The sequence below is a fragment of the Bufo gargarizans genome, chromosome 6 (genome assembly GCF_014858855.1).
Source record: "Bufo gargarizans isolate SCDJY-AF-19 chromosome 6, ASM1485885v1, whole genome shotgun sequence".
In the NCBI taxonomy this organism is placed as follows: Eukaryota; Metazoa; Chordata; class Amphibia; order Anura; family Bufonidae; genus Bufo; species Bufo gargarizans.
This window is the reverse complement of record NC_058085.1, coordinates 248,786,213-248,858,301: the sequence shown is the minus strand read 5'-3', so window position 1 is coordinate 248,858,301 and position 72,089 is coordinate 248,786,213. Positions and strand designations below refer to the sequence as shown.

Genomic DNA, 72,089 nt, shown 5'->3' with positions numbered 1-72,089 from the left:
CTGTTCATATGCTTAAGAATATATGCAGCATCTTCTGCAACTCCTTGGGTGAACCTGCTTGTAAGCACTATCACATCTTTATCTTTACTGTATCTCTCACCTATCAGTGAAGGCAGTGTTCGCAGTTCAGTGGTGGTATTAGAGGGGCGATGGTAAATGGTATCAATATGGACCACAGGTTCAGCTTGATATAAGTAAGAAACAACAAAAGGAATTCCAGAGATCTTACCCTGAGAGTTGTACCGTAAATCAAGGATGAGAGCAGAACTTGGCATCAGTTTCTTCCATATGTTTTTGACCATAAAATGGCCGACTTTTTGTACCTCATCTTGACCTATTATGCAGTCAACGCGTAGATAGCCAATGTTTCCGGGAAGGACTTTATAGTTAACAGACTGCTCAACCAGGAACAGCAGCTGCTCGGGAGTTGGGGATGTCTCTTCCTCTTTCTTCACCACTTTGTCAGCTGGCTCATATGAGACTATGAGACGAGGGTCATTTAATGACCCCTGTACCCCAGCTGTGAAGACATTTGCCAATGTATACGGATCTGAGATATGTAGAATTTCCCCACTTTTTATTGCTTGCTCAATGGTCTCTTGCATTCCTACCAGGTTCTCTGGAAAGCAATAATTATCCAGCAGGATTTTGGCCATGTCCAGCATGAGTGAAGGTTGAAACACAGGGTTGCTGCAGGCATTCCAAATTAATAGTATAAATATCAGTCTCTGATAGCAAGGAGACATATTTTCAGAGCTTCAGTCCGAATGTTCCTGTCTCCACCACCGTATTCAGACTCTTCTTCTAGGACTGAGAATGAAGAATTAGATCATGACAAGGAGTAGCAAATTCTCTTTTATCTCTGCTAAACCTTTAATCACATTAATGAAATGATGAGCATCAGCACAAGGGTATTTCTGGGAAAACAGAGTGTTGCTTGAGCATCTGTTCCTGCAACTTAGTGAGAACATACAGTAGCTAATGTACCACTTTATGTAATTCCTAAGGTTGCTGAATGGTTTGCTAATTCATACAAGTACAACGCTGGAGATCTAGAAGTACTTTATTTAACCCAGAAATTAATGCTTTTATTCTCCCTGGCATAGTAATGATAAATATGTCTACACTCTGTAGTGTATGAAGTTGCAGACCAAAATTGTTGACCATGCTTGTTAATGCTTAAGCACCTGTTTAGTATTTTTATTTTATTTTTAGGACACAATCAGGGATATAGCTTTTAGAATCTGCTTAGGGTTTTTACACACAGAGAACTGATTATTTCAGTTCCCAGTGACAGTACAGAATTGTGCTTCTAACGGAGTGATCCGATGACTGCCAGAACATTTAACCACTATCTCTCTCAGACAGTATTCTTGACCACTATATTACCATATTGTTGTGTTTTGGCATATTATTTTGTGTACTGTGGTATGCCATTTTATATCAGTTGTGGTGTAGATATTATTGTATGTAAGTCTAACATACACTTGAACTTGAACTGTATTTTGGATGTACTGTGCCTTTAAGTATGTCGAAGCAAGCATGTAGCTTGGCTGTAGCCAGGAATCACATGTGCTGACAGTATAGCATTGCACATCCTAGTCGGGGGCGAAGATTTGCATTCTAGTTAGGGTGAGGTCAAAAGAGGAGGAGCTGGAGCACCTTTTGGTCAGTCAGCTAATGTGTGTACAGTCGTGGCCAAAAGTTTTGACAAAGTTTGCTAAACTGCTTTTAGATCTTTGTTTCAGTTGTTTCTGTGATGTAGTGAAATATAATTACACGCACTTCATTCGTTTCAAAGGATTTTATCGACAATTACGTTTATGCAAAGAGTCAGTATTTGCAGTGTTGGCCCTTCTTTTTCAGGACCTCTGCAATTTGACTGGGCATGCTCTCAATCAACTTCTGGGCCAATTCCTGACTGATAGCAACCCATTCTTTCATAATCACTTCTTGGAGTTTGTCAGAATTAGTGGGTTTTTGTTTGTCCACGCGCCTCTTGAGGATTGACCACAAGTTCTCAATGGGATTAAGATCTGGGGAGTTTCCAGGCCACGGACCCAAAATGTCAATGTTTTGGTCCCAGAGCCACTTAGTTATCACTTTTGCCTTATGGCATGGTGCTCCATCGTGCTGGAAAATGCATTGTTCTTCACCAAACTGTTGTTGGATTGTTGGAAGAATTTGCTGTTGGAGGGTGTTTTGGTACCATTTTTTATTCATGGCTGTGTTTTTGGGCAAAATTGTGAGTGAGCCCACTCCCTTGGATGAGAAGCAACCCCACACATGAATGGTCTCAGGATGCTTTACTGTTGGCATGACACAGGACTGATGGTAGCGCTCACCTTTTCTTCTCCGGACAAGCCTTTTTCCTGATGCCCCAAACAATCGGAGAGAGGCTTCATCGGAGAATATGACTTTGCCCCAGTTCTCAGCAGTCCATTCACCATATTTTCTGCAGAAAATCAATCTGTCCCTGATGTTTTTTTGGGAGAGAAGTGGCTTCTTTGCTGCACTTCTTGACACCAGGCCATCTTCCAAAAGTCTTCGCCTCACTGTGCGTGCAGATGTGCTCACACCTGCCTGCTGCCATTCCTGAGCAAGCTCTGCACTGGTGGCACTCCGATCCCGCAGCTGAATCCTCTTTAGGAGACGATCCTGGCGCTTGCTAGACTTTCTTGGACGCCCTGAAGCCTTCTTAACAAGAATTGAACCTCTTTCCTTGAAGTTCTTGATGATCCTATAAATTGTTGATTGAGGTGCAATTTTAGAGGCCACAATATCCTTGCCTGTGAAGCCATTTTTATGCAATGCAATGATGGCTGCACGCGCTTCTTTGCAGGTCACCATGGTTAACAATGGAAGAACAACAATTTCAAGCATCACCCTCCTTTTAACAGGTCAAGTCTGCCATTTTAACCCAATCAGCCTGACATAATGATCTCCAGCCTTGTGCTTGTCAACATTCTCACCTGAGTTAACCAGACGATTACTGAAATTATCTCAGGAGGTCCAATGAAATGCAGTGGAAAGTTTTTTTGGGGATTAAGTTAATTTTCATGGCAAAGAAGGACTATGCAATTCATCTGATCACTCTTCATAACATTCTCGAGTATATGCAAATTGCTATTATAAAAAGTGTAGTGTTATCCTGCTCCTCACTGTGCCCAACCGTGATAACGCTCCCTAAGAGTGCCCCCATTAGTAGAAGAGCCCTCCAGTATTAATAATACCCTCACAGACCCCTCAGTAGTAATACGGCCCACCATAGTGCTCTTAGTAGAAATCTAGAAATAAGGTGGATCTATAAATCCCTCCAATAGAGCCCCCAGTAGCAATAAGATGCTTAATGTCCCCTGGATTTGCAGTGCCCCCTGTAGTTATATTCCTCCCTCCACCATACAGTGCCATGTAAATAACATGACCCCCTCCCCAGCCACCTCCAACACACAGTTCCATGTAAATAACATCCCTCCCTTCAGCCCTAACATACAGTCCCAGTAAATAACCACAATGCCCAGCATTGTTCTGCCTCTCCCTTTACTTACCTCTCCTCATGCAACTTCTTCCCCCAGGTCTTCTCCTCTTCACTGCAATCCTCTCCTGCACTGGTCACATGATGGTGAAATCATCGCAGGTTCTTCTCAAACACTGCCTGTTTTACTGGACACATGACCTGTGATGTCACCACAGGTCCTTCAGCTATTCCACTGCATTAGATTCAATTGTATTGCCCTCCTGAGGATGGCAATACAGTTGTATCTAGCAGGCAGGCAGGACATTCTGGGCCTGGGACAAAACATCAGGGACCCAGGCCCCTAATGTCTTAACCTAGCAATGCCCCTGTGTTAAGGACTACCTCCTAAACTGTAGACCTGCTCTGACCTGCTGCTGCTGACTAGTGAACACTTTCCACCAGTAAGGAGGCTACCCTGAGTAAGGCCTGAAGACTACAATGTTAGTAAGCCTAAACCTGATACTCGGGAGGGAGTAGTACCCAGAGATTGTGACTCTGCCAGTCCATTATGTCCTGCAACCATCCCACTGAGTATGCATTGTGGACTGTGAATAGTGGCTCTGACAAAGTGTACCATTTTCCATACACTGTGGAATGAGCAAGGAACTGTCTCGTGGTGACCCCTCGATAAGCCTGTAGTGAAGAGAGAGTTGCAGAGTGTCTGTCCTGATGCTAGGGGCAACCGAGTGCTATGATTACCCTTATAAAAGTGTCCTCTTCTATGACTACTTCCAGTGCAGTCATTAAACATACCGCACATAGAGACTGTTCTGTTGCTGTTAACCACCAACTCTGTGCCACACATTTATGTTGCTGTGACTGCCTAGGTTTGTCCCACAATTATGTGTGTAACCAATATGTTTATGCCCTCTGATAGACTGTAAGGGCTCTTTGAGATAAGCGATCCCAAATGCACCCTTGCACCAGCCTGAAAAAAGGGCCGCAACACAGAAATTGTCCGTGTGCTGTGTGTATTTTTTTTCAAACCCATTTAGGCTACTTTCACACTAGCGTTCGTCGGTCCGCTCGTGAGCTCCGTTTGAAGGGGCTCACGAGCGGACCCGAACGCAGCCGTCCAGCCCTGATGCAGTCTGAATGGAGCGGATCCGCTCAGACTGCATCAGTCTGGCGGCGTTCAGCCTCCGCTCCGCTCGCCTCCGCACGGACAGGCGGACAGCTGAACGCTGCTTGCAGCGTTCGGGTGTCCGCCTGGCCGTGCGGAGGCGTGCGGATCCGTGCGGATCCGTCCAGACTTACAATGTAAGTCAATGGGGACGGATCAGTTTGAAGATGCCACAATGTGGCTCAATCTTCAAGCGGATCCGTCCCCCATTGACTTTACATTGAAAGTCTGGACGGATCCGTCCGAGGCTATTTTCACACTTAGCTTTTTTTTTGCCATTTTAATGCAGACGGATCCGTTCTGAACGGAGCCTCCGTCTGCATTATTATGAGCGGATCCGTTCCGTTCGGATCCGCCCGAACGCTAGTGTGAAAGTAGCCTTACTTGAATGAGCGAGTCTGGCACAACATTTTTACATAAATGGTACATACTGAGCAATGAATTGGCCTATTAATTATAACAGGTTAGTGTAGAGTCTGCATGCTGTCTTTTCTACTCTCGACAGCACATGGACGTGAACTTCACTCAAGTAGATGAGCTCTCAGCACTTTCTTGTTACCTCAGTCTGAGTAAACTGCTATTCAAGATAAAGTTTTCTGAGTCTGCACCATCCTCAAGTAGGGTAATGTGTAGTGGTCATGGGACACAGTGCCATCACATAGATGATGAATAGAGAATCACATTCTTTTATGTTCTCCTTATACACCAGAGATTTTAACTCTTTGTGATATATCTCTAGGTTATACCACCAATGTCCAAATGTTGGGGTTACAACTGATATTAACTCTGCTAATTGCTAGAACAAGTGGCAACAGCAATAGGAGGTAATTTCTCCAGTTGACTTTGCCTAACTTCTCAACTATTCTGCGATTGAATATAACAAGGCAACTATGCAACCTTCAAAGAACATGGTGCAGACAGGAGACCAGGTTGCATGCTTCTTTACTACAGTGTTATGGATCAGCAAGTGGGGACCCACTGTGCCAATTAACCGGTTTGGTGTTGGGCTGACCCTAAGGGCATTATTTCTGTGCTCCCTTGGTATTCACCCTTTAACCTCTGTACAGGGATATGGCCTTGGCTGCAGGGAAGCAACCAGACAACAACCTCATGGGATAGTCTCATTTAGGGATGAACGAATCGACTTCGGTACCACTTGGAACCGAACCCAAATTCGAGAAATGAATTTTTTTTACAGTTCAAATTAATTTATGAAGTTATTACTGCTCCGTACAGTATTGGAACAAACTTTTATACAAATCGACTTCGGATGTTTCATCCAAAGTCGATTTGCTCATTCCTAGTCCCAATGTAGATAGCAGCTGGCCCACTAGGGTCAGAGTACCAGGAGCATAGGATAGAGAGAAAGCTGTAAAAGCACAGAAAAACTGCAGGAGCAGTCTCAAAAGTCACTAAGGCTTAAGTGCAGGTTACTAGATGCAGACTGCACACTGGTAGTGTAGATGAATAAAGACACAGGATAAATCGGCAGAATGGGTTGTAATGAAGACACAGGCAGGGCAGACAGGCTGGGTACTTGACAGGAACATGTCAGGTACAGGGTCGGTACAGGGCTAGAGCACAGCCAGGAACAAATGCAGGATAAATTCAGGAAAATGCAGGAGAATGGCAGAAGCACTAGACTTCAACACCTTTGATGGTCACCAGGAACCTTAAAGTACAGGCACCCTTTGCATGGAGAGGGCACCTTAAATACCCAGGGGACCCTAGCAATTGGCTGGGGAAGGATTTGGAAGCACGCACACTGCCCCTTTAAGAGGCTGGAGGAGAGAGCACACATGCAACTAGTAGATGGAGTACTAGACAAAAGTATGGAGGCACTAGTATGGTGAGTAGCATGGCAGTGGTCGGCTAATGGCAGCTTTCCTAACATAGTGCTTCTGTCAATCTGTTCTAGCAAACAGCAGGGTCACATTAGCCTGACTTCCACCATTCAGACACCGGTGACAATGTATATGTATTTCAAATATGTTTGTATTTAGTAATGGGCGTCTTGGCTTGTCTTAGTTCTATTTTTAGTCATCTCCTATTCTTGACTCCTGACTTGACTAATTCTGGAATTTTTGTACTAAATATGGTTTACAGTGGTCTTTCCGGACATGCAGCTTAGATTATTGTACGTTGATTGTCATCCTTATGTATGCATGCAAAACAGTATTGTGAATTTCTTTGCCTTTGCAACTGGCCATCATATCACTCAAAAGAGTGAAGAGGTTAGACTAGAGGTTCCATCAAAGGTTTCTTAAAAACACAGTATAAACAGAGATTAATCGTAATTAATTCAGGTAATTAGGATTTGCCTTCTTTATCCTGGTGTTACATGGGTACACATCTGACACCATGTTTCATGGCCAATAGAATTTAGCCTAGGGTTAACGTAGAACATGAACTTTTCAACCTGTCAAATGACATAAAGCCGATAAGCAGTGTCCTGTAATCCTCATTCTAGACATACGTAGAGCTGATGGCTTTTGTAAATGGAAAATAAAGTAAACTTGATGAGGTAAACAGGAGGAAAAAAATCCACATCTAAAATATCATAAATAATAAATCACAAAAATACAGAACACGCTGTGATTTTACAACCATGGTCAGTTTTAAAGGGGTATTCCAGCAGAAAAAAAGCTTAGCCATGGGCTGCAAGTGCTTAAAAAACAATAACAGAGCTTGCACTCACCTCGCCGATCTTACACCGCTGACGCTCCGACAGCACGTGGGTCTCCGCTGCACTCCACTTCTATCACCTGTCATACAAGGCAGAAAATGGCTGTAATGCCACTCAGCCAATCACTGACTGCAGCAATGACCCTCCCTCAGCCATTTATTGGACAGGACAGCAAGTGGAGCGCAATGTGCACCCGGGCACCGTTGGAAACGCAGTAGCAAGGGATCGGTCAGTGTTATTTTTAAAAGCAGTTGCAGCCCATTGCCAAGCTTTTTTTTTTATTGTGCTTGATTGCCCCTTTAAGGAAATGAGGATCTGACAGCATGAAGTGCTTATCTATAGGGTACTGACAGGCTTATATATTACGTTGACTGATATTATGAGGCTATTTTGTAATTTGTATTTTCAGCTATGGGGGCTGCTCACCTGTGCATTAGGATGTGCTAACTTTGTTTTTTGTCTTTGCAGTGTGCATTTGGATGCGTGGCTGTCTCCATTGTGATCGTGTACTCCTGACTAGCCCATCTTTTCCACAGTATGGTATGCAGCTTAAACCTGCTCTCCCTGTATTCATTGGAGGCCTGCTGGCACCAGGAGAAGAAGCATATAGAAGTAGGTTCAGTATATATGCGGAGCCTGCCTTTCCTAACTTCATTGGAGGCAGGTTGCCACCAGGAGAGGTAACATTTAGCATAGGTTACGTTGTCACGGTAAGTGGGGATAAGAGGAACACCAAATAAACAAACAGCGACAGGAAAACAAACTAGGCCTCAAAGCTAGGGAAGAGGGAATGGTAAGCTCCTAACAATCCTCGAGCCTCTCCCTGACTACTGACAGTATGAGCAAGTCCTGATGGTGAACTAACTCATACGCTGGAACCTAAGCCCTGCTGACACTGTTGCAAACCACAACTTAGGGAGCGGGGAATGAGACACCCGGTACCTTCCAACGTGAAGGGACGAGCGTCTCCCTAAGATCTAGAAACAACACAAACACCTGGGAGAAACAGGAGAACTTAGCTTGAGACGAAAGGGAAGCAGAAGATCCTCAACCATCATATGACTCCAGAAGGAAATATCAACCGCAAGTTTTGGCATTGGGCAAACCTGGCAATGGTATAAAGTGCACCATCTTACTGAAGCGGTCCACCACCACCAAAATTACCGTCTTCCCAGAGGAACTAGGCAAATCAGTGATGAAGTCCATGGACAAATGCGTCCAGGGACGGGATGGGATGGACAAAGGAAGAAGAGATCCTGAAGGCCGAGTATGAGTCACCTTGGCACGTGCACAGGTCTCACAGGCTGCCACATAACCCTCCACACTTTTACGTAAACCTGGCCACCAGAATCTCCGGGAAATAAGATCCACAGTGGATCTGCTCCCAGGGTGCCTGCAAGGACAGTATCATGATGTTCCTTGAACACCTTATGCCGAAGCCCAGAAGGAACAAACAGCCTCCCTGGAGGACAGAAATCAGGTGCCAGCCTCCCTGGAGGACAGAAATCAGGTGCCTCACCCTGAGCTTCCAACACCTCCGCCTCACGTTCAGGATAAAGGGCGGATACAACCACCCCGTTAGTCAAAATCTGAGAAGGATCCTCCAAATCTGCCCCCCAGGAAAGCTACGTGACAAAGCATCTGCCTTGACGTTTTTGACCCCAGGGCGATAAGTGACCACAAAATAAATCTGGTAAAAAACAATGACCATCTCGCCTGCCTTGGGTTCAGACATTTCACCTATTGCAGGTAAGCCAGATTCTTATGATCACTGATTACCGTAATGGGATGAATCGCTCCTTCTAACCAATGACGCCATTCTTCAAAGGCAGAAAAAACATGTAATGCCTCTTCCAACCAGACTTAGAAATCCACAACTTTCTTGCTCATATCAGTCAAATGCTTGACAACAGTAGAATAATTTGGGATACATTTTCTGTAGTAATTAGTAAACCCCAAAAACCGCATCAGCGCTTTCTGATTCTCAGGTCGATCCCAGTCCAATACTGCATGGACCTTTTCAGGATCCATATAAAAACCTGAGGAAAAAAGCAGGTAACCCAGGAACTGCAGCTCCTGAACAGCAAACACACATTTTTCTAACTTAGCATACAACTTATTCTCCTGAAGGATCAATAATACTTGTCTTAAATGATCCTGATGAGTCTCCATATCGGGCGAGTAAATTAGTATGTCATCAAGGTATGTAACAACACACCTCCCCACCAAATGATGAAAAATGTCATTGATGAAGTGCTGAAAGACCGCCGGAGCATTAGTCAAACCAAAGGGCATGACCAAGTTCTCAAAGTGGCCCTCAGGGGTATTAAAGGCCGTCTTCCATTCATCCCCTTCTTTGATTCTTATAAAATTATAAGCCCCTCTTAAATCCAACTTGGAAAACACCTTGGCTCCGACAATCTGTTCGAATAAATCTGGGATAAAGGGAAGGGGATAAGGATCAGGGACAGTGAAAAAGTTTAGCTCCCTGAAGTCTAAAGATGGTCCAAGAGTTCCATCCTTCTTTTTAACAAAAAAGAAGCTGGCAGCCACAGGTGATTTTGATGGTCTAATATGACCGTTTGCCAAACTCTCCGCAATATACTTTCGCATAGGTACTCTTTCGGGTTGAGAAAGATTATACAACCGAGACTTTGGCAATTTAGGACCGGGAATAAGGTTGACCGGACAATCATACTCTCCTGAGGGGGTAACTTCTGATCTCCACCCTCAGAGAATACGTCAGAAAAATCTGTGAGAAACGGGGTAGCATCTTAGTGGATACCACAGAAAGTGACGAGCCGAGACAGTTGTCTAAACAGAAATCACTCCAATTACTGATCTTGCTTGCCAATCTATGGTAGGATTATGTCTGGTCAACCATGGTAACCCTAGCACTAGAGGAGCAGGCAAACCTTTCAGTACAAAACAAGAAGTGGACTCAACATGGGAATCATCCACCCTCAAATGAATATCATGCACCATATGACTCATACACTTTTGGGAGAGAGGGGCGGAATCAATAGCAAACACAGATATACCCTTGTTTAATGCGCTTGTTTTAAAACCATGCTGCTGAACGAACTGATAATCCACAAGGTTAACCCCTGCCCCACTGTCAACAAATACTTCCAATTCAATATTTTTGGAGTCTAGCGCCACCACGGCAGGCAGGATAAATCGGGTACTACAGGTAAAAGACAAAAATACCTTCTCCGACTTCCCACCCACACTGCCAAGAGTTAGAGAATTAGATCCATTAATTTTTCACCTTGAGGTTTAATATAAGAACATACGTTAATTAAATGTCCTTCTTTACCACAGACGAAACAAAGTCTTCCCTGAACCCTGAAGTTCATTTTACCAGGGCATGAAGAGACCTGTCCCAATTGCATAGGCTCATCACCAAACACGAGTTTGAGAGTCACTGTACCCCGTGGGACAGAAGAGACTTCTTCCCCATATGGTAGTGCGTCCCGAGTAAGGGGAACCTTGCACCTCTCTCTCAGGCGTCTATCAATCCGTATGGCTAGGGAAATGGCCGCCTCCAAAGAATCAGGGTTTTTGTGAAATGAAAGGGCGTCTTTCAGTTTCTCAGACAGCCCTTGACAGAAATGACTACGGAGTGCTGGGTCATTCCATTGCGAATCAGTCACCCATCTCCTAAATTCAGAGCAATATGACTCTGCAGAACGTTCTCCCTGATGCAAGCTATGCAACTTTGATTCAGCCAGGGAAACCCGGTCTGGGTCATCATAAATAAGCCGCAGGGCTCTGAAAAATTCATCCACCGATCGGAGGGACTGGGAACCAATCAGTAGAGAAAAGGCCCAGGACTGAGCATCACCTTTCAGTAGAGAAATAATAATCCCCACTCTTTAATTCTCGTCCCCAGAGGAGAGCGGATGCAGTCGAAAATACAGTTTACAAGATTCTCTGAACCGAACAAAATTATCACTTTCCCCAGAAAACCAATCTGGGAGGGCGACTTTAGATTCAAGGCTGACCTGGTTCCCACTGGAGGAACCAGACACCTGAGAATTCTGAAACTGTGCAACATAATTGCGGAGGTCAGCTACCTCCAAAGATAAACGCTGCATGCGATCAACCAGTGCAGTAACAGTATCCATATCTGCACAGAGCAAGGAAAATAATAACGGTTGGGGTGATTTATAATGTCACAGTAAGTGGGGATAAGAAGAACACTAAATAAACAAACAGTGACAGGAAAACAGACTAGGTCTCAAAGCTAGGGAAGAGGGAATGGTAATCTCCTAACAATCCCTGAGCCTCTCCCTGACTGCTGACAGTATGAGCAAGTCCTGATAGTGAACAAACTCATACGCTGGAACCTAAACCCTGCTGACACTGTTGCAAACCCGAACTTAGGGAGAGGGGAATGAGACAGCCGGTACCTTCCAACGTGAAGGAACCAGCATCTCCCTGAGACCTAGAAACAACACAAACACCTGGGAGAAACAGGAGAACTTAGCTTGAGATGAGAGGGAAGCAGAAGATCCTTAAACAACCAGCATATGACTCCAGAAGGAAATAAAAAAAAAGGGGGTCAGTCAGCACATCCCAAACCGCAGGAGCACATTGCTATGGCAGGGAACAACACTAAAAGACAAAACATGCAATGCGACAACTCACTGCAATGTAAAGTACAACATTGCATAATAATTACAAGTGCTACACTATAAGTGAGAGATACTTGGCAAATCGTTTTGTACAAAATAATTTGAGCCCATCTGCCACACGTCAAGGCGATCTCTGTTAGACGGGTTCCTAACACTAAATTCTACCTGTTAAGTGCCATGACGGCTACCATACACTTCAGGGAGTGTAGGTTCCACATGAATGCTGGGTCTGCTTTAATAACTGTCATTTAGGGTGCCAAAATGGCCTCCACTGTGTCCAATGAGTGCAGGTACCAACATGCATGCCGGCCCACTCCACAACACTCCCGGCGCCAAATGGCCACCAAAGACTGCAGTGAAAGTCCACAAACTATCTCACTCCTGGTGCCAAATGGCTTCAGTGAGTGAGGGGGAGCAGGCCAAACTATATACTCACACTAATTAAAATCAGCCTATAGAGCAGACAAGGTGGTCAGGAGTGCATGACTGAGGAGGCAGCCACACCTCCAGTACAAACTGCAAAGAAAGAAAAATAGGGGGTCAGTCAGCACATCCCAAACCGCAGGAGCACATTGCTATGGCAGGGAACAACACTGAAAGACAAAACATGCAATGCGACAACTCACTGCAATGTAAAGTACAACATTGCATAATAATTACAAGTGCTACACTATAAGTGAGAGATACTTGGCAAATCGTTTTGTACAAAATAATTTGAGCCCATCTGCCACACGTCAAGGCGATCTCTGTTAGACGGGTTCCTAACACTAAATTCTACCGGTTAAGTGCCATGACGGCTACCATACACTTCAGGGAGTGTAGGTTCCACATGAATGCTGGGTCTGCTTTAATAACTGTCATTTAGGGTGCCAAAATGGCCTCCACTGTGTCCAATGAGTGCAGGTACCAACATGCATGCCGGCCCACTCCACAACACTCCCGGTGCCAAATGGCCACCAAAGACTGCAGTGAGAGTCCACAAACTATCTCACTCCTGGTGCCAAATGGCTTCAGTGAGTGAGGTGGAGCAGGCCAAACTGTATACTCACACTAATTAAAATCAGCCTATAGGGCAGACAAGGTGGTCAGGAGTGCATGACTGAGGAGGCAGCCACACCTCCAGAAGGAAATATCAACCGCAAGGTCAGCAGTAAGAGGTGGACTTAAATAGAGCCTCTTCACAGATAACAAGCAGAACCTGTGGAGAGGTGGGATCCTGCCAACAACAACAAACATCAAGGAAACACAGAAAAACCTGTCAGATAGACTCACTTGCAGCAAGTCTATCCGATTTTCTCAGATATCTCACTGGGGAGGCAGTGACAGGTGGATGAGCTCAAATGATTTTGATCACAATGTATTTACTAAGTATCTAACATTCATATAGTGAGTATAGGATTAGTTGATATATTTTGTGTTTGCAGAGTGCTGTTGCATTGTGTTTAATTATGAGGCAATGTCATCACCAAGTCTCCTGCAGTGATCTGAATGATCCTTGCAGTGCACAAAAATATTGAACACAATCAGCTTGACAAACCAAGTATTTAAACCCTAGACAGTTAACCCCATCACTGCCCTAGACCACCTGGGATTTAACCTTGAATGCTTCACTGCCTTAGACCACCAGGAATATTAACATTAAAGCATATCTCCAGCCAAAATTGAGTACTTGAATTTGTATCTTTAGTAAATGTGTGTATTAAAGGGCTTCTGTCACCCCCCAACCCCCAATTTTCAGTTTTTGACTTATTATATTTGTTAATGTAAGCAGATTCCATATATGCCCCTCTTACCTCGGGCTGTGCAGTAATTACAGTAAAAAACATACTTTTATTATATGTAAATTTCTTCACTACCAGCAGGTTGGGCGGACTTGCTGGTAGCCACCGCATCCTCTGTTTGAAAAAATGCCCCCTTCTCCACTTGATTGACAGGGCCAGCGAGCGCTCTCCTCCTCTCGCTGTCCCTGCCTGCAGCCTCAAATCCCGCGCCGTACCGGTCGTCATTCGGCGCAGGCGATCTGAGAGAAGGACGGCCGCTCCTTCCTCAGTGCGCCTGAGCCGATGACGTCAGCCCTACACCCGGAAGAGAAGACCTCTCTTCCAGGTGTAGGGCTGACGTAATCGCCGCAGGCACACTGAGGAAGGAGCGGCCAAGCGGTCGTCCTTCTCTCAGAGCGCCAGCGCCGAATGACGACCGTTACGGCGCAGGTGTGGGATCTGAGGCTGCAGGCAGGGCCAGCGAGAGGAGGAGAGCGCTCGCTGGCCCTGTCAATCAAGTGGAGGAGGGGGCATTTTTTCAAACAGAGGATGCGGCGGCTACCAGCAAGTCCGCCCAACTTGCTGGTAGTGAAGAAGCCCTTTAAGATCAGGATGAGATTTTTGTGCTGTAGATTAATTCTTCTTCTAGTTTATAGCACATCAAGTAGCTGCCTATTTTTCCATAAAAGTCTTACTTAGAAGGCTCCCCCCCCCCCCCCTTCCCTTTGTTTCCATCTTAATATAAAGAGATATACTTGGTGGAATATATTCCTTTAAAGCACGAAGCCATATCAGGCATTAGATAGTGACCAAATATTTACTTGAACATCAGCAACATTGGTTATTGGCCATAAGGTGTTTGTACCACCAGATCATATTGTTCCCTCATGCCACAGGCTATGAGGCTACTGCATTACTATTGAAATGTGACTTTAGTAGATTCCTTCCACTGCATGACTGACCATTTTTACAGAGTCATAAAATGCCACCCACATGGTAGTCTACAGTGTCCTACTCTGCATCCATACATCTCTGATTTAATCATGGCATTCTCCATTTTACAGCTTGCTTCTAATGGAAAGTATCTCAGTGGTATTGTACATCAGAGACTTCATGTGCCACTATACTGGAGCCCAAAACTCCAGTTGCAACACCTAGACTTAATACCAGTTATGAACAAGTGTCCATTTGTTTGTGATTTGGGACCTGAAAATACAGATAAGGCCTCATTCATACATCTGTGATGACATCAGTGACAAGATGGTCAGTGGTTAATCTGTGTTTGGATCCATGTTTGGTCAGTGTGTCAGTTTTTTTCGCTCTGTGTGTCATGGACACTGCTCAGCAGAAAATTTATTTCAAGAGCATCTCCTAGCAATGATCCATGAAACATGGACACAGATGCCATCTGTGTTGTGTTCATGTTTTTTCATGGACCCTTAGACTATAATGGGCATGATGGAACTGGAACTTGGACAAAAATAGGGCATGCTTCCATGGTATAAACCCCTGCCCCCATACCATGGTAAATTAAGGAATACACACATTCAAATCAAAGAGTACGTGTGCTGTCCGTGGAGTACACTGACAGAACACATCCATGAATCACTGATGACTGAATAAGGCCTAAGATAGGAACAAACAACTTTTAAAAATATCTTCTTTATTTACTGAGTTATGAATATTTTACAACATTTTATAAAAATTCACCAACACGATTAACTGAATACAACATTTAGCAAATCTAACTAGAAGGCAGATGGATTGGATGATTTGACATTAGTACCAAGCTCCACATTGACGCTGTTGTGAAATGGCAGGGAACCGATTTTCTGATATACTGTATTCCTATGTGTCATGTGACATAATTGAGCTGGCTTTCGGTGGCATAATTAAAGAGGGTACAGAGTTTATAGTCTCACATACCCCGATGTCTAAAGAGAGCCTTGTGCCACATTTTATGGTTTTCCCTTCTCTGCAGAGTGAAGGCTTCCATTTTACTGCAGCCTGCAGGGTTTCCCTTAGCCGGGGTCTAGTATAGCAGTACATTCCCATTTACTGGGGACATAATGGTTATCACATGACAAGCATTCTTATATGTATTTTAAATTGGTACAGGGGCAATTATAAATCCCACTGAAATGTTTGTATTATGGGAGCCCAAATGGTCCCTCTGCCCCAGGAGCAGCATTATAAATGATGCAGGATAGTTGACGGTCCTGTTCCAGATTTTCACTTGAGGCCCAGGAACCTGAAGCAACTTAGCTGTAATGATTATTAGCTGCTAAGTACATCTTCAACTATAGTCTGTAGCATGATCTATTATGTGTACAGTCCTTGGCATTTCTTCTTCCTCTGCATGTATACATTTCACTTGCAACCTGTTTGCCTATGGAATTATTATACATAAAATCTTATAAAATCTTCAACTATTCTTCCAATAGTTTGTGCTGTAATACCCCAGAGTGGCATTACGACCTTTGTCTTACCCCCACTATCTTCTATGGTGTATCCTGTGTCATCATATATATTTATTGCATGTCCTGCAAAATGTGTATTTGTATTTCCTTGCAAACCTCTGTTTAAGTATAATGTGCCTAGTCTACCAGCAGATGGCGGCAGTATTTGCAGAACTAGTTTCCTTGGAGAGGAACCTTCTAGTTCCATTCCAGCCCTCTCTAGAGAGGGAGGAGCAGGCCTCGTCCCTGCCAGACAGGCCCTGCCCGTGAGTTCTAAATGGTTGCATGTCCCCTCCTGGGCTTGTATTGCCTAACGCCAAGCTAAGTAATCTTGAAGCCAGGAAGAAGTTTTCCTAGGATTACAGTGAGAGTCAGACTACAGAAGGTTAAGTTCCAGCAGAAGAGGAAAAGTTCCTATTTAATCCAGCCATATCTGTACTCTCTCAGCAGAGCTGAGAGAGTACAGATATAGCAGAGCTGAGAGTGGTTGCCAGCCAAAACTAATGCCAAAACCTGCTGATGGCCAAGATAAAGTTTGGAAGATTGTTCCTTGATGCAAGTTTATGCAAAGTAAAGCTGTGTTCAACATATATACAAAGTCTGGACTCCATTTATCCTACTTATTCATCACCCAAGTTCAACACCCCTTTTATCACAACCAGACAACCACGTCTGGGATCCACAGATATCCAGTTAGGAGCATACAACACCTTCAGGGGGAAAGTGTATCAATACCACTATACTTATAGAGGACTCCATGTCCTCGTTGCATAAATGCAACTGGCGTCACAACATATATCATAAAAACCTCTTAAAGGGTAAGGGATACCCCAGACGCTGGCCCTAGTCCGCTGCACTTCCTGAGAATATAAGAAATTCGAGCGGTTTGTTTGTGACTTTTTTCAGGCACTGTGGTGCAAAATGCCAGTTTGAGAAGTCTGACCTAGTAAGGCTAGCTTCACACTAGTGTTAAAATCTTCTGTCAGGCTGTTCTAGCAAAGGAATTGCCTACCAGCGTCCATCGTATCCGACACAGCTGGAAAGGGCCAGAGCACCGCCAGGCCTCATTGACTATAATGGATTCTGGCTTGTTTCAGGCATTGATTCAGTCAGGCAAAAAGTCGTGCTTGCATTATAGTCAATGGGCTCTGGTGGGGAAAGGCAGTATCCGGCTATGCCAGATACGATAAACTCTAGCAGTTTCTGTGTAGTAGCAGCCTGCCGGAAGATTTGAATGCAAGTGTGAAACTAGCCCCTAAACTGAAATTACACCCTGACCCTCAAAATTGCTGTATGCAGATGTATGTATGTCAATAAGCTCAGCTAACCATAAGGTCTCATTTAAGGCTTCAACTAACATTCTTAAAAGTGCTGTATGCAGAATAAGCGAATCAGTTTTTCAGTTTTTATGTTTCAGTAGTGTTTCCTTTTCCATTCTGCTTCCATTTTCCCGTTCCATTTTTCCATTTGGTTTCCAGAAACGGAAGCATGGCATATACAGTATACAGTAATTACAATTTTCAATAGATGGTTCCGCAAAAACGTATTGGATACGGAAGACATATGAATGCATTCCGTATCTGCTCCAATTTTTTTGCAGCCCCATTGACATGAATAGAGCCACGGAACGTGATTTGTGGGTAATAATAGGACATGTTCTATCTTTGAACAGTAAAATGGAAATACAGAAACGGAATGCATACGGAGTACATTCCGTTTTTTTTTAAATGAATGGTTCCATATACAGACGGTATACGGAACCAAAAAACGGAACGTAAACAGAAAAAAAAGGCAAGAGGCCTAATAGGAACTGGCAGGGATCCTGCCTCTCTCTGGGATTTGGCCAGACAAAAACCGTTGTGTGCATCAATTTTTGACTGGACAAATCCTGGTATTTATGCTGGGGAGTGGCCGCTGGTTCCCATTATAGTCAGTTAGAGCCTTTCAGGCACACGGCACTGCCGGAACATCCTGTTGGAATGCTGTGCCACATGTGTGAAACTAGACTAAGACTTCAACTAAGGTAGGCCATACAACTTAGTTTCTGTCCTACAGCTGCTCCTCTTCACCGCCATAGACTTGAACGTAAGGGAAAAGCCCCTATCTTTCTATCCTCTGACATTAGGGGAAAATCTGGATATTAGCTGTTTAGATGATCTTCCCCAAATATCACCGACACATACAGAGTCCACTGAGCGTCCACTAGGTAGGAACATACAATATAACCCAGCTATACACAATATGCACCTATAAACAACATAGAGAAAATGTCAGATAAGGTAAGGCCTTGTTGGTGTGTTTAATAAACTTCATATATTTTATTACCAGGTTATTGTTGGATGTGCATGTATAGGGTGGTTCTTGTGACTCTCTCTTTGGTCAGGTGTATTTTGTACTTACTAATATAGCCTATGATTATATTAAGCGCCATTTTCTATATTTCATAAGCTATGCCCTCTTTTTGGCCAAATCTTTTGTGCTCTCCCCACAAATGTCAATAAAACGGCTGCTGATGGAGGGTCATGTGACCAGGAGAATCACTCAGTCTCCTCCATTTAAATACAGCAGTTAACTCTCAATATAGAAAATGTACAGTGTATAAATTAATATATTACAACATGTTCAATATATGAAAGGAACAACTCCTTGCTCCATGACTGGACTTGATGTGACATTTTGCACCAGGAATGTGCCAAATGTTGGCTTATTTTACTCCACATACAAGGTACCATCACGTTAATAAATATGAGCAACTGTTTTCAAATAATAGACAACCACCTTTGACATATAATTTTCCTAAATTACACAATTAACATGTTATTCTCATGGCTAACAGAGTACCATTCTGTATGTTTTCTTCAGTTGAGCGGATGATAATGTATACCAAGGCAGAATTTGAGATGTATAAAAATTCTGAGAGAATGTTCAATATACATATAATGCTGTACAATATTTCTTCTCATATTCTGTCCTAGTAAATTAAAGCGATCCATCTTTGGAGAACAAAGTCTAGTGCAAGTGACTCACACTGATCACAAGAATAAAGGGACCTGGGCCCCTTTGACATGTTCCATGCCCAGGCACTATGCAGAGAACTGCCACTTTCAAGTGTATCTGAATGGCTGTGGTGCTCCAAAGACCGCCCTGACTGCTTCATTTTTTCAATCAGATTGGGTCCAAGAGATCAGTCACTTGCTACAGCTGGAATACCACTTTTCAACTGCTGAATTTCAACCTTCCCAAAAAAAGTACTTAAATAAGTTAGCAAATTTATAGTATAACATGTCTTCAACGCATGTCTACTTATCTAGTCCTGAATGGGTTATTGTCCCTTGTAAACATGACCTTGAAGGGAAGACTACCTACAGCCGCACTCCACTACTTTCATGTCGTAATATTTCCTCAAGGCTGGTTGTTGTTTTGCAGTTATGGAGGCTGTTTGTTTTTCCAGGTATAAAACAGGTATACTATCTAATTTGGTTGGCACACAGCAAACGTTTCGCACATCATTGGGTTTGTTCTTATGCATCACTGACTGCACAATGGCATGTTTTGTAGGAGTCAGATTATCTGTAAGGGGAAGGTAGCAATCTCCTACACACTGGCCAGCATCATAACTTGGAGGAAAGAGAATGAAGGAGTCCCATCCAATGTCTTTGAAGTTGACTATCAGTGATGCCTTTGTGCAGTGGCTCCTTTCTGCACTGCGCTTTGCCCTTGGTTTACCTTCCTCTAAGGGTTCGTGTCCTTCACCATGATCATCTGTGGTATTTTTGGAATATATTTCAATGTTGTTACTTTGCTGATAAAACATCATTTGGGTTAAATCCATGGGGTTCTCCTTCACATTATTTTCACTTTGATCATCTGAGAAAATGATTAAAATGGGAGGGTGACTACTATCAGAATATACAGCAGACTCTTCGGTTTTGAAGCACATATCCAGTGGAGCCTTCATCTTCAGAAACATTTCTAGTTTATTCAATTGCACCTTGGACTTTATCCATCGTTTCACTGCCTTGGTGACATCAATTGTTAGAGAGTCATCTCCTTTGATATCTTTAGAAGATAAAAAAGAATTGGAGTCCATTAGGTTCTCTGAGGGTTCAAGGTGTATGACATCAAATAGACTGAGGTGTCCCAAATTAGAATGTCCTAAAGAAAGCTTCAACTTGAGCTCAGCCTTCATGACCTCCTCATGTTGGGGGATAGTCACATTAAACAGCAAAATGGCACTCTGTAGTAGATTTTCTTGGGAACATGACGACAAAATATCTGAAAGAGAATACACATTCTGTTACTTCTAGCAATTTCAAATATAGCAGAACCTTTATGTATAGACCTGGTCCTTCTAAAAAAAAAATAGACCAAAGTAGTACAACATTTCTCCTATAGTTGCCAGCCACAACTTCCCTCAGCTATATTTACTGTTTGCCGAGGGGTTCCAAAAGTCAAAGCCACTTGGTGAAGCTAAATTTGGAAAAAAAAAAACTGTTGCCTTCATGCTGCAACCCCTTTAAAAGGACACTTTCATCAGAAAGAGGTATTTTTTAAACTAAATATTTATAGAAAACCATTTTTAAATAATCTATTACTATTTTTCTTTTTCATTTCAGAAGTACTATGGCATTGAAATTTAAGTACAAAATATTGTCCTTCAGTAGTAGTCAACACAGAGACAAACCCCATATAGATAGGGGTCCCATTGTTATTTTACTGCTGCAAGTAAAATATGTTACCTGTTAGTAAAATAGTAACTGTAGGATTTAGACTGATAGTATGACAGCTCTTTTGCTCTCTTGACAGACCTGGATAAGGATGCACATAGAAGAGCATTGCACTTAGTGTAATGTGTGATGCTCTAATTATTGTAATAATCTTTATTTATATAGCACCACCGCATTCTGCAGTGCTTTACAATTCAGAGGGTTCGTGTACAAAATAAAATACATCACAAAGTTACTAGCTAATATACAACTGAAACACTAGGAGTGAGGGCCCTGCTCGCAAGAGCGTACAATCTATGAGGATGTGGGGATGACACAAAAGGTAGTCGATTGTTAAGCTAAGACCTGTCCTAGATTGCTAGTATAGCTTATATGTGTATACAGCTAGACATGCTAATAACCTTAATACAGTTCCTATGTTTATGTGTTAAAGACAAAAGCAGAGTTATTTACTGTGACATCATGTTTTGGATGTCATATTACTGTTATATTTTGTGTTCACAGAAGCAGAAAAAGATAATATGCCTTTAAGATTCATTTTGTAATGTAAGGTAAACTCAGTGACACAGCAGAAACAACAGAAAGCATCGTGTCAATCTGTTGTTGCTGAGCAGAAGTCTAGACCAATCACAGCCAGCTTCTCATACAGCAAGAGTTTTCACCAATCACAGCTAGCCTTACATACAGCCTGTCTGGGAATTCCCCCAGCTCCTGCTGCTAGAATCATTATTCAGGAGCTGAAGAGACATTCACTCCACTGAGAGCTGAGTTTTATGGGAACAAGAGGCCAATATAGGTATTTAAAACAGTTATATAATGTTCATATTGTTAGTATTGTGTTTAGAACTGTATACTGAACTAGATATATATGTGTTTACTTACAGTTTCACCAATTGCAACCATACAAATTCAATTGCAATGTACAAATTGCAAATTGCAAGCTACAGTTGCAACTTGTGAACTACTACAAATACCATACAAACATATTGGATTCCAAATTGCATACAACCATACCAGATTATACTCAACCAATCTGAAAATAGTCACTGCTAACTGCATACCACCATTTTGTGATAGCTTTTCAACACGTGTTTTGTACATGGACTATCTGCTGCGGAGGCAGCAGTGTTATATATGAAGAAAGGTTGAAGTTAATAAGGATCTTATTTTTAAGCATTTGGTGTGCTCTTCAAACCTACTGTTTACATAGAACAGCGCTAGAGGAATTACAGAGTAACAGTCAGTCTGGTTAGACTAAAAGTCAGAGATATCAAAATTCTTATAATGCCACAGCTCAAAAGGCACTTCATAGTGCTGCGCCTGCTACATAGCCATCCCTGTACTATGCTAGCACTTTGGGTGTAGGACTGTCACAAGATCGAGTTTAGGTCTGAAGAGTTGGGGGGGAAGGGGGGGCTTACTAGGGGAATAGTCAGTTTAGGAAGCATGATAAGCCTGCCTGAAAAGATGTGTTTTTAAGGCACGTTTGAAGGAGGTGAAGTTGGGAATTGACTTGATTGTCCAGGGACAGTGGATTTCAGAGTAGGAGCAGCTTGAGAAAAGTCTTGAAGATGGGAGTGAGAGGTTCGAATTATGGAGAATGATAATCTTAGATCACTGATATAATGAAGAGCGCGACTAGGGTGGTAGACGGAAATGAGGGAGGAGATGTATGGAGCTCCAGCACTGTGGAGAGCATTGTAGGTGAGGGTGAGAATCACTAGAGGGCTCTCTCTGACCACAGTGAATGTGCCCTTGCATATACTTAGATTTTATAGCAGTAATAAGCTGTGAAGTAAACATTCAGTTTCACTTTTGGCAGTAGAGCAAAGCCTTATACCTCATTCACACGTCAGTGATTTGGTCAGTGATTTCCATCAGTGATTGTGAGCCAAAGGCCGCATGCACACAGTCCAACCGCGGATCCGCAAAAAAACAGAAGCCACCCGTGCTGTCCGCATCTTTTGCGGCCCCATTGAAGTGAATGGGTCCGCATCCGAGCCGCCAAAACTGCGGTTCGGATGCGGACCCAAACAACGGCCATGTGCATGAGGCCAAAACCAGATGAGGCTGTAAAGACAGAACAGGAGCAGATCTTTCCCTTATACCTTATTTCTGTGGGTGCTCCAATCCATGTTTTGGTTCAAAATCATTGATGGAAATCACTGACAAAAACACTGACGCAGTGGCGTACATAGAGAAGTAAGGGCCCTATAGCAATATTCAAACCAGGCCCCCCACACAGGACTCAAAGGTTTCTGCCTAGACCTCTTTCAATGACCATTGGGCCATTTTTTCTCCACTGCTTCATTTGCTAAAAGTTGTTCCTTTTAGAGGGTAGAGTCCTAACAAAGTTTTCACCCCCAGTATAAGAAGGGATGATCCCAACTGGGTCCCATCTTGCCCTGGGTCCCATAGCAGTCGCATGTTCTGCCACTATGGCAGTTACTCCCCCGCACTGACGTGTGAATGAGGCTTTAGTCTGTAGCTGATATTCAAATTTGGTCCAATTTTTGTTTGATGACAGTTGATCATTTAAACAGCAGATGGCAGCATTTGCCAAAGTATCTTCAATCTGGCATATGTATTTGCTAGGCTATGTTATTGTCCTCTCTCCTTAGAGCTTACTGTTTATTTTCATTTATTTTAATCAGTTGTCATGTTTTATGTTTATTGCTTGCTCTGGTGATAACACACTGTGTAATATGTTGTCAGGGTATAAATACAGGTATTCTACCACTTGCATAAAGCTTTTTCAGTCATGGCCAAAAGTTTGGAAATTGACAAATTCTGGCTTTCACAAAGTTTGCTGCTTCAGTGTTTTTAGATCTTTTTTGCGAGATGTTTTTATGGTATACTGAAGTACAATTATAAGCAATTCATTTTTTTTTGTTTTTTTACTTTTATTGACAAATTGTAAGACACTCTCCTGTTCTGCGATCCACTGGGGCCCTAAGGGGTCCTCGTGGGGCTCGACCTGCAGAGGACCCCGTTGGAATAGCGGGACAGTAGGGATGAGCGAACTCGAACTGTATAGTTCGGGTTCGTACCGAATTTTGGGGTGTCCGTGACACGGACCCGAACCCGGACATTTTCGTAAAAGTCCGGGTTCGGGTTCGGTGTTCGTCGCTTTCTTGGCGCTTTTGTGACGCTTTCTTGGCGCTTTTTGAAAGGCTGCAAAGCAGCCAATCAACAAGCGTCATACTACTTGCCCCAAGAGGCCATCACAGCCATGCCTACTATTGGCATGGCTGTGATTGGCCAGAGCACCATGTGACCCAGCCTCTATTTAAGCTGGAGTCACATAGCGCCGCCCGTCACTCTGCTCTGATTAGCGTAGGGAGAGGTTGCGGCTGCGACAGTAGGGCGAGATTAGGCAGATTAACTCCTCCAAAGGACTTGATTAACTGATCGATCTGCAGCTGTGGATCATTGAGCTGCTGATCCTCAATTGCTCACTGTTTTTAGGCTGCACAGACCGTTTGTCAGTCTCATTTTTCTGGGGTGATCGGCGGCCATTTTGTGTCTTGTGGTGCGCCAGCACAAGCTGCGACCAAGTGCATTTAACCCTCAATGGTGTGGTTGTTTTTTGGCTAAAGCCTACATCAGGGTGAAGCTGTCACACCAAGTGCATTTAACCAGCAATAGTCTGTTCATTTTTTGGCCATATACAAAATCAGGGGCAAGCTGCGCCTGTCACCAAGTGCATTTAACCCTCAATGGTGTGGTTGTTTTTTGGCTAAAGCCTACATCAGGGTGAAGCTGTCACACCAAGTGCATTTAACCAGCAATAGTCTGTTCATTTTTTGGCCATATACAAAATCAGGGGCAAGCTGCGCCTGTCACCAAGTGCATTTAACCCTCAATGGTGTGGTTGTTTTTTGGCTAAAGCCTACATCAGGGTGAAGCTGTCACACCAAGTGCATTTAACCAGCAATAGTCTGTTCATTTTTTGGCCATATACAAAATCAGGGGCAAGCTGCGCCTGTCACCAAGTGCATTTAACCCTCAATGGTGTGGTTGTTTTTTGGCTAAAGCCTACATCAGGGTGAAGCTGTCACACCAAGTGCATTTAACCAGCAATAGTCTGTTCATTTTTTGGCCATATCCCAGTCTAATTCTGTCACTAAATCCATACCGGTCACCCAGCGCCTAAATACTAGGCCTCAAATTTATATCCAGCTAAATCTGTCCCTAGTGCTGTAGCTGGGCGAGTTATTTAGTGTCCGTTCAAGCACATTTCTTGTTCTGGGTTGAAATACAATTCTCAATTTAGCAATTTCATAATTTAGTGGTTCCTGCTATATCAGAGCTCTTTGAAATCTATCCCAAAAAGGGTATATAATATTGAAGGTGCACATAGGGTCATTCAGAGTAACTTCACACACACCCGCTACTGTGTATTTCCAAGTCTAATTCTGTCACTAAATCCATACCGGTGACCCAGCGCCTAAATACTAGGCCTCAAATTTAATTCCCTCTAAATCTCTCGTTACCCACCGCTGTACTGTTGTTGCTGGGCAAGATATTTAGTGTCCGTCAAAGCACATTTTTTGTTCTGGGTTGAAGTACAATTCCCAATTTAGCAATTTCATAATTTAGTGGTTTCTGCTATATCAGAGCTATTTGAAATCTATCCCAAAAAGGGTATATAATATTGAAGGTGCACATAGGGTCATTCAGAATAACTTCACACACACCCGCTACTGTGTATTTCCAAGTCTAATTCTGTCACTAAACCCATACCTGTCACCCAGCGCCTAAATACTAGGCCTCAAATTTAAATCCCTCTAAATCTCTCGTTACCGTTGTCCTGTTGTAGCTGGGAAAGTTATTTAGTGCCCGTCAAAGCACATTTTTTGTTCTGGGTTGAAGTACAATTCCCAATTTAGCAATTTCATAATTTAGTGGTTCCTGCTATATCAGAGCTATTTGAAATCTATCCCAAAAAGGGTATATAATATTGAAGGTGCACATAGGGTCATTCAGAATAACTTCACACACACCCGCTACTGTGTATTTCCAAGTCTAATTCTGTCACTAAATCCATACCGGTGACCCAGCGCCTAAATACTAGGCCTCAAATTTAATTCCCTCTAAATCTCTCGTTACCCACCGCTGTACTGTTGTTGCTGGGCAAGATATTTAGTGTCCGTCAAAGCACATTTTTTGTTCTGGGTTGAAGTACAATTCCCAATTTAGCAATTTCATAATTTAGTGGTTTCTGCTATATCAGAGCTATTTGAAATCTATCCCTAAAAGGGTATATAATATTGAAGGTGCACATAGGGTCATTCAGAATAACTTCACACACACCCGCTACTGTGTATTTCCAAGTCTAATTCTGTCACTAAACCCATACCTGTCACCCAGCGCCTAAATACTAGGCCTCAAATTTAAATCCCTCTAAATCTCTCGTTACCGTTGTCCTGTTGTAGCTGGGAAAGTTATTTAGTGCCCGTCAAAGCACATTTTTTGTTCTGGGTTGAAGTACAATTCCCAATTTAGCAATTTCATAATTTAGTGGTTCCTGCTATATCAGAGCTATTTGAAATCTATCCCAAAAAGGGTATATAATATTGAAGGTGCACATAGGGTCATTCAGAATAACTTCACACACACGCTTCTGTGCATTTCCAAGTCTAATTCTGTCACTAAATCCATACCGGTGACCCAGCGCCTAAATACTAGGCCTCAAATTTAATTCCCTCTAAATCTCTCGTTACCCACCGCTGTACTGTTGTTGCTGGGCAAGATATTTAGTGTCCGTCAAAGCACATTTTTTGTTCTGGGTTGAAGTACAATTCCCAATTTAGCAATTTCATAATTTAGTGGTTTCTGCTATATCAGAGCTATTTGAAATCTATCCCTAAAAGGGTATATAATATTGAAGGTGCACATAGGGTCATTCAGAATAACTTCACACACACCCGCTACTGTGTATTTCCAAGTCTAATTCTGTCACTAAATCCATACCGGTGACCCAGCGCCTAAATACTAGGCCTCAAATTTAATTCCCTCTAAATCTCTCGTTACCCACCGGTGTACTGTTGTTGCTGGGCAAGATATTTAGTGTCCGTCAAAGCACATTTTTTGTTCTGGGTTGAAGTACAATTCCCAATTTAGCAATTTCATAATTTAGTGGTTTCTGCTATATCAGAGCTATTTGAAATCTATCCCTAAAAGGGTATATAATATTGAAGGTGCACATAGGGTCATTCAGAATAACTTCACACACACGCTTCTGTGCATTTCCAAGTCTAATTCTGTCACTAAATCCATACCGGTCACCCAGCGCCTAAATACTAGGCCTCAAATTTATATCCCGCTGAATTTGAATACAATACATTGGGCCAAATAATATATTTGTTGTTGTGGTGAACCATAACAATGAGAAAAACATCTAGTAAGGGACGCGGACGTGGACATGGTCGTGGTGGTGTTAGTGGACCCTCTGGTGCTGGGAGAGGACGTGGCCGTTCTGCCACATCCACACGTCCTAGTGTACCAACTACCTCAGGTCCCAGTAGCCGCCAGAATTTACAGCGATATATGGTGGGGCCCAATGCCGTTCTAAGGATGGTAAGGCCTGAGCAGGTACAGGCATTAGTCAATTGGGTGGCCGACAGTGGATCCAGCACGTTCACATTATCTCCCACCCAGTCTTCTGCAGAAAGCGCACAGATGGCGCCTGAAAACCAACCCCATCAGTCTGTCACATCACCCCCATGCATACCAGGGAAACTGTCTCAGCCTCAAGTTATGCAGCAGTCTCTTATGCTGTTTGAAGACTCCGCTGGCAGGGTTTCCCAAGGGCATCCACCTAGCCCTTCCCCAGCGGTGAAAGACATAGAATGCACTGACGCACAACCACTTATGTTTCCTGATGATGAGGACATGGGAATACCACCTCAGCATGTCTCTGATGATGACGAAACACAGGTGCCAACTGCTGCGTCTTTCTGCAGTGTGCAGACTGAACAGGAGGTCAGGGATCAAGACTGGGTGGAAGACGATGCAGGGGACGATGAGGTCCTAGACCCCACATGGAATGAAGGTCGTGCCACTGACTTTCACAGTTCGGAGGAAGAGGCAGTGGTGAGACCGAGCCAACAGCGTAGCAAAAGAGGGAGCAGTGGGCAAAAGCAGAACACCCGCCGCCAAGAGACTCCGCCTGCTACTGACCGCCGCCATCTGGGACCGAGCACCCCAAAGGCAGCTTCAAGGAGTTCCCTGGCATGGCACTTCTTCAAACAATGTGCTGACGACAAGACCCGAGTGGTTTGCACGCTGTGCCATCAGAGCCTGAAGCGAGGCATTAACGTTCTGAACCTGAGCACAACCTGCATGACCAGGCACCTGCATGCAAAGCATGAACTGCAGTGGAGTAAACACCTTAAAACCAAGGAAGTCACTCAGGCTCCCCCTGCTACCTCTTCTGCTGCTGCCGCCTCGGCCTATTCTGCTGCTGCCGCCTCGGCCTCTTCCTCCGCCTCTGGAGGAACGTTGGCACCTGCCGCCCAGCAAACAGGGGATGTACCACCAACACCACCACCACCACCTCCGTCACCAAGCGTCTCAACCATGTCACACGCCAGCGTTCAGCTCTCCATCTCACAAACATTTGATAGAAAGCGTAAATTCCCACCTAGCCACCCTCGATCCCTGGCCCTGAATGCCAGCATTTCTAAACTACTGGCCTATGAAATGCTGTCATTTAGGCTGGTGGACACAGACAGCTTCAAACAGCTCATGTCGCTTGCTGTCCCACAGTATGTTGTTCCCAGCCGGCACTACTTCTCCAAGAGAGCCGTGCCTTCCCTGCACAACCAAGTATCCGATAAAATCAAGTGTGCACTGCGCAACGCCATCTGTAGCAAGGTCCACCTAACCACAGATACGTGGACCAGTAAGCACGGCCAGGGACGCTATATCTCCCTAACTGCACACTGGGTAAATGTAGTGGCAGCTGGGCCCCAGGCGGAGAGCTGTTTGGCGCACGTCCTGCCGCCGCCAAGGATCGCAGGGCAACATTCTTTGCCTCCTGTTGCCACCTCCTCCTTCTCGGCTTCCTCCTCCTCTTCTTCCACCTGCTCATCCAGTCAGCCACACACCTTCACCACCAACTTCAGCACAGCCCGGGGTAAACGTCAGCAGGCCATTCTGAAACTCATATGTTTGGGGGACAGGCCCCACACCGCACAGGAGTTGTGGCGGGGTATTGAACAACAGACCGACGAGTGGTTGCTGCCGGTGAGCCTCAAGCCCGGCCTGGTGGTGTGTGATAATGGGCGAAATCTCGTTGCAGCTCTGGGACTAGCCAATTTGACGCACATCCCTTGCTTGGCGCATGTGCTGAATTTGGTGGTGCAGAAGTTCATTCACAACTACCCCGACATGTCAGAGCTGCTGCATAAAGTGCGGGCCGTCTGTTCGCGCTTCCGGCGTTCACATCCTGCCGCTGCTCGCCTGTCTGCGCTACAGCGTAACTTCGGCCTTCCCGCTCACCGCCTCATATGCGACGTGCCCACCAGGTGGAACTCCACCTTGCACATGCTGGACAGACTGTGCGAGCAGCAGCAGGCCATAGTGGAGTTTCAGCTGCAGCACGCACGGGTCAGTCGCACTACAGAACAGCACCACTTCACCACCAATGACTGGGCCTCCATGCGAGACCTGTGTGCCCTGTTGCGCTGTTTCGAGTACTCCACCAACATGGCCAGTGGCGATGACACCGTTATCAGCGTTACAATACCACTTCTATGTCTCCTTGAGAAAACACTTAGGGCGATGATGGAACAGGAGGTGGCCCAGGAGGAGGAGGAGGAGGATGAGGAAGAGGGGTCATTTTTAGCACTTTCAGGCCAGTCTCTTCGAAGTGACTCAGAGGGAGGTTTTTTGCAACAGCAGAGGCCAGGTACAAATGTGGCCAGCCAGGGCCCACTACTGGAGGACGAGGAGGACGAGGATGAGGAGGAGGTGGAGGAGGATGAGGATGAAGCATGGTCACAGCGGGGTGGCACCCAACGCAGCTCGGGTCCATCACTGGTGCGTGGCTGGGGGGAAAGGCAGGACGATGACGATACGCCTCCCACAGAGGACAGCTTGTCCTTACCCCTGGGCAGCCTGGCACACATGAGCGACTACATGCTGCAGTGCCTGCGCAACGACAGCAGAGTTGCCCACATTTTAACCTGTGCGGACTACTGGGTTGCCACCCTGCTGGATCCACGCTACAAAGACAATGTGCCCACCTTACTTCCTGCACTGGAGCGTGATAGGAAGATGCGCGAGTACAAGCGCACGTTGGTAGACGCGCTACTGAGAGCATTCCCAAATGTCACAGGGGAACAAGTGGAAGCCCAAGGCCAAGGCAGAGGAGGAGCAAGAGGTCGCCAAGGCAGCTGTGTCACGGCCAGCTCCTCTGAGGGCAGGGTTAGCATGGCAGAGATGTGGAAAACTTTTGTCAACACGCCACAGCTAACTGCACCACCACCTGATACGCAACGTGTTAGCAGGAGGCAACATTTCACTAACATGGTGGAACAGTACGTGTGCACACCCCTCCACGTACTGACTGATGGTTCGGCCCCATTCAACTTCTGGGTCTCTAAATTGTCCACGTGGCCAGAGCTAGCCTTTTATGCCTTGGAGGTGCTGGCCTGCCCGGCAGCCAGCGTTTTGTCTGAACGTGTATTCAGCACGGCAGGGGGCGTCATTACAGACAAACGCAGCCGCCTGTCTACAGCCAATGTGGACAAGCTGACGTTCATAAAAATGAACCAGGCATGGATCCCACAGGACCTGTCCGTCCCTTGTCCAGATTAGACATTAACTACCTCCCCATAACCATATATTATTGGACTCCAGGGCACTTCCTCATTCAATCCTATTTTTATTTTCATTTTACCATTATATTGCGATGCTACCCAAAGTTGAATGAACCTCTCCTCTGCCTGTGTGCTAGGCCTAAATATATGCCAATGGACTGTTGCAGTGGTGGCTGACATGAAGCCTGATTCTCTGCTATGACATGCAGACTAATTCTCTGCTGACATGAAGCCAGATTGTCTGTTACGGGACCTCTCTCCTCTGCCTGGGTGCTGGGCCTAAATTTATGACCATGGACTGTTGCAGTGGTGGCTGACGTGAAGCCTGATTCTCTGCTATGACATGCAGACTGATTCTCTGCTGACATGAAGCCAGATCGTCTGTTACGGGACCTCTCTGCTCTGCCTGTGTGCTAGGCCTAAATATATGCCAATGGACTGTTGCAGTGGTGGGTGACGTGAAGCCTCATTCTCTGCTATGACATGCAGACTGATTCTCTGCTGACATGAAGCCAGATTGTCTGTTACGGGACCTCTCTGCTCTGCCTGTGTGCTAGGCCTAAATATATGCCAATGGACTGTTGCAGTGGTGGGTGACGTGAAGCCTCATTCTCTGCTATGACATGCAGACTGATTCTCTGCTGTCATGAAGCCAGATTGTCTGTTACGGGACCTCTCTGCTCTGCCTGTGTGCTAGGCCTAAATATATGCCAATGGACTGTTGCAGTGGTGGGTGACGTGAAGCCTCATTCTCTGCTATGACATGCAGACTGATTCTCTGCTGACATGAAGCCAGATTGTCTGTTACGGGACCTCTCTGCTCTGCCTGTGTGCTAGGCCTAAATATATGCCAATGGACTGTTGCAGTGGTGGGTGACGTGAAGCCTCATTCTCTGCTATGACATGCAGACTGATTCTCTGCTGACATGAAGCCAGATCCTCTGTTACGGGAGCTCTCTCCTCTGCCTGGGTGCTGGGCCTAAATTATGACAATTGACTGTTGCAGTGGTGGGTGACGTGAAGCCTGATTCTCTGCTATGATATGAAGACTGATTCTCTGCTGACATGAAGCCAGATTGTCTGTTACGGGACCTTTCTCCTCTGCCTGGGTTCTGGGCCTAAATTTATGAAAATTGACTCTTACAGTGGTGGGTGACGTGAAGCCTGATTCTAGGCTATGATATGAAGACTGATTCTCTGCTGACATGAAGCCAGATTGTCTGTTACGGGACCTTTCTCCTCTGCCTGGGTTCTGGGCCTAAATTTATGAAAATTGACTCTTACAGTGGTGGGTGACGTGAAGCCTGATTCTCTGCTATGATATGAAGACTGATTCTCTGCTGACATGAAGCCAGATTCTCTGTTACGGGACCTCTCTCCTCTGCCTGGGTGCTGGGCCTAAATTTATGACAATGGACTGTTGCAGTGGTGGCTGACGTGAAGCCTGATTCTCTGCTATGACATGCAGACTGATTCTCTGCTGTCATGAAGCCAGATTGTCTGTTACGGGACCTCTCTGCTCTGCCTGTGTGCTAGGCCTAAATATATGCCAATGGACTGTTGCAGTGGTGGCTGACGTGAAGCCTCATTCTCTGCTATGACATGCAGACTAATTCTCTGCTGACATGAAGCCAGATTGTCTGTTACGGGACCTCTCTCCTCTGCCTGGGTGCTGGGCCTAAATTTATGACAATGGACTGTTGCAGTGGTGGCTGACGTGAAGCCTGATTCTCTGCTATGACATGCAGACTAATTCTCTGCTGACATGAAGCCAGATTGTCTGTTACGGGACCTCTCTCCTCTGCCTGGGTGCTGGGCCTAAATATATGCCAATGGACTGTTGCAGTGGTGGCTGACGTGAAGCCTCATTCTCTGCTATGACATGCAGACTAATTCTCTGCTGTCATGAAGCCAGATTGTCTGTTACGGGACCTCTCTGCTCTGCCTGTGTGCTAGGCCTAAATATATGCCAATGGACTGTTGCAGTGGTGGCTGACGTGAAGCCTGATTCTCTGCTATGACATGCAGACTGATTCTCTGCTGACATGAAGCCAGATCGTCTGTTACGGGACCTCTCTGCTCTGCCTGTGTGCTAGGCCTAAATATATGCCAATGGACTGTTGCAGTGGTGGGTGACGTGAAGCCTCATTCTCTGCTATGACATGCAGACTGATTCTCTGCTGACATGAAGCCAGATTGTCTGTTACGGGACCTCTCTGCTCTGCCTGTGTGCTAGGCCTAAATATATGCCAATGGACTGTTGCAGTGGTGGGTGACGTGAAGCCTCATTCTCTGCTATGACATGCAGACTGATTCTCTGCTGTCATGAAGCCAGATTGTCTGTTACGGGACCTCTCTGCTCTGCCTGTGTGCTAGGCCTAAATATATGCCAATGGACTGTTGCAGTGGTGGGTGACGTGAAGCCTCATTCTCTGCTATGACATGCAGACTGATTCTCTGCTGACATGAAGCCAGATTGTCTGTTACGGGACCTCTCTGCTCTGCCTGTGTGCTAGGCCTAAATATATGCCAATGGACTGTTGCAGTGGTGGGTGACGTGAAGCCTCATTCTCTGCTATGACATGCAGACTGATTCTCTGCTGACATGAAGCCAGATCCTCTGTTACGGGAGCTCTCTCCTCTGCCTGGGTGCTGGGCCTAAATTTATGACAATTGACTGTTGCAGTGGTGGGTGACGTGAAGCCTGATTCTCTGCTATGATATGAAGACTGATTCTCTGCTGACATGAAGCCAGATTGTCTGTTACGGGACCTTTCTCCTCTGCCTGGGTTCTGGGCCTAAATTTATGAAAATTGACTCTTACAGTGGTGGGTGACGTGAAGCCTGATTCTAGGCTATGATATGAAGACTGATTCTCTGCTGACATGAAGCCAGATTGTCTGTTACGGGACCTTTCTCCTCTGCCTGGGTTCTGGGCCTAAATTTATGAAAATTGACTCTTACAGTGGTGGGTGACGTGAAGCCTGATTCTCTGCTATGATATGAAGACTGATTCTCTGCTGACATGAAGCCAGATTCTCTGTTACGGGACCTCTCTCCTCTGCCTGGGTGCTGGGCCTAAATTTATGACAATGGACTGTTGCAGTGGAGGCTGACGTGAAGCCTGATTCTCTGCTATGACATGCAGACTGATTCTCTGCTGTCATGAAGCCAGATTGTCTGTTACGGGACCTCTCTGCTCTGCCTGTGTGCTAGGCCTAAATATATGCCAATGGACTGTTGCAGTGGTGGCTGACGTGAAGCCTCATTCTCTGCTATGACATGCAGACTAATTCTCTGCTGACATGAAGCCAGATTGTCTGTTACGGGACCTCTCTCCTCTGCCTGGGTGCTGGGCCTAAATTTATGACAATGGACTGTTGCAGTGGTGGCTGACGTGAAGCCTGATTCTCTGCTATGACATGCAGACTAATTCTCTGCTGACATGAAGCCAGATTGTCTGTTACGGGACCTCTCTCCTCTGCCTGGGTGCTGGGCCTAAATATATGCCAATGGACTGTTGCAGTGGTGGCTGACGTGAAGCCTCATTCTCTGCTATGACATGCAGACTAATTCTCTGCTGTCATGAAGCCAGATTGTCTGTTACGGGACCTCTCTGCTCTGCCTGTGTGCTAGGCCTAAATATATGCCAATGGACTGTTGCAGTGGTGGGTGACGTGAAGCCTGATTCTCTGCTATGACATGCAGACTGATTCTCTGCTGACATGAAGCCAGATTGTCTGTTACGGGACCTCTCTGCTCTGCCTGTGTGCTAGGCCTAAATATATGCCAATGGACTGTTGCAGTGGTGGGTGACGTGAAGCCTCATTCTCTGCTATGACATGCAGACTGATTCTCTGCTGACATGAAGCCAGATTCTCTGTTACGGGACCTCTCTCCTCTGCCTGTGTGTGTGCTGGGCCTAAATATATGCCAATGGACTGTTGCAGTGGTGGCTGACGTGAAGCCTCATTCTCTGCTATGACATGCAGACTAATTCTCTGCTGACATGAAGACAGATTCTCTGTTACGGGACCTCCCTCCTCTGCCTGGGTGCTGGGCCTAAATATATGCCAATGGACTGTTGCAGTGGTGGCTGACGTGAAGCCTCATTCTCTGCTATGACATGCAGACTGATTCTCTGCTGACATGAAGCCAGATTCTCTGTTACGGGACCTCTCTCCTCTGCCTGTGTGTGTGCTGGGCCTAAATATATGCCAATGGACTGTTGCAGTGGTGGCTGACGTGAAGCCTCATTCTCTGCTATGACATGCAGACTGATTCTCTGCTGACATGAAGCCAGATTCTCTGTTACGGGACCTCTCTCCTCTGCCTGTGTGTGTGCTGGGCCTAAATATATGCCAATGGACTGTTGCAGTGGTGGCTGACGTGAAGCCTCATTCTCTGCTATGACATGCAGACTAATTCTCTGCTGACATGAAGACAGATTCTCTGTTACGGGACCTCCCTCCTCTGCCTGGGTGCTGGGCCTAAATATATGCCAATGGACTGTTGCAGTGGTGGCTGACGTGAAGCCTCATTCTCTGCTATGACATGCAGACTAATTCTCTGCTGACATGAAGACAGATTCTCTGTTACGGGACCTCTCTCCTCTGCCTGGGTGCCGGGGCCTAAATATCTGAGAATGGACTGTTCCAGTGGTGGGTGACGGGAAGCCAGATTCTCTGCTATGGAACCTCTCTCCAATTGATTTTGGTTAATTTTTATTTATTTAATTTTTATTTTAATTCATTTCCCTATCCACATTTGTTTGCAGGGGATTTACCTACATGTTGCTGCCTTTTGCAGCCCTCTAGCTCTTTCCTGGGCTGTTTTACAGCCTTTTTAGTGCCGAAAAGTTCGGGTCCCCATTGACTTCAATGGGGTTCGGGTTCGGGACGAAGTTCGGATCGGGTTCGGATCCCGAACCCGAACATTTCCGGGATGTTCGGCCGAACTTCTCGAACCCGAACATCCAGGTGTTCGCTCAACTCTACGGGACAGGTCACGCATGTGCCTGGGGAATCTTCGGTTCCGACTCCTTTGTGGGCAGATGCGGTAGTGTGTCCGCATGGTCGCCGGAGGGGAAGACCGCCAGGGTCTCGGAGGCAGACTGACCGGACCGGTGGCAGCACGCAGCGGCTGGTCCTATTTCCGGTATTAACTGCGGGTTCCATTCTGGCCTCCGTGCCGACGCGATCGTGTATTCATGCTGGGCCGCTCGAGCGTCCGCGTGTACACTCGAGAGGAGGTTTGCAAAAGGATACGCAACCGAACGTACGCGCATCTTATTCGCTACACCAGTCTCAGGGAAAAGGATCATTATATGACCTATGAGGAATAGGCACATGGCTCTTTGTGATTGGCTAGTAGGTACTTAAAAGGTGATCTCCCTGGCTTGTCAGTGCCCACTGTTGATTTGACAACCATGGTGTATGTTGCGGTTCATATTATCCCTGACTTTCCTCTGCATGATCTCAGCCTTCCTCAATTTATCTCTAGAGACTGCCTCTGGATATATCATATTTGCTGAACAGTTTATCTTGTGTATGACCTTGGATCGGACCCTGGAAATCCATTCCTGGCGTCTCATCGCTAGGTACCACGTTACAAGGACTAATACTGCACATATGAACTTTGGCCTGGTCATTGGCTGTCCCCTTGGTGTTTCCCTGCACAGGTTATTATTCGGGTTGGTTACCTATATATGCTTACTGGTTTGGACTGTACTGCCGTTTATTTAATAAATATATTATTGTTTAACCTCTGTCTGGTTGCTTGGGGTTCTGCACCATTACACTGTCACGGAAGGTGTACAGAAAACTAGAAGACACAAAATGAAGATCCGACTGACTGGATCCAAAACTAAGGAACCAAAGGGAGAGCCCTGCAACAGACCTGGCTCTCTCCCTAACTGCTCAGCCTATACAAAAATCTCAAAGGTAGATGATCGCATATCCTCGTTCCTCGACTGTATAACACCTGAACACCCTATAATAGTGAGGGGACACGACCACCGGCTCCCTACACTTGATACAGAGGGAGTCAGGGTCACCTGGGATCCAGCAAACAGGAAAACACAAATGAATGAACAAAACTTATCTGTAGAAGACTCAGTAGTAGCATCCAGGATGCACACACTCCAGGAAGTTTTATAAACCGCAAAGTGATGCAGTATGGGAAGGGATTTAAAGGGATGCAATCAGTGCAACTACATGACAGCTGAGAGAGGCTAATGAGATGAGAAAATGAAAGCAAAACAAAAGGAACCTCAAGGAGGAGGTTCTGAAGAACGTCTGTCAGAGCTTCTCAGATGTCTGGTGGTGACAGTACCCCTCCTTCTACGAGTGGACTCCGGACACTCAGAGCCCACCTTCTCAGGATGGGACCTATGGAAAGCCCTGATGAGACGAGTGGCCTTAATGTCCGTCACTGGAACCCACATCCTCTCCTCAGGACCATAACCTTCCCAATGAACGAGGTACTGGAGAGAACCGCGGACAACACAAGAATCCACAATCCTAGAGACCTGAAATTCAAGATTACCATCAACCACAATCGGAGGAGGAGGCAAAGACGAGGATACAATGGGTTGGACATAAGGTTTTAATAAGGACTTATGAAAAACATTATGGATCTTCCAAGTCTGAGGAAGATCAAGATGGTAGGCAACAGGATTGATGACGGACAAGATTTTGTAAGGCCCAATAAACTTAGGACCCAACTTCCAGGCGGGGACCTTCAATTTGATATTCTTAGTAGACAAACACACCAGATCACCAACATTCAGGTCCGGACCAGGCACACGTCTCTTATCCGCCACACACTTATATCTCTCACTCATGCTCTTTAGATTATCCTGAATCTTTTGCCAAATAGATGACAAAGACGAGGAGAATCTGTCCTCATCAGGTAAACCAGAAGACCCCTCTCCAGAGAATGTCCCAAACTGCGGATGAAACCCATATGCACCAAAAAATGGTGACTTATCAGAGGACTCCTGACGACGGTTATTTAAAGCAAACTCAGCAAGGGACAAAAAAGAACACCAATCCTTCTGATTCTCCGCCACAAAACAGCGCAGATATGTCTCCAGATTCTGATTGACGCGCTCTGTCTGGCCATTCGACTGCGGGTGGAAAGCAGAAGAGAATGACAACCGAACCCCCAAGCGAGAACAGAAAGCCTTCCAGAATCTGAAAACAAACTGCGTGCCCCTATCAGAGACTATGTCTGAAGGAATACCATGCAATTTGACAATGTGATCAATAAATGCCTGCGCCAGCGTCTTAGAATTGGGCAAGCCAGGAAAAGGAATGAAATGCACCATTCCACCACCACCAGAATCACAGTCTTCCCCGAGGAACGAGGCAGGTCCATAATGAAGTCCATGGACAGATGTGTCCAAGGACGGGAAGGAATGGGTAACGGAAGGAGAGGACATGATGGCCATGCATGAGGGACTTTGGCACAAGCGCAGGTCTCGCAGGCTGCCACAAAACCCTCAACCGACTTACGAAGCGCCGGCCACCAGAATCTCCGAGCGATGAGATCCACTGTGGCTCTTGCCCCCGGGTGCCCAGCAAGGACAGTATCGTGGTGCTCCTTAAAAATCTTCGGTCTTAAAGCGAGAGGCACAAACAACCTCCCAGGAGGACAAAGATCAGGAGTCTTGGCTGACTCCAAGTAGGCCTGATTCTTATGGTCAGTAAACACGGTAATAGGGTGTCTGGCTCCCTCTAGCCAATGGCGCCATTCCTCAAAAGCTAACTTGATGGCCAACAACTCCCTATCTCCCACATCGTAATTTCTCTCTGCGGAGGAGAGTTTCTTCGAGAAAAAGGCACACAGTCGCCATTTAGCAGGAGAGGGACCCTGAGACAAGACCGCACCCACCTCAGAAGCGTCCACCTCAACTATGAAGGACAGAGAAATATCAGGTTGTACCAAGATGGGAGCGGAAGCAAAACTCTCTTTGATATTAGAAAAGGCCTTACGCGCCTCTACCGACCAGGAGGAAAAATCTACCCCTTTTCTAGTCATATCAGTGAATGGTTTAACAACAGAGGAATAATTCAAAATAAACTTCCTGTAATAATTGGCAAAACCCCAAAAACGCATCAGCGCCTTCTGATTCTCAGGAAGCTCCCACTCAAGCACAGCGCGGACCTTCTCGGGGTCCATGCGAAAACCAGAAGCAGAGAGAAGAAACCCCAGAAGTTGAATTTCTGGAACCGCAAACACACATTTTTCCAGTTTAGCGTACAATTTATTCTCCCGCAGGATGAGCAAGACCTGACGTAAGTGTTCCTTATGAGTTTTGAAATCAGGAGAAAAAATCTAAATGTCATCTAGATACACTAATACAAATTTCCCCATTAAATGATAATAAATGCTGTTCACAAAATGCTGAAAGACGGCTGGAGCATTCATCAAACCAAAAGGCATAACCAAATTCTCAAAATGGCCCTCAGGGGTATTGAAGGCCGTCTTCCATTCACCTCCTTCTCTGACCCTGACCAGGTTGTATGCCCCTCTTAGATCCAACTTGGAAAAAACTTTAGCCCCAACAATCTGGTTAAACAGGTCTGGGATCAGAGGAAGCGGATAAGGGTCACGAATTGTGATACTGTTCAGCTCCCTGAAATCCAGACATGGTCTTAAAGAACCATCTTTTTTCTTAACAAAGAAAAAAACTGCGGCAACAGGTGACTTCGAGGGTCGTATGTGTCCCTTTCTCAGACTCTCAGAGATATAAGCACGCATAGTGACCCTTTCAGGTTGGGAGAGATTGTATAAACGAGATTTAGGCAGCTTGGCGCCTGGGGTGAGATTAATAGGGCAATCGTACTCCCTGTGAGGGGGCAAGTCCTGAACACCACTCTCAGAAAACACATCCGAAAATTCTGAGAGAAAAGATGGTACAGTCTTAGTAGAAACCTCAGAAGCAGATGTCGTGAGGCAATTCTCTCTGCAAAAGTCACTCCAACCATTTATTTGCCTCGCTTGCCAATCAATGGTGGGGTTATGTTTAGTGAGCCAGGGTAGCCCCAACACTAGAGATGTAGGCAACCCGCTTAGGACGAAACATGACACATCCTCAACATGAGTATCACTCACAATCAAACGGATATTGTGAACTATGCCCTTTAACGATTTCTGAGAAAGTGGAACGGAATCAATAGCAAAAACAGGTATATCCTTTCCCAAAGTGCATACCTGGAAACCATGAGTTATAGCAAATTGATTATCAATGAGATTGACAGCTGCTCCACTATCTACAAAAATCTCACAAAAAATGTTCTTGCTCTCTAGCGCCACCCTGGCAGGTAGGACAAAACGGGAACTACAAGCAAACGGAAAACCTTCAATTTCCGCATCAACCTTGCCAATAGTAACAGATGGAACGTTTATAGAGGATTTTTTTCTTTTTGTTTCTTTATTACTCTCAAAAAACTGCCTGAATCTCCTAGAGGGACAAACATTTGCCAAATGATTTATACCTCCACAACAGAAACAAACCTTCCTATGAGAGCTGAATCCTCTATTGTCAGAGGCAAGCAAACCCAGCTGCATGGGCCCCTGCTCAGAAGGGATTGAGAGCGACTGAGACCCCTGTGCACTGAATGAGACCGCCACACTGTCCTTGGACTGAGTATGACAGGAAGAAGTGATCTCTCCTCTCTCTCTAAGACGCCTGTCAATACGAACGGCCCGAAACATGGGAGGTAGGTCTCTCATGAAAGGCAAATGCATCTTTCAATCCCTCTGAAAGACCATGGCAAAATTGACTTCGGAGTGCAGCATCATTCCAACCAGTATCAGCTGCCCATCTCCGAAATTCTGAACAGTATATCTCTGCGGACTGTTTATCCTGGCATAAAAGACGTAGTCTAGACTCAGCCAGAGCAATACGATCCAGATCATCATATATCTGACCCAGGGCTAAAAAAAAATCATCCACTGAACAGAGGGGCCGTGCCCCCCACTGGCAGCGAAAAGGCCCAGGACTGAGCGTTATCCCTGAGCAGCGAGATGATAATCCCCACCCTCTGCTCCTCATCACCAGAGGAATGGGGAAGTAGGCGAAAATGGAGTTTGCAAGCCTCTCTAAAGCGAACAAAATTCTCACTACCCCCAGAGAACGTATCCGGGAGCGAGATCTTAAGCTCAGAACAAACTCCATGAACGCAAGCTGAACCGGTCACCTGAAACTGAGAAGCTGTTTTATGGAGATCTGCTACCTCCAATGAAAGACCCTGCATGCGTTCAGTCAAAAGTGAAACCGGATCCATGCTTGAGACGGTTTTGGCGGTTTATAATGTCACGGAAGGTGTACAGAAAACTAGAAGACACAAAATGAAGATCCGACTGATGGATCCAAAACTAAGGAACCAAAGGGAGAGCCCTGCAACAGACCTGGCTCTCTCCCTAACTGCTCAGCCTATGCAAAAATCTCAAGGTAGATGATCGCATATCCTCGTTCCTCGACTGTATAACACCTGAACACCCTATAATAGTGAGGGGACACGACCACCGGCTCCCCACACTTGATACGGAGGGAGTCAGGGTCACCCGGGATCCAGCAAACAGGAAAACACAAATGAATGAACAAAAATTATCTGTAGAAGACTCAGTAGTAGCATTCAGCATGCACACACTCCAGGAAGTTGTATAAACCGCAAAGTGATGCAGTATGGGAAGGGATTTAAAGGGATGCAATCAGTGCAACTACATGACAGCTGAGAGAGGCTAACGAGATGAGAAAACGAAAGCAAAACAAAAGGAACCTCAAGAAGGAAGTTCTGAAGAACGTCTGTCAGAGCTTCTCAGATGTCTGGTGGTGACATACACAAATACATCAAGTTTATGCAAAGACTCAATATTTCTTGTTTTGACCCTTCTTTTTCAAGACTTATGCAATTCGCTGTAGCATGTAGCAATTTGGGGCCAAATCCTGAATGATGGCAACCCATTCTTGTCTAATCAGTGCTTGGAGTTTATTGCAATTTCTGTTGTTGTTTTTTTTGTCCACCTGCTTTCTGAGGATTGATCACAGGTTCTCTATGGGCCCAAAATTTCTAAGTTTTGTTCACTAAGCCACTTAGTTATCCCTTTTGCCTTGTGACATTGTGCTCCATCATGGAAGAAAAAGAATTGTTCATCACCAAATTTCTCCTGGATCATTGTAGTAGTTGTTCTTGAAGGATGTATGGATACCATTCTTTCTTCATAGCAGTGTTCCTAGGCAACATTTTCTCTTGAATGAGAAGCAACCCCACACATGTATGGTCTCAGGATGCTTTACTGTTGGCATGACATAGGACTCATGGTAGCAGTCACATAATCATTTTTCCAGATATCCCAACCAGTCTGAAGGGAGCTTCATCAGAGAAATTAACTTCCAGTCTTTTGTAGTCCAATCCATGTACATCCTGCAGAATGTCTGTTCTTAATCTTTTTTTCTTGGAGAGAAGTGGCTTCTTTGCTGTCCTTCTTGATACCAGGCCATTCTCTAAGCGTCCATTCACACGTCCGTAGCGCCCGGCCGGCACCCCATAGAAATGTCTATTCTTGTCCGGAGCTGCGGACCGGAAGATCAGGGCCGCGCTCCGGGAATGCGGATGCGGAAAGCACATAGTGTGCTCTCTGCCACCATTCAGTCCCCATAGAGAATGAATGAGTCCACACCCAATCCGCACTTGCGGACGTGTGAATGGAGCCTAAAAGCCTTGTCCTCACTGTGAGGGCAGGTACATTCGCACTTGTCTGCTGACATTCATGAGCAAGCTCTGCACTGGAGGTGACCCAATGCCATAGCTGAATCCTCTTTTGGAGACAGTCTTGGCACTTGCTGCACTTTCTTGGGTGCCTTGAAGCCTTCTTCACAGCAACTGAACCTCTCCCCTTGAAGTTCTTGATGATTTGATAAATGGTTGATTTAGCAGCAATGTTCTTGCCTGTGAAGCTCTTTTAATGTAAAGCAATGATGACTGCATGTGTTTCCTTGAAGGTAAATATGGTTAACAGAAGAAGACAATGATTTTAAGAACCCTCCACCCCATGGTAAAGCAACCAGTTTGCTCTTCTAATTCAATCAGCATGACAGGGCATGACAGCCGCCATGTTCTCGTTAACACTTTCTCCTGAGCTAACGAGAAAATCACTGATGTTAGCAGGTAATTTTTTGAGAGGGCTGAAATGCACTGGAAATTGGGTTTTTGTGATTAACTTAATTTTCATGGCAAGGAATGACTTTGCAATTACGGTAACTGAAATTCATCTGATCACTCTTCATAACAATCTAGAGGTAATGTAAATTGCCACTATAAAAACTGAAGCAGCAAACTTTGTGAAAATGTATTTCAAACATACCTGTGTGTACTTTGCGTCTTTATTGCATGTCCAGGGGACATGTTCTAAGTGCCCAAAGCAAAGTAAACCCTGACAGCTTGAATTTGGGAGCTGTTTTATTAGCAGAATAAAAGTGCTTTTCCTGGACATAGAATAATGACTCAAATGCCAAGTCATATGCCTGTTTGTTGCCATATACCCACAGAGTTCAGGCACCATCTGGCATGTACAGTAGGAGTTGGCAAACCTTTGACTTGGTGGTATGCCACCATTCTTATGTTAGTTGATGACACTAAGAATGGTGTTTCTAGATGCCATCTGGCAGGGGGACAAGGTGTCAGTCAGAAGGGACCATTTTTCAGGTGCCCTGCACTGACTTGCTGGATGAGATTATGGTTCTAAAAGCGTGACACTATAGCATTTGTAGGTGGGGTTGAGATGCATCTATAAAACTGTGTCTGTATGCAAAAAGTGCATGAAGAACTGCTGTGAGAGTAGAGGTCTAGGCCTTGGTAGCCAGTGGGGATCGCACTGGTTCCCTGAATTCCTGTGCCTCATTTTGAGAGAAACCAAAGTTTGTTGTGTGCATCTTTAAAGGGAACCTGTCATGTGGATATTTGATAATAATCTAAATAATTATATACAATCATTAACTAAAAAGTACCTTAGATGTATTCACTTACTGGTGTGACAGGTGGATACCTCATAATATACACACAAAGATGCCACATGCCGCATGCTAATGAGCTGATTTGAGTCCAGTGTGATGTCAGTGAGTCCAGCGTTTATTTAATTCAGAGATATAGCCACTCCCCTGCCCACCTGCTGCTGATTCATATGGAAAAAAACTGTCAATCAGCAGGTAGGCGGGGAGAGTCAGGAGCTCATAAATATTCATGACTCATCATTATCAGCTAGAGCTTTTCAATACAAGATGTTGGCAGATTGACTGGGTCAATTAAAGAAAGTGGCCCAGCATTTTGCTAAGAGAATCAGTCACTTATTTATGTTGCCCTTAGTTAGGACACCATAAAACTGGTGACAGGTTCCCTTTAAGTGCCTGCTACATTCAATGGGTGCATAGTACCCCTTTCATGTCACATTTCCCCTATAAGTGTCACTTATAGTCCTGATCAAAAGTTTAAGACCACTTGAAAAATGGCAAAAAATCATATTTAGCATGGCTGGATCTTAACAAGGTTCCAAGTAGAGCTTCAACATGCAACAAGAAGAAATGGGAGTGAGACAAAACATTTTTTGAGCATTCAATTTAATGAAAACAACGAATAAACTGAAACAGGCTGTTTTTCAGCTGATCAAAAGTTTAGGACCACACCTCCAAAAAAAACTAAACCCCCCCAAAACAGAAATCCAACTTCCAAACATGAACTCAGCAATGAGTAGCTCCGCCGTTATTGTTTATCACTTCCAAAATTCTTTTCGGCATGATTGATGCAAGCATTTCCATGAAGTGAGTGGGAACATTTCTCCAAGTGGTGAAGACGGCCACATGAAGGCCATCTACTGTCTGGAACTGTTGTCCATTTTTGTAAACTTCCCTTGCCATCCATCCCCAAAGGTTCTCAATTGGATTTAGATCAGGGGAACACGCAGGATCGGCCAAAAGAGTGATATTATTCTCCTGGAAGAAGTCCCTTGTCCTGCGGGCATTGTGTACTGTAGCGTTGTCCTGTTGAAAAACCCAGTCGTTACCACACAGACGAGGGCCCTTAGTCATGAGGAATGCTCTCTGCAACATCTGGACATAGTCAGCGGCCGTTTGACGGCCCTGCACTTCCTGAAGCTCCATTGTTCCACTGAAGGAAAAAGCACCCCAGACCATTATGGCGCCCCCTCCACTGTGTCGTGTAGAAAACATCTCAGGTGGGATCTGCTTGTCATGCCAGTAACGTTGGAAACCATCAGGACCATCAAGGTTAAATTTTTCTCATCAGAGAATAAAACTTTGAATGTCCCATGTTTGGTGCTCTCTTGCAAAGTCCAAACGAGCAGTTCTGTGGCATTCAAGGAGACTAGGTCTTTGAAGACGTTTTTTGTTTGCGAAGACCTTCAGTCTCAGATGCCATCTGATGGTTATGGGGCTGCAGTCAGCACCAGTAAGGGCCTTAATTTGGGTCGAGGATCGTCCAGTGTCTTGACGGACAGCCAATTGGATCCTCCGGCTCAGTGCTGATGAGATTTTGGGTCTTCCACTTGACTTTTTTGTTCCATAACCCTCAGGATCATTTAAAAAATTCCAAATGACTGTCTTACTGCGTCCCACCTCAGCAGCGATGGCGCGTTGTGAGAGACCCTGCTTATGCAGTTCAACAACCCGACCACGTTCAAAAAGGGAGAGTTTTTTTGCCTTTGCCATCACAACGTGTGACTACCTGACAGAAAATGACAATGAATCCACATCTTTGCACAGATTTGGCCTTTTAAAGGCATGTGGTCCTAAACTTTTGATCAGCTGAAAAACAGCCTGTTTCAGTTTATTCGTTGTTTTCATTAAATTGAATGCTCAAAAAATGTTTTGTCTCCCTCCCATTTCTTCTTGTTGCATGTTGAAGCTCTATTTGTAACCTTGTTAAGATCCAGCAATGCTAAATATGATTTTTTGCCATTTTTCAATGGGTCTTAAACTTTTGATCAGGACTGTATGTGACACCATGCAAAGTACCTGTTACCGATCACACCATACTAACTGCATTCTACATGCCCCTATAAATGCCAAAGACATACCTTCCCATATATGCATAGTGCCAAGAACATGCCTTACAAAGTACAGTACCATTTTCTTGCCAGGCTATATTTAATGCTATTGACATGCCCTACTTTATGAATCCCCAGCTACATGCCTCCCATGAGTGCCTGCCACATGTACCTACAGTGTATATACTACAAGCCACAGGAGTATTGATTATCCCTCCTCTAAAACAATGTTTCTCCATTGTTTTCAATGGGAGTCCATGTGGCCATTTGTGCAGTTAGCGGTTTAGCTCCATTCCATGTCAGAAAACGCAGAATGCGCGATTGAGTTCGCTGTTACATAATCTGCCGTGTGAATGGGACCTAAAGGAAATCTGTCACCAGGTAAACCGAGCACAATATCTTGTAGGGCTAGTCCAGCCGTATGTAAAGATATATTTCACCTAATGATCTGTTGCTTCATTCTGGAGAAAAATAAGTTTAAACTATATACAAATAAGCATTTAAATGCACTGAGGGTGGATCCAAGCCACTCTGTACACTCTTACTCCTCCTGCTTCCTCTACCAGCCCCTCCCTCTTCTTCTTAAATGTCAGGGCCAGGTTCTTGCATAGTCATCTCGCCAGTCAGTCAAGAAGGAAACAGCCACTTTCTCAGTGAAGAAGGAAAGAGAGGGAATGTGTCACGGATGTAGTAGGGGAGAACACCAAAAGACAACAAAAAGGAAGAGGAAAGACACTAGGCCTCACTGCTAGGGAAGGAAAAGGGTCACCACCTATAAAACCCTGCTCCTGGCCCTAACTCCTATCCATATGGGCACCTCTCGATGGTAGAGATGCCCATACACAGGAACCATGAAAATCCCTGGTAAACCTTGGATGCCTTAAAGGTAATGACAGGGCAGAAACAAACCTGTTCCTTCCCTGGTGAAAGAACCAGCATCTCGCTGAGGCCTAGTAAACAACCAAGGAATGGGGGAATACAAAATGCAACAAGCGGAATACTTAACTTCTGAGGATGATGGATGAACATGAACCACACTCCAGCTCTTCCAAAACCAAATGAAGCTGTCAGATCACTCATGTGCAGTCAGTCTTTCAGACCTTCTAACACCTGTCACAGGTGTGAGAGTACCCCCCTTCTACGGATGACTTCCAGGCACCCAGGATGGACCTTATCAGGATGAGCTCTGTGGAATGCTCTCACCAGACGACTAGCATTAACATCTTCAATGAACAAGATACTGAAGAGATCTTCGGAGAACTCGGGAGTCCACAATCCTGCTGATCTGAAATTCTAAATTGCCATCCACCTTGACAGGAGCGGGAGGTAAGGAGGACGGCTCAACAGGTTCGACACATTTCTTTAACAATGATTTATGAAATATGTTATGGATTTTCAAAGCCTGGGGAAGTTCAAGACTGAAGGGTACAGGGTTAACAATGGCAGTGATCTTATATGGACCAATAAATCTTGGGCCAAACTTCCAAGAAGGTACCTTAAAAGGGTTTCTGTCATGAGAAATAATGTTATGTAGTTGACTGACGTTAGTGATATTCTAATGTCAGCAGTACATAACAGTATGCTTTATAACTCCCTGCCTTCCGCCATTCTCTTAAAATAATGACTTTTAAAACATGCTAATGAGCCTCTAGGTGCCTGCACCGAAGGAAGGAAGCCGCCAGCAGAAGCACGTCCTTCACTCACTGTGACTGAATGGGATTTACAGGACATTGAGGAGAACTCGAAAGTCAATCAACTGGACCTGGGTGTACCAAAGGGTGCGTAGACCGAGCCTCTAGGTGCTTAAGCAATGCCCTAATAGCACATAGAGACTCATTAGCATATTTTCAAAGTCTTTATTTTAAGAGAACGATGGCAGGCAGGGAGTTATAAAGCATACTGTTATTTAGTGCTGACATTAGCACATAACTAATTTCAGTCAGCTACATAATGTTATAGCTCATGACAGAAACCCTTTAAGTTTAAAGGGTTTCTGTCACTAGAATTTTCTGTATTAAACTGGCTGACATTAGCGATGTGCTAATGTCAGCTGCACCTAACTCTGCTAGTCTAATGATTATCCGTGCCCCCATTACTGTAGAATTCTTACTTTTATAGTATGTAATTTAGCCTTTAGGAGCAGGGGGGGCATTGCTCCTGCACCTAGAGGCTCCTGTCTCCCACCTCAAGTCACTCCTTCCAAGTGTTGATTGACAGGGCCAGGCATCGTTCGCATCCTTCTGCCTGCCCTGTGCCCTGGTAAAATCTTGCGCCGTTCGGTATTCTGCGCAGGCGCGGTGAGGAAGCTGGCAGTCTGCGAGCGCAAGATTTCCCCAAGGCACAGAGCAGGCAGAAGGATGCGAACGATGCCTGGCCCTGTCAATCAACATTTGGAAGGAGTAACTTGAAGTGGAAGACGGGAGCCTCTAGGTGCAGGAGCAACGCACCCCCCACCCCCACCCCTAGAGGCTCATTTACATATTATAAAAGTAAGAATTTTACAGTAACGGGGGCACAGATAATCATTAGAATAGCAGAGTTAGGTGCAGCTGATATTAGCACATCCCTTTAATGTTTCTTGTAGACAACCACACAGAATCACCCACTCTCAGGTCCGGACCACTCATACGTCTCCTGTCAGCCGCACGCTTATACCTGTGGCCCATCTTTTTAAGGGTATTTTCGATTTTCCGCCAAATAGAAGACAAAGAAGAGGAAAATCGTTTTTCCTCAGGAATTCTGGAATTTTGAGCACCAGAAAATGTACCAAACTGTGGATGGAACCCATATGCCCCCAAAAACAGCGACTTATCAGTGGATTCCTGGCTACGTTTATTTATAGCAAACTCAGCTAACACCAAAAATGAAGACCACTCTTTCTGATTCTCTGAAACAAAACATCTCAAGTAAGTCTCCAGACAATAAATGGCAGAGACACGTCCGGTTGCAACAGAATAGGGGCCAAAGCGAAACATTCTTTCATAACAGAAAAGGCCTGTAATGCCACATCAGATAGAAATATCCGCACCCTTCCTAGTCATGTCTGTTAAAGGTTTAACCACCATTGAATAGTTCAAGATAAATTTACGGTAGTAGTTGGTAAACCCCAAAAAACACATAAGCGCCTTCAGATTTTTGGGTCGATCCCAGTCAACATGGCACAGAGCTTTTCGGGATCCGTACGAAAACCTGAGGATGAGAGCAGGTAACCCAGAAATTGCACTTCCTGTACAGCAAATACACACTTTTCCATCTTAGCATACAACTTATTCTCTCTTAGGATCTGTAACACCTGTCTCAAATGTTCCTGATGAGTCTCCATATTAGGTGAATAAATTAGTATGTCATCAATGTATACAACTACAAACCTCACCACCAGATGATGAAAGATGTCATTGACAAAGTGTTGAAAAACCGCAGGAGCATTGGTTAACCCAAAGGGCATGACCAGGTTTTCAAAATGACACTCAGGGGTATTAAATGCGGTCTTCCACTCATCCCCTTCCTTGATCCTTACCAAATTATATGCCCCCCTCAGATCCAAGTTATAGAACACCTTGGCACCAACAATCTAACTAAACAAATCCGGAATCAAAGGAAGGAGATAAGGATTACGGATGGTAATACAATTGAGCTCACGGAAGTCCAGACATGGCCTCAGGGTACCATCCTTTTTTTTACAAAGAAAAATCCAGCAGCCACTGGGGACCTGGATGGTCTAATATGTCCCTTTGCCAAACTCTTGGTGATATACTCTCACATGGCCTTTCTTTTGGGTCCCGAAAGACTACAGGAAGCAGTATACTTCCACTCTGTATCGGTAGCTCATCGCCTAAATTCAGAGCAATATGTCTCTGCGGAACGTTCTCCCTGCCGCAAACCCCGCAACTTGGTCTCGGACTGAGAGATCCAATCCGGGTCATTGTAGATAAGACCCAAGGCTCTAAAGAATTCATCTGCCGACCGGAGGGACGGTGATCTGGTCAGCAGAGAAAAATCCCAAACTTGGGGTCCTCTTTAAGCAACAAAATAATAATACCCACACGTTGACACTCATCCCCAGAAGAGTATTGACACAACCTAAAGTATAATTTACATGACTCCCTGAACCAGATAAAATTGTCACTATCCCCGGAAAACCTGTCTGGGAGAGCCACCTTCGGTTCAGGGCAGGCCTGGGACCCACCACCAGAACCAGCAGCCTGTGGACTCTGAATCTGCAAGATCATCGCGCGGAGGTCTGCTACCTCCAAAGTCAGATTCTGCAGCTGTTCGATCAGTGCAGACATAGTATCCATAACTGCACAGATCAGAACAAAAAATGCCGGTATTGGCTTGGGATAATGTCACGGATGTAGTAGGTGAGAACACCAAAAGACAACAAGAAGGAAGAGGTAAGACACTAGGCCCCACCACTAGGGAAGAAAAAGAGTCACCGCCTATCACCACCACTCCTATCCATATGGGCACCTCTCAATGGTAGAGATACCCATACACAGGAACCCAGAAAACCCTGGTGACCCTCGGATGCCCTAAAGGTAATGACAGGGCAGAGACAACCCGTTCCTTCCCTGGTGAAGGAACCAGCATTTTGCTGAGGCCTAGTAAATAACCAGGGGGGGGAATACAAAACACAACAAGCGGAACACTATACTTCTGAGGATGCTGGATGAACAGGACTTCAACAAGAACCACACTCCAGCTCTTCCAAAACCAAATGAAGCTATCAGATCACTCATGTGCAGTCAGCCAGGTCAGGTGTGACAGGATCGCAGAGGAAGCAGACAGAGCAAGGGTGCACGGAGTGGCTTGGGCCATCCTCAGTGCACTCAACTGCTCATTTGCATGTTAATTAAAATTACTTTTTCTCCAGAATGAAGCAATGGAACACAAAGTGAAAGTATAATTTCATTCAGTTGAGCTAGCCTTACAAGGTGTTGTGTCTGCTTTAATAGTGCGTTTCCTGGTGACAGAGTCTCCTTGAAACTATAGCTTAGGCCTCATGCACACGATTGTGGTGTGTTTTGCGGTCTGCAAAATGCAGATCCACAAAACACAGATTGCGTTCCACAATTTGTGGAATGGCACTGACAGCCATTGATATAACTGCCTATTCTTGTCTGCAAAAACGGATAAGAATAGGACAGGCTATATTTTTTTGCGGGGCCACGTAACGGAGCAACGGATGCGGACAGCACACAGAGTGCTGTCCGCATCTTTTGCAGCCCCATTGAAGTCAATGGGTCTGCATCTGAGCCGCATGCGGACCAAAACAATGGTCGTATGCATGAGGCCTTATACTTATGACTGTCTAGCACAACATGTCTCTGGTGGATTGCAGTAGTAAGTCATGAGTTCATCAGATCCTTACATGCAGTTTAATAGACAGTAGGGCATAGATAGATAGATAGATAGATAGATAGATAGATAGATAGATAGATTAGCTCCACCATTTTTGTTTTGAAGTGAAGTTCTTTTACTTAACCCCTTCTACTCCAAGCCTGTTTTCACCTTCCTGCCCAGGCCATTTTTTGCAAATTTGGAATGTGTCACTTTATGTAGTAATAAGTTTGGAACACTTTTACTTATCCAAGCCATTCTGAGACTGTTTTTTCGTGACACATTGTACTTCATGACAGTGGTAAATTTGAGTCGATACATTTCACCTTTATTTATATAAAAAATCCCAGATTTAACATAAATTTGGAAAAATTCTAAATTTGAATTTCTCTACTTTTAAGACATAGTAATATCTCATAAAATTGTTATCAATCAACATTCCCCATATTTGTACTTTACGTTGACATAATTTTGTTAATGTCATTTTATTTTTTTAGGACGTTAGAATTTTAAAGCAATTTTTCAAATTTCCAAGAAAATTTTCAAAACCATTTTTTTAAGCACCAATTCAGTTATAATGTGATTTTGAGGGGCCTAAATTACCCCGGAAACTACACCCAACAAATTATAATGTACCTAATGGGACTGTTAAATCTATTTTCTTTTTCTTACACTTGGAAAAAAGGTTTTTGAGCTTTTTAAATGTGGTACCCAGTCTGTGTTGCTGCAATATTTTTGCATAACCCTATTTAAACGGGTTTTCCGGTCTTTAGATATTGATGACTAACCTTACCTTATCCCCTATGTTGTGCCTAGGGGATACATTTAAATCTTGGGACAACCCACTGTACTTTCTCCTCACACATTGTTTTTTAATACATGATGATGCTGTTCCTCCCATCTGCCCTGTTTTCTACTGGAGTATGCAGTGGACTTAATCTTATTAGCGTGTAAATATGTGAAGTCAGTACCAACACCTGGCACATGAGTTATTCATTCCAAGAACTGTATAAGGCTACTTTCACACTAGCGTTCGGCTGTCCGCTCATGAGCACCGTTTGAAGGGGCTCACGAGCGGACCCGAACGCTTCCGTCCAGCCCTGATGCAGTCTGAATGGATGCGGATCCGCTCAGACTGCATCAGTCTGGCGGCGTTCAGCCTCCGCTCCGCTCAGCAGGCGGACACCTGAACGCTGCTTGCAGCGTTCGGGTGTCCGCCTGGCCGTGCGGAGGCATGCGGATCCGTCCAGACTTACAATGTAAGTCAATGGGGACGGATCCGTTTGAAGATGCCACAATATGGCTCAATCTTCAAACGGATCCGTCCCCCATTGACTTTCAATGTAAAAGTCTGGACGGATCCGCTCAGGCTAATTTCACACTTAGCTTTTTTTTGCCAATTTAATGCAGACGAATCCGTTCTGAACGGAGCCTCCGTCTGCATTAATATGATCGGATCCGTTCAGAACGGATCCGATCGAACGCTAGTGTGAAAGTAGCCTAAGGGAACAGTGTGAAAGAGGCCTAACTCTCATCCAGGAAAAAAAAAAAGATGGCTCTTTAGTGCCACATACAGAAGGTAGCTATCCTAGAAGTCAACGTCTGATACTTTAACAGGATATAAGACAAACCAGAACCTTCTCCAGAACATCACCACCACATCTCACGAATGGCTGCCCTGGTCACCTAAAATGTTATCTGCTACAAGGTGGGGGGTCTAGGCCAACAGGATCCAGGAGGTAGATTCTGTAGATCTCGGTGGCACTATAAAACAAAGCGCATGAAAGGGACTGCAGCATGGTTTCTGTGTCTCCAAATGATAGCAAAGGCCGCTCTACAGCACATGACTTTCAAACACCAAACTTCAGGGTGTGCAGGACTTGAGGTCACACCTGAGTCCTGGTGCCAAAGGGGGTTGAGTGGTCTCTAAGCCACAAAAGACAACATACCCAGATGTTGTAAGGGTCAAACATTACCTGTTTGCATGTTTGTCTGGGAACATTAAAAATCTGTGTTTAGTCAATGCTTTTTCTTGAGTCATACTCTGAAAGGTCACTGGTTGTAAGTGGTGTACCACAAAGTTCAATGCATGAAGTACTTTTTTCCAGCCTATTGATTAATGTCATAGAAATGGGATTAATATTATTGTTTATATGTCTCTGAATTCTATCAATATGTTCCAGATGTCCTAGGGGGAGTTAGACCATTGTCTGGGGCCGCATCGATCTGTATTTTTGCGGATCACACACAAACCCACTCATTTCTATGAGTCCATAAAAAACGTTGACAGCACACAGATGTCCTCCATATGCTGTCCGCATCCATACGGCTTATACAAATTATAGAACATTATAGAATATGCAGTTCTATTCGGAAAATGCAACATGCACATGGCCGGTATTAGTTTGCAGACAGGAAAATACATACAGGTGTGTGCATGCAGCCTAAAACAGAGGGTCACTTGTAGAGAAGAATCTGGGTGAGCATGCAGTGTAAGCCAACTGCCTATAAGGCCTACAGGATAAAGGATGTACAGTATATTAAAATAGGTGTAGACTCAAGATACATTACCATAGTTTGCTGCTTTTGGCTCCATTCACACATCCGCAATTCCATTCCGCATTTTGCAGAACGGAATTGTGGACCCATCCATTTAGCCCCGATCCGGAATTGCGGACCCGCACTTCCTGGTCTGCAATTCCGATCCTGAAAAAAATAGAACATGTCCTATTCTCTTAGTGTCGGCAATGTGCGGTCCACTAAATGTGGAACGCACATTGTTGCTGTCCGTGTTTTGAGGATCCGCGGATCCCTGGATCCGCAAAACACACACAGATGTGTGAATGGGCCCTTACAAACAGTTAGTGCAACCTGATTCTGAATATGCAGCTTATTATAGAGTCCAGAGACACAAATTTCCATTGAAACATGTTCTGGAGTTGGAAAAAGGAACAAGGAAATGCAACAAAAAAGGTTTTAAAGATTGTTGGATGTTGATCCAAGGGTGTGAAAGGTATTTTCCGCTTAATAAATTAAACCTAATTACAACCATACCATTGATAGACCAAAGCGTAAAAGAAGTCTTCGCCTTCTCCTCATAGCCCTCGTCTGCTGCCTTAACTTGATGGACATATGTATGTACTATGTATGCCACAATGTATTGATATGATTTTTTTTTATCATAGAAAACCTAACCTTTTCGCATTCAATTTAATTATCAGTTTCCTAGTAAACACTGTAGAACTTCAATAGCTGAAATATCATGTTATCCAATTTATCCAAAATAATTTTAGCTGTTAGATGTCCACAAAAATATCATAAATTGCAACCTGAAAGTCTTGTCTATGGGAATAAAGGTTGGAATATGACCAGTCTGCAATATGTAAAACATGAAAATACACATGTATAGAGAAAAAGGAGGTTTACACCAGCCATACAGAAGGCCACATGTTGTCTTACCTTCAACATTAAAACTTCGGATTATGTTGGACACTGGCATAGACGTCCTATCATCTGCATACTGGTTATAGAGGTCAATCATATACTGAGGAAGCTTCATTGTGGTCTTCTCTTGAAATACAGCTCCTGTTAAATTCAGACTCTCTTTAAGTTCTTCTTTCATTGTTCCAGTGAGGGAGCTCAGAACCTCCTCTGCCTCTTCTTCATAATGTGTCAGAAGGTCGTTTTCCCATTTTGGCAATGGTTTGTTGAGTGTAAACCTTGCTTGGAATATAACTAAAGAGCACAGCATTGGTAGCCTGGCAAGCCACATCATGTTTGGGTATTCTCTTAATTCTGGATTTCCTTATAAGTCTTAGGATTTGAAGATTCCTTTATGTGTAGTGGATGGATTTCTCTGGAATAAGCCAGTCAGGGCTCTTTGAGTTATTTTTTTAACTACTATCCTGACAGTTATGAACCAGACCAAAGTGTTCACTGTCTCTTATCTAGGGTTTGGATTGCAATGTATCAACTGAGCTTATCACATTGAAGTCCTTAGTTAATGAAGATTCTATAAACATGTTGAACTGTACAGCTTGAGGGGAGGCCATTCATATATTACATGGAAGAAGCTACTTCTTAATTAACTGTTCTTGACCAAATATCCGCATTCTTGATTTGTGAAATTCCTTGAAACTTTGTTTATTCAAGTAGGCATGACGCCACTCATAATTTTTTCTTCTAGAAAGGTTTGGTTATCAGAAATGCATTAAGCTATTTATGATGGCTTGAAACCTTGTACATTTCAGGCCTAACTATAGTTCTGTATAGTTTTTTCATAATTATTTTTTTCTTGGATAAAATTGCTAAAATAGCAGCTGTACAAAACAGAAAAGTAAGCAAAAGGAGAGGTAATATGAATCAAAATGTATAGGAGGGAATTCTAACTATCATGTGTAACACACACAGGGCATAACATCAATAACATCTAATCATTTTGTGTGAATCAGCCCTAGAGGTAAGTGATTAACTAAAAAAAAAAACATAAATTGACTTGTATTCTGCTGGACATTTGAGGCCTATTTGCTGTGACAGAGCTTGGGTGCACTGCAGGAGTCACTGGTACTCTGATGGGTCAGTTTGCCCCAGGGCAAAGGAACTTTTTGCAACTGCAACCCCTGCACCCATAAAAGTTACCCCTGTTGAGGTAAATATTTAAAGCACTTCCAAAATTGTTATTATATGTGAAATGGTGGTTTCTGTAGGAAGAGCATGTAAGGGCTCAATCTTTACAGAAAGGCTATTTTTGACGTGTACAGTAAGTTGTATACTTAAAGGTAGTGTAAGCAAACAGGCAGACACGGTTTTAACAGGAACAACTGCTTTTATTGATCTCACTTGAGTACCCGTAGATATACACAAAAAAACATGTACACAAAACCACACATAAATGTACAGGCATTACATCTTTATTGAAATAAATATATATAAAAAACAATCACAAACAATTGCAGGAAATACTGGAATTGACAATACAAAGACCCCCCCCCCAATGTAGATACTATGGTCAATAATAAAAGGATTAAACTGCACATTTGGTGGTAATTGTGTAAATAGATGGAATACCCACCTACAGTGGATATAAAAAGTCTACACACCCCTGTTAAAATGTCAGGTTTCTGTGGTGTAAAAAAAGACAAAGATAAATCATTTCAGAACTTTTTCCACCTTTAATGTGACCTATAAACTGTACAACTCAATTGAAAAACAAGCTGAAATCTTTTAGGTGGAGGGAAGAAAACAAAAAAAAACTAAAATAATGTGGTTGCATAATGTGCACATCCATAAACTAATACTTTGTTGCAGAACCTTTTGATTTTATTACAGAACTCAGTCTTTTTGGGTATGAGTCTATCAGCATGGCACAGTTTGACTTGACAAGATTTGCCCACTGTTCTTTGCAAAAAAACTCCAAATCTGTCAGATTGCGAGGGCATCTCCTGTGCACAGCCCTCTTCAGATCACCCCACAGATTTTCAATCGGATTCAGGTCTGGGCTCTGGCTGCGCTATTCCAAAACTTTAATCTTATTCTGGTGAAGCCATTACTTTGTTGATTTGGATGTCTGCTTTGGGTCGTTGTCATGCTGAAAGATAAAGTTCCTCTTCATGTTCAGCTTTCTAGCAGAAGCCTTAAGGTTTTGTCCCAATATTGACTGGTATTTGGAACTGTTCATAATTCCCTCTAGCTTACCTAAGGCCCTAGTTCCAGCTGAAGAAAAACAGCCCCAAAGCATGATGCTGCCACCACCATGCTTTACTGTGGGTTCTTTTAGTGATGTGCAGTGTTTCTATTGCGCCAAACATATCTTTTGGAATGATGGCCAAAAATTTCAACCTTGGTTTCATCAGACCATAATACCTTTTCCCACATGCTTTTGGGAGACTTCAGATGTGTTTTTTTTTTCAAAATGTAGCCTGGCTTGGATGTTTTTCTTCATAAGAAAAGGTTTTCATCTTGCCACTCTACCCCATAGCCCAGACATATGAAGAATACAGGAGATGGTTGTCACATGTACCACACAGCCAGTACTTGCCAGATATTCCTGCAGCTACTTTAATGTTGTTGTAGGCCTCTTGGTAGCCTCCCAGACCAGTTTTCTTCTCGTCTTTTCATTAATTATGGAGGGACGTCCAGTTCGTGGTAATGTCATTGTGCCATATTTTCTCCACTTGATGATGACTGCCTTCACTGTGTTCCCTGGTATATCTAATGCCTTGTAAATTATTTTGCACCCTTCTCCTGACTGATACCTTTTAACAATGAGATCCTCCTGGTGCTTTTGAAGCTCTCTGTCAACCATGGTTTTTGCTGTGTGATGCAACTAAAAAAAAATTCAGGAAAGACCACTTAGAGCAGCTGAACTTTATTTGGGGTTAATCAGAGGCACTTGTATGATGGCATGTGTATGCTGACTTCTATTTAACATGATTCCTCAGGACGCCATAATACGCAAAGCGCGTGACGGGGAGCGCCACCACCTCTATACCCTCCGTTCATAATTAGGTGTGTTCACCATGTGTTAGTATTTAGGTTACATGTATATGTAGTTAGGCATGTTTTTTGTTACCTATAGGAACGATCCTAGGTGAACCCATAGCATATAAAGGATTGCAGCATGCATCAAATATTTTAGCTGCGGGACAGCTTTGTTTAGGGTCATTATTACTAATAATATGCACTGCCTATCTTTCTCCTTTTTTATTGATGCACTGAGGGAGTATTAGAGTTTGTATGTGGTTGTTTTTCCCTACTATTATATGATGCTGTGATTATCACTTTTTAATATTGTATTAAATAAAAGTAGATTTATTTGATAAGGTGTTTTTGCACTCCATTTTTGTGGTGTTTATCATATACACAGGGGTAACTAACCCCTGCAATTGTTTGTGATTATTTTTGATATATATTTATTTCAATAAAGATGTAATGCTAGTACTTTTATGTATGGTTTTTTGGAGGTTTCGATCTCACTTCAGGAAACAAATTTAGAGGTTACAGAGTTCTCAGGAAAAGTAACTGGTTTACTGGTTGCAGTCTTACGTGGGTCAACTAGCATATGATTACAATAGTCTCTCAATGATGGTTCAGTCTTTGTCAACAGTCAAATGTAACACAGTCCCTTTAAGAGGCAACAACTGATTCTCTCTTTGACTTGCATTGTCCTCAGCTTCTTCAGTGTCGACACTCTGGCCCTGGTCTCCTCAGAGTGGCAGCAATGAAGATGGCTAGATCTGTAGCTATCACCAATACTCTCTCTCCACATGACACAGTAATCCACAATCTGCACTATTTTTAAGGGTATCCCCCTTTCTTGTGACACACTCAGTACAGCACTAAGTATTCCACAAAACTGATCAGCCATTTTCAGGCATCAGAGGAGGTGGCTGGTCTTTATTACAGGCTTATGGCTCATTTACATGGCCGTTGACCCTGCGTTGCCGTATTGCGGCCCGCATACAGCGGGTCCGCAATATACGGGGCACCGGCCGTGTGCATTCAGCATCAGGGATGCGGACCTATTCACTTGAATGGGTCCGCAAATCCGGAGATGTGTGTGGAAAGGAACATAAGCACAGAACGGAACCCCACGGAAGCACTATGGAGTGCTTCCTGGGGTTCCGTGCCTCCACACTGCAAAGAGATAGAACTTGCTCTATCTTTTTGCAGAACGGACGGATCGCAGACCCATTCAAGTGAATTGGTCCGCCATTCGCATGTGGCTGGCCCACAGTCTGTGCCCGTGCATTGTGGACTGCAATTTGAGGTCCACAGTACGGGCACGGAGGGGATGGATTTGGGTCTAGGTAGCTCCTCTCCACCCCTGTTCTGTGGTGCTCAAATGCAACTTAGTCCTAAGTCTTTTAGTCCTAGTGTTTTAGGCTTTAGTTTGTGTAGTGATTTGTCAGTAAAAAAAAACAAGAAAAAAGTCTTTTAGTCCTAGTGTTTTAGGCTTTATTTGTTTTTGTGATTAGTGGCTGCGTCTTTTGTGTGTAAAAAAAAAAGTATTTTAGTCCTAGAGTTTTAGGCTTTAGTTTGTGAAGTGATTTGTGTTTGCATCTTTTATCAGTGGAAAAAAAAAAGACAAAAAAGTCTTAGTCCTTGTTTTAGGCTTAATTTTTTGGGTGGGTTTATTGTATATTTTATTTCATTATTGCCCCGTTGTTCCCACCCCAATAAAGTTTGCCCAAATTCCCTCTTTATTTTCTTTTTTTGGGGGTCTATATATATACCCACATCATGAGTGGACGTGGTCGTGCAGGCAGCCGTGGTAGTGGAAGGGGAGTGGGTTCTAGTGCTGGACCGCTGCCAGCATGGGATCGCTCCTCTACCCATGGAGGGGCGGGCGCAGATGTTCAGGCGTCCGCCTCATCCGTGATTTCTTCGGGCGCGGCAGCCGCCCCATTTAATTGCAAAACACAGAGCCAGTGGTGTCATTCGTGACCCAAACCAGTGGCACGGAGTCCTCTGCCCCGGATCTCAGCAGCAGCAGCTCTCCACCTCCTGCAGGCCTAACCCCCAAGAATCGACCCTGATGCTGTTTGACAGCAGCAGTGAGAGGGACATCTCGGGGGAGGTAATGCAGGAGAGTGGGCTAGAGCTTGATCCGGATGGTCAGGACCTTTTGGAAGGGATAAAGGAGGAGGGGGTACCCCCCTGTAGCTGGCCAGCTAAGACCTGTCCTAGGTTGCTAGTATAGCTTATATGTGTATACAGCTAAACCTGCCAATAACCTTAATACAGTTCCTATGTTTATGTGTTAAAGACAAAAGCAGAGTTATTTACTGTGACATCATGTTTTGGATGTCATATTACTGTTATATGTTGTGTTCACAGAAGCAGAAAAAGATAATATGCCTTTAAGATTCATTTTGTAATGTAAGGTAAACTTAGTGACACAGCAGAAATAACAGAAAGCATAGTATTAATCACAGCTAGCTTCTCATACAGCAAGAGTTTTCACCAATCACAGCCAGCCTCACACACAGCCTGTCTGGGAATTCCCCCATCACCTGCTGCTAGAATCATTATTCACCAGAAACAGGAGCTGAAGAGACATTCACTTCACAGAGAGCTGAGTTTTATGGCAACAAGAGGCCAATATAGGTATTTAAAACAAGTTATATAATGTTCATATTGTTAGTATTGTGTTTAGAACTGTATACTGAACTAGATATATATGTGTTTACTTACAGTTCCACGAATTGAATACAAATTCAATTGCAAAGTACAAATACAAATTGCAAATTGCAAGCTACAGTTGCAAACTGTGAACTACTACAATACTGCAAGTGAACTATTAGTGAGACCTCAAATATACCTCTCAGAGAGATCATAAAGTGCTTAAATAACTTAAAGTGAGAGTACAGATGCTCAAGAGAGAAATATATCCACCATTTTATGTTAAATGACAAGATTGAACAGTTGAACCACCATCTTATGCATAACTTGAAGATATAATAATATATATAAAACACTAAAAAACGTACTAAAATCGTACAATAAATCGCTAAATAATATAAAAACCACAATATGGCTATTGGACTGACATATCCATTTGATAGTCTCTTAAAGATACGATACTTGGTGGACAGTGGGATTTTGAGAACCAGACTAGCCGCCTAAATATACCTTGCGGCTAATGCCTATCTTCTCTGGAAGTCCTTTATTACCCACAATTCAAGTTCCCTCTTAATGGTTTAAGATACTGCAGTTTTGGTGGCTAATAATTAGTGAGTGTATTATCGCGGCGTCCCGGCTCTTAGGAACTACGGAGCGGTGCCCAGAGCACTTCAGGGTGACGGCAGTGGAAGCCTGTGAGTTATCATCTACATCATGAGTTTGGATCGCAAGCACTACAGCATGAGTTTGGATCGCAAGCACATCAGTAGAAGATTTTCAGTGCTGCGCAGTGAGTATAGCGGGACGCCGCGATAATACACTCACTAATTATTAGCCACCAAAACTGCAGTATCTTAAACCATTAAGAGGGAACTTGAATTGTGGGTAATAAAGGACTTCCAGAGAAGATAGGCATTAGCCACAAGGTATATTTAGGCGGCTAGTCTGGTTCTCAAAATCCCACTGTCCACCAAGTATCGTATTTCTAAGAGACTATCAAATGGATATGTCAGTCCAATAGCCATATTGTGGTTTTTATATTATTTAGCGATTTATTGTACGATTTTAGTAAGTTTTTTAGTGTTTTATATATATTATTATATCTTCAAGGTATTATCTTTTTATATATGTCATGATTAAATGTCTATATGTTCAATAAATTGCATGGTTTCACATAAAGAGTGAGTGCCCAGTATTTTTACCTTTATTTGCATACTTGTCAGAGGAGGGGCGAATCCTCTTTACCGTGAGCACCTCCACCTGATTTTATTCACTCCTGTGCGTCACACAAGCTAATTCATCTTATGGATACCGCCATTTTGTGATATCTTTTCAACACGTGTTATGTACATGGACTATCTGCTGCGGAGGCGGCAGTGTTATATATGAAGAAAAGTTGAAGTTAATAAAAAAGTTATTTGAAGCATTTGGTGTGCTCTTTAAACCTACTGTTTCCATAGAACGGTGCTAGAGGAATTACAGAGTAATAGTCAGTCTGGTTAGACTAAAAGTCAGAGATATCAAAATCCTTCTAATGCCACAGCGCAAAAGGCACTTCATAGTGCTGCGCCTGCCACAGTTGAACTATAGCCGTCAGAGGGCAAAGCAATAGCGCTCCTCAACTTGCACAGTAAAGAGGGCATTAGAGCAGCGGAGCGCCAGCATATACCGCCGTGCAGCAACTGTTCCCTGGGTGACCAAGCAAAGACACCTCAGCGGGAGCTACCATAAAGGCCATTGAACGTGTGCATTTGTCAAACTGCAGCCAACTCTTAAAGTGGCCGAACTGCAAAGGCAAGATAGTTAGAGAAATAGCACCAACCCTCCTGCAATCCCTAGAGAGAGAAAGAGATGCATGGTGGGAGGCCAAAGTCCAGAGCTAGAGTGCCTGCACCGCTATCCACAGAGAGACCACGTACTGCAGTCAACTAGTTTCCCGCCACTAGGCCCAAAGCCTGCAGCAGCGTATACAAGCCAGCGCATAGCAAGTCATCACAGATCATCACAAGTCATCACAAAGCATCGCAAGTCATCACAGAGCATCACAAGTCAGCGCAGAGCATCGCATCACATCAATAAATAAACAAGTCTCCTTTAAGACATTTGTTCCAGCAACCTTCAGATTGCAGTATCCTGCTAACATAGTAACATAGTACATAGTAGCAACATAGTACATAAGGCCGAAAAAATACATTTGTCCATCCAGTTCGGCCTGTTATCCTGCCAGTTGATCCAGAGGAAGGCAAAAAAAACCTGTGAGGTAGAACCCAATTTTCCTCACTTTAGGGGAATAATAAATTCCTTCCCTACTCCAATCAGGCAATTAGAATAACTCCCTGGATCAACGATCCCTCTCTAGTAGCTATAGCCTGTAATATTATTACACTCCAGAAATACATTCAGGCCCCTCTTGAATTTCTTTATTGTACTCACCTTCACCACCTCCTCAGGCAGAGAGTTCCATAGTCTCACTGCTCTTACTGTAAATAATCCTCTTCTATGTTTGTGTACAAACCTTCTTTCCTCCAGACACAGAGGATGTCCCCTCGTCACAGTCACCGTCCTGGGGATAAATAGATGATGGGATAGATCTCTGTACTGACCCCTGATATATTTATACATAGTAATTAGATCTCCCCTCAGTCGTCTTTTTTCTAAAGTGAATAACCCTAATTTTGATAATCTTTCAGGGTACTGTAGTTGCTCCATTCCAGTTATTGCTTTAGTTGCCCTCCTCTGGACCCTCTCCAGCTCTGCTATGTCTGCCTTGTTCACTGGAGCCCAGAACTGTACGCAGTACTCCATGTGTGGTCTGACTAGCGATTTTTAAAGTGGCAGGACTATGTTCTCATCATGGGAATCTATGCCCCTATTGATGCAACCCATTATCTTATTGGCCTTGGCAGCAGCTGCCTGACACTGTTTTTTGCAGCTTAGTTTGCTGTTTATTAAAATTCCTAGATCCTTTTCCATGTCAGTGTTACCGAGTGTTTTACCATTTAGTATGTACGGGTGCATTATTCCTTCCCATGTGCATAACTTTACATTTGTCAGTGTTAAACCTCATCTGCCACTTATCTGCCCAAGCCTCCAATCTATCCAGATCCCTCTGTAGTAGTATACTGTCCTCTTCAGGGTTAATTACTTTACACAGTTTAGTGTCATCTGTGAAAAATTGATATTTTACTATGCAAGCCTTCTACAAGATCATTAATAAATATATTGAAGAGAATAGGGCCCAATACTGACCCCTGAGGTACTCCACTAGTAACAGTGGCCCAATCTGAGTGTGTACTGTTAATAACCACCCTCTGTTTTCTATCACTGAGCCAGTTACTTACCCACATACAGACGTTTTCTCCCAGTCCGAGCATTCTCATTTTATATACTAACCTTTTATGTGGTACAGTGTCAAATGCTTTGGAGAAGTCCAGATACACGACATCCATTGATTCGCCGCTGTCAAGTCTAGAACTTACCTCCTCATAGAAACTGATTAAATTAGTTTGACATGACCGATCCCTCACAAAGCCATGCTGATATGGCGTTATTTGGTTATTTCCGTTAAGATGCTCTAACATAGCATCTCTCAGAAAACCTTCTAATAGTTTACCCACAACTAGGGATGAGCGAACCCGAACTGTATAGTTCGGGTTCGTACCGAATTTTGGGGTGTCCGTGACACGGACCCGAACCCGGACATTTTCGTAAAAGTCCGGGTTCGGGTTCGGTGTTCGTCGCTTTCTTGGCGCTTTTTAAAAGGCTGCAAAGCAGCCAATCAACAAGCGTCATACTACTTGCCCCAAGAGGCCGTCACAGCCATGCCTACTATTGGCATGGCTGTGATTGGCCAGAGCACCATGTGACCCAGCCTCTATTTAAGCTGGAGTCACATAGCGCCGCCCGTCACTCTGCTCTGATCAGCATAGGGAGAGATTGCAGCTGCGACGTTAGGGCGAGATTAGGCAGTGATTAACTCCTCCAAAAGACTTCATTCAGAGATCGATCTGCAGCTGTGGATGATTGAACTGCTGCTATTGAATTGCTCACTGTTTTTAGGCTGCCCAGAGCGTTTTTTCAGTCACTTTTTTCTGGGGTGATCGGCGGCCATTTTGTGTCTTGTGGTGTGCCAGCACAAGCTGCCACCAAGTGCATTTAACCCTCAATGGTGTGGTTGTTTTTTGGCTAAATCCTACATCAGGGTGAAGCTGTCACACCAACTGCATTTAACCAGCAATAGTGTGGTTATTTTTTGGCCATATACTACATCAGGGGCAAGCTGAGCCTGTCACCAAGTGCATTTAACCCTCAATGGTGTGGTTGTTTTTTGGCTAAATCCTACATCAGAGTCAAGCTGCCACACCAAGTGCATTTAACCAGCAATAGTGTGGTTATTTTTTGGCCATATACTTCATCAGGGGCAAGCTGAACCTGTCACCAAGTGCATTTAACCCTCAATGGTGTGGTTGTTTTTTGGCTAAATCCTACATCAGGGTCAAGCTGTCACACCAAGTGCATTTAACCAGCAATAGTGTGGTTATTTTTTGGCCATATACTACATCAGGGGCAAGCTGAGCCTGTCACCAAGTGCATTTAACCCTAAATGGTGTGGTTGTTTTTTGGCTAAATCCTACATCAGAGTCAAGCTGTCACACCAAGTGCATTTAACCAGCAATAGTGTGGTTATTTTTTGGCCATATACTACATCAGGGGCAAGCTGAGCCTGTCACCAAGTGCATTTAACCCTCAATAGTGTGGTTGGTCAAGCTGTCACACCAAGTGCATTTAACCATCAATAGTGTGGTTATTTTTTGGCCATATCCCAGTCTAATTCTGTCAGTAAACCTATACCTGTCACCCAGCGCCTAAATACTAGGCCTCAAATTTATATCCAGCTAAATCTGTCGTTACTGCTGTACTGCTGTGGCTGGGCAAGTTATTTAGTGTCCGTCAAAGCACATTTTCTGTTCTGGGTTGAAATACAATTCCCAATTTAGCAATTTCCTAATTTAGTGGTTTCTGCTGTATCAGAGCTATTTTAAATCTATCCCTAAAAGGGTATATAAGATTCAAGGTGCACATAGGGTCATTCTGAATAACTTCACACACACACGCTACTGTGCATTTCCAAGTCTAATTCTGTCAGTAAACCTATACCTGTCACCCAGCGCCTAAATACTAGGCCTCAAATTTATATCCAGCTAAATCTGTGGTTACTGCTGTGCCTGTATTAGTGTAATACAGTACCTAAATAGATAGCCAGATAGTGTTAGGTGTCTGTAAAAAATGGCCTGAATTTGAATTCAATACATTGGGCCAAATAATATTTTTCTTATTGTGGTGAACGGTAACAATGAGGAAAACATCTAGTAAGGGACGCGGACGCGGACATGGTCGTGGTGGTGTTAGTGGACCCTCTGGTGCTGGGAGAGGACGTGGCCGTTCTGCCACAGCCACACGTCCTAGTGTACCAACTACCTCAGGTCCCAGTAGCCGCCATAATTTACAGCGATATTTGGTGGGGCCCAATGCCGTTCTAAGGATGGTAAGGCCTGAGCAGGTACAGGCATTAGTCAATTGGGTGGCCGACAGTGGATCCATCACGTTCACATTATCTCCCACCCAGTCTTCTGCAGAAAGCGCAGAGATGGCGCCTGAAAACCAAGCCCATCAGTCTGTCACATCACCCCCATGCATACCAGGGAAACTGTCTGAGCTTCAAGTTATGCAGCAGTCTCTTATGCTGTTTGAAGACTCCGCTGGCAGGGTTTCCCAAGGGCATCCACCTAGCCCTTCCCCAGAGGTGGAAGACATAGAATGCACTGACGCACAACCACTTATGTTTCCTGATGATGAGGACATGGGAATACCACCTCAGCATGTCTCTGATGATGACGAAACACAGGTGCCAACTGCTACGTCTTTCTGCAGTGTGCAGACTGAACAGGAGGTCAGGGATCAAGACTGGGTGGAAGACGATGCAGGGGACGATGAGGTCCTAGACCCCACATGGAATGAAGGTCGTGCCACTGACTTTCACAGTTCAGAGGAAGAGGCAGTGGTGAGACCGAGCCAACAGCGTAGCAAAAGAGGGAGCAGTGGGCAAAAGCAGAACACCCGCCGCCAAGAGACTCCGCCTGCTACTGACCGCTGCCATCTGGGACCGAGCACCCCAAAGGCAGCTTCAAGGAGTTCCCTGGCATGGCACTTCTTCAAACAATGTGCTGACGACAAGACCCGAGTGGTTTGCACGCTGTGCCATCAGAGCCTGAAGTGAGGCATTAACGTTCTGAACCTTAGCACAACCTGCATGACCAGGCACCTGCATGCAAAGCATGAACTGCAGTGGAGTAAACACCTTAAAAACAAGGAAGTCACTCAGGCTCCCCCTGCTACCTCTTTTGCTGCTGCCGCCTCGGCCTCTTCTGCTGCTGCCGCCTCGGCCTCTTCCTCTGCCTCTGGAGGAACGTTGGCACCTGCCGCCCAGCAAACAGTGGATGTACCACCAACACCACCACCTCCGTCACCAAGCATCTCAATCATGTCACACGGCAGCGTTCAGCTCTCCATCTCACAAACATTTGAGAGAAAGCGTAAATTCTCACCTAGCCACCCTCGATCTCTGGCCCTGAATGCCAGCATTTCTAAACTACTGGCCTATGAAATGCTGTCATTTAGGCTGGTGGACACAGACAGCTTCAAACAGCTCATGTCGCTTGCTGTCCCACACTATGTTGTTCCTAGCCGGCACTACTTCTCCAAGAGAGCCGTGCCTTCCCTGCACAACCAAGTATCCGATAAAATCAAGTGTGCACTGCGCAACGCCATCTGTAGCAAGGTCCACCTAACCACAGATACGTGGACCAGTAAGCACGGCCAGGGACGCTATATCTCCCTAACTGCACACTGGGTAAATGTAGTGGCAGCTGGGCCCCAGGCGGAGAGCTGTTTGGCGCACGTCCTTCCTCCGCCAAGGATCGCAGGGCAACATTCTTTGCCTCCTGTTGCCACCTCCTCCTACTCAGCTTCCTCCTCCTCTTCTTCCACCTGCTCATCCAGTCAGCCACACACCTTCACCACCAACTTCAGCACAGCCCGGGGTAAACGTCAGCAGGCCATTCTGAAACTCATATGTTTGGGGGACAGGCCCCACACCGCACAGGAGTTGTGGTGGGGTATAGAACAACAGACCGACGAGTGGTTGCTGCCGGTGAGCCTCAAGCCCGGCCTGGTGGTGTGCGATAAATGGCGAAATCTCATTGCAGCTCTGGGACTAGCCAATTTGACGCACATCCCTTGCTTGGCACATGTGCTGAATTTGGTGGTGCAGAAGTTCATTCACAACTACCCCGACATGTCAGAGCTGCTGCATAAAGTGCGGGCCGTCTGTTCGCGCTTCCGGCGTTCACATCCTGCCGCTGCTCGCCTGTCTGCGCTACAGCGTAACTTCGGCCTTCCCGCTCACCGCCTCATATGTGACGTGCCCACCAGGTGGAACTCCACCTTGCACATGCTGGACAGACTGTGCGAGCAGCAGCAGGCTATAGTGGAGTTTCAGCTGCAGCACGCACGGGTCAGTCGCACTGCGGAACAGCACCACTTCACCACCAATGACTGGGCCTCCATGCGAGACCTGTGTGCCCTGTTGCACTGTTTCGAGTACTCCACCAACATGGCCAGTGGCGATGACGCCGTTATCAGCGTTACAATACCACTTCTATGCCTCCTTGAGAAAACACTTAGGGCGATGATGGAAGAGGAGGTGGCCGAGGAAGAGGAGGAGGAGGAAGAGGGGTCATTTTTAGCACTTTCAGGCCAGTCTCTTCGAAGTGACTCAGAGGGAGGTTTTTTGCAACAGCAGAGGCCAGGTACAAATGTGGCCAGCCAGGGCCCACTACTGGAGGATAAGGAGGACGAGGATGAGGAGGAGGTGGAGGAGGATGAGGATGAAGCATGGTCACAGCGGCGTGGCACCCAACGCAGCTCGGGCCCATCACTGGTGCGTGGCTGGGGGGAAAGGCAGGACGATGACGATATGCCTCCCACAGAGGACAGCTTGTCCTTACCCCTGGGCAGCCTGGCACACATGAGCGACTACATGCTGCAGTGCCTGCGCAACGACAGCAGAGTTGCCCACATTTTAACGTGTGCGGACTACTGGGTTGCCACCCTGCTGGATCCACGGTACAAAGACAATGTGCCCACCTTACTTCCTGCACTGGAGCGTGATAGGAAGATGCGCGAGTACAAGCGCACGTTGGTAGACGCGCTACTGAGAGCATTCCCAAATGTCAAAGGGGAACAAGTGGAAGCCCAAGGCCAAGGCAGAGGAGGAGCAAGAGGTCGCCAAGGCAGCTGTGTCACGGCCAGCTCCTCTGAGGGCAGGGTTAGCATGGCAGAGATGTGGAAAAGTTTTGTCAACACGCCACAGCTAACTGCACTACCACCTGATACACAACGTGTTAGCAGGAGGCAACATTTCACTAACATGGTGGAACAGTACATGTGCACACCCCTCCACATACTGACTGATGGTTCGGCCCCATTCAACTTCTGGGTCTCTAAATTGTCCACATGGCCAGAGCTAGTCTTTTATGCCTTGGAGGTGCTGGCCTGCCCGGCAGCCAGCGTTTTGTCTGAACGTGTATTCAGCACGGCAGGGGGCGTCATTACAGAAAAACGCAGCCGCCTGTCTACAGCCAATGTGGACAAGCTGACGTTCATAAAAATGAACCAGGCATGGATCCCACAGGACCTGTCCATCCCTTGTGCAGATTAGACATTAACTACCTCCCCTTAACCATATATTATTGTACTCCAGGGCACTTCCTCATTCAATCCTATTTTTATTTTCATTTTACCATTATATTGCGAGGCTACCCAAAGTTGAATTAACCTCTCCTCTGTCTGGGTGCCGGGGCCTAAATATATGCCAATGGACTGTTCCAATGTTGGGTGACATGAAGCCTAATTCTCTGCTATGACATGCAGACTGATTCTCTGCTGACATGAAGCCAGATTCTCTGTTACGGGACCTCTCTCCTCTGCCTGGGTGCTGGGCCTAAATATATGACAATGGACTGTTGCAGTGGTGGCTGACGTGAAGCCTGATTCTCTGCTATGACATGCAGACTGATTCTCTGCTGACATGAAGACAGATTCTCTGTTATGGGACCTCTCTCCTCTGCCTGGGTGCTGGGCCTAAATATATGACAATGGACTGTTGCAGTGGTGGCTGACGTGAAGCCTGATTCTCTGCTATGACATGCAGACTGATTCTCTGCTGACATGAAGACAGATTCTCTGTTATGGGACCTCTCTCCTCTGCCTGGGTGCTGGGCCTAAATATATGACAATGGACTGTTGCAGTGGTGGCTGACGTGAAGCCTGATTCTCTGCTATGACATGCAGACTGATTCTCTGCTGACATGAAGCCAGATTCTCTGTTACGGGACCTCTCTCCTCTGCCTGGGTGCTGGGCATAAATATATGACAATGGACTGTTGCAGTGGTGGCTGACGTGAAGCCTGATTCTCTGCTATGACATGCAGACTGATTCTCTGCTGACATGAAGCCAGATTCTCTGTTACGGGACCTCTCTCCTCTGCCTGGGTGCTGGGCCTAAATATATGACAATGGACTGTTGCAGTGGTGGCTGACGTGAAGCCTGATTCTCTGCTATGACATGCAGACTGATTCTCTGCTGACATGAAGACAGATTCTCTGTTAAGGGACCTCTCTCCTTTGCCTGGGTGCCTGGGCCTAAATATATGCCAATGGACTGTTCCAATGTTGGGTGACGTGAAGCCTGATTCTCTGCTATGACATGCAGACTGATTCTCTGCTGACATGAAGACAGATTCTCTGTTACGGGACCTCTCTCCTCTGCCTGTGTGCTGGGCCTAAATATATGACAATGGACTGTTGCAGTGGTGGCTGACGTGAAGCCTGATTCTCTGCTATGACATGCAGACTGATTCTCTGCTGACATGAAGCCAGATTCTCTGTTACGGGACCTCTCTCCTCTGCCTGGGTGCTGGGCCTAAATATATGACAATGGACTGTTGCAGTGGTGGCTGACGTGAAGCCTGATTCTCTGCTATGACATGCAGACTGATTCTCTGCTGACATGAAGCCAGATTCTCTGTTACGGGACCTCTCTCCTCTGCCTGGGTGCTGGGCCTAAATATATGACAATGGACTGTTGCAGTGGTGGCTGACGTGAAGCCTGATTCTTTGCTATGACATGCAGACTGATTCTCTGCTGACATGAAGCCAGATTCTCTGTTACGGGACCTCTCTCCTCTGCCTGGGTGCTGGGCCTAAATATATGACAATGGACTGTTGCAGTGGTGGCTGACGTGAAGCCTGATTCTCTGCTATGACATGCAGACTGATTCTCTGCTGACATGAAGCCAGATTCTCTGTTACGGGACCTCTCTCCTCTGCCTGGGTGCTGGGCCTAAATATATGACAATGGACTGTTACAGTGGTGGCTGACGTGAAGCCTGATTCTCTGCTATGACATGCAGACTGATTCTCTGCTGACATGAAGCCAGACTCTCTGTTACGGGACCTCTCTCCTCTGCCTGGGTGCTGGGCCTAAATATATGACAATGGACTGTTACAGTGGTGGCTGACGTGAAGCTTGATTCTCTGCTATGACATGCAGACTGATTCTCTGCTGACATGAAGCCAGATTCTCTTTTACGGGACCTCTCTCCTCTACCTGGGTGCTGGGCCTAAATATATGACAATGGACTGTTGCAGTGGTGGCTGACGTGAAGACTGGTTCTCTGCTATGGGACCTCTCTCCAATTGATATTGGTTAATTTATATTTATTTTTATTCATTTCCCTATCCACTTTTTTTTGCAGGGGATTTACCTACATGTTGCTGCCTTTTGCAGCCTTCTAGCTCTTTCCTGGGCTGTTTTACAGCCTTTTTAGTGCCGAAAAGTTTTAGTGACTTCAATGGGGTTCGGGTTCGGGACGAAGTTCGGATCGGGTTCGGATCCCGAACCCGAACATTTCCAGGAAGTTCGGCCGAACTTCTCGAACCCGAACATCCAGGTGTCCGCTCAACTCTACCCACAACAGATGTAAAACTTGCCGACCTATAGTTTCCAGGTTCTGTTTTTGGACCCTTTTTGAATATTGGCACCACATTTGCCATGCGCTAATCCTGTGGGACATTCCCTGTCAGTATAGAATCTGCAAATATTAGAAATAAGGGTCTGGCTATGACATTACTTAATTCCCTTAGGATATGTGGGTGTATGCCATCTGGTCCTGGCGATTTGTCTATTTTAATCTTTTTAAGTCGCTGTTGTACTTCTTCCTGGGTCAGACAGGACACTTTAAATGGGGAATTTATTTCAACATTCAGCATTTCATCTGACAGTTTATTTTCCTCAGTGAATACATTGGAGAAAAAAATATTTAACAGCTTTGCTTTCTCCGCGTCGCTCTCTGCGACTCCCCCCTCATTACTCTTTAACGGGCCAACACCTTCAGATTTATACTTTTTAACATTTATATAATTGAAGAACATTTTAGGGTTAGTTTTACTCTCTTTGGCAATTAATCTCTCGGTCTCTAGTTTGGCCGCTTTTATTTGTTTTTTACATGTTCTGTCTTTTTTCCTTATAGTTTTTCAGTGCTTCGGTGCTACCCTCCTGTTTTAGTGATTTATATGCTTTCTTTTTGTCATGTATTGCTTTCTTTACAGTTCTGTTTATCCACATTAGTTTCTTTTTGTTCCTTAACCTTTTATTCCTGTACGGTATGTACCTCTCACAATGAGATTTTAGGAT

At 44.8% G+C, this 72,089-nt stretch overlaps 2 protein-coding genes across 2 annotated transcripts in view; both read right to left on the bottom strand.

Moving 5' to 3' along the window:
* RBP3 (retinol binding protein 3) overlaps window positions 1–746 on the bottom strand; it is an 8,509-nt gene extending 7,763 nt beyond the window's left edge. Inside the window, exon 1 of the mRNA XM_044299615.1 lies at window positions 1–746. This exon is cut by the window's left edge and continues 2,257 nt beyond it. Coding sequence (XP_044155550.1) covers window positions 1–746 — 746 coding nt within the window.
* An 18,797-nt stretch (window positions 747–19,543) lies between these two features.
* On the bottom strand, window positions 19,544–54,926 carry LOC122942118 (dorsalin-1-like). The gene is made up of 2 exons (XM_044299614.1): window positions 54,611–54,926; window positions 19,544–20,460 (listed from the first exon to the last, which is right to left on the bottom strand). The coding sequence occupies exons 1-2, from the start codon at window positions 54,924–54,926 to the stop codon at window positions 19,544–19,546; spliced, it is 1,233 nt and encodes a 410-aa protein (XP_044155549.1).
* Window positions 54,927–72,089: the final 17,163 nt, after the last annotated feature.

Excerpts from the sequence above, each read along its gene's own strand:
- LOC122942118 (XM_044299614.1), bottom strand. The coding sequence starts at position 54,926 with ATGATGTGGCTTGCCAGGCTACCAATGCTGTGCTCTTTAGTTATATTC. Across the intron at positions 20,461-54,610 it reads CCGAAGTTTTAATGTTGAAG|ATATTTTGTCGTCATGTTCC; the intron begins GTAAGACAACAT and ends ATTCTCTTTCAG.